The 72,089-nt window shown below is 35.5% G+C and overlaps 3 protein-coding genes across 3 annotated transcripts; 2 read left to right on the top strand and 1 right to left on the bottom strand.

Annotated features, from left to right (window-relative positions):
* Positions 1-3,746: 3,746 nt before the first annotated feature.
* LOC131029501 (geranylfarnesyl diphosphate synthase, chloroplastic) lies at positions 3,747-4,760 on the top strand. Its single transcript, XM_057960005.2, has one exon. The coding sequence runs from the start codon at positions 3,747-3,749 to the stop codon at positions 4,758-4,760; it is 1,014 nt and encodes a 337-aa protein (XP_057815988.2).
* Positions 4,761-19,206: 14,446 nt separating this feature from the next.
* Positions 19,207-48,469, top strand: LOC131029495 (disease resistance protein RUN1-like). The gene is made up of 4 exons (XM_059214741.1): positions 19,207-19,936; positions 45,935-46,410; positions 46,541-47,783; positions 48,016-48,469. Exons 1-4 carry the CDS (start codon positions 19,425-19,427, stop codon positions 48,467-48,469), a joined length of 2,685 nt encoding a protein of 894 aa, XP_059070724.1. The 5' UTR covers positions 19,207-19,424.
* Positions 48,470-68,923: 20,454 nt separating this feature from the next.
* LOC131055938 (heterodimeric geranylgeranyl pyrophosphate synthase large subunit 1, chloroplastic-like) lies at positions 68,924-70,621 on the bottom strand. The gene has a single exon (XM_059214724.1). The coding sequence runs from the start codon at positions 70,539-70,541 to the stop codon at positions 69,594-69,596; it is 948 nt and encodes a 315-aa protein (XP_059070707.1). The 5' UTR covers positions 70,542-70,621; the 3' UTR covers positions 68,924-69,593.
* Between the last annotated feature and the right edge of the window lie 1,468 nt (positions 70,622-72,089).

Here is a 72,089-nt window from a genome sequence, read left to right as displayed (position 1 = left end):
AAGAGGACTCTAGAAGGAAGTCATTAAAGGCTTGAAGACTTTGAAGGAAGCCATTAAAGGCTTAAGAAGACTTTAGAAGGAAACCATTAAAGACTTAAAGACTTTAAAGGAAGCCATTAAAGGTTTGAAGACTCTAGAAGGAAATCATTAAAGGCTTAGGAAGACTTTAGAAGGAAACCATTAAATTCTTTTAAGAAGACTTTAGAAGGAAATCATTAAAGTGTGATTAGGCTAATAATAGGGGTTTATACATGATTAGAAGGATGGTTAACTTGCAACTTTCATTTTTTAGAAGATGCAAGTGGGTGAGGGATTTAGGAATTTAAATAGATATTTATTTATTTAAATGTGAGAGATGGGATTTTAATAAATGTTAATTTATTTAAATGTGAGAGATGGGATTTTAGGATAAGATGAATTAATTAAAAAAATATGTTTTGTTTATTTAATTAATAGTTGAATGATGGTTAAATAATCAAATAAATATCAAATATTAATTTAATTAAATAGATAGAAATAGGTGTCTACACCAATAAGGCCACCACCATCTTACCCATGCTTGAAGTTTGGGTACCCAGATTTGCCATGTAGGCCACCACCACTTTTCTCTCTCAATCTCTTATCACACCACCCCCTCTCGCCCAACTCGGGTTCCTCGTTGAGGACCCATCAAAATTTAACTTTAACAATCCTAGGTCAAGGGGGGACCATTTGATATTATTCTTAAACCCAACTAGTAGGTAGGAAAAATTAAAAAAGGATGTTCATCAACTCCCAATTCTTCACCACAATCCATTCAAAATGCGAGGGGGGGTGCGAGTGTCTTGATTTGCTAAAGAATTTCATATTCTCCTTGACTTTATTAATCATAATATTAGTTAGGACCTACCAAAGGGACTTCCAATCCTTAAAGATTTGGTTATTACATTCCTTCCATAAACACCACCTAGTATGGAGGAAGACTTGCTACCAGAGCTCCCGAGTAAGGGGATGGGAAGATGGAGGAGACCAAGCCGAAGAAACCACTCTAGGGAACCTATGCCACACCTAGGAGGTAAGAAATGAGCTGGAAATCTTTTGTCTAACCTACCAAACATACATACAATGGAACAAAAGGTGTTCAATACTTTCATTAGATTATTCACATAATACACATTTGTTCACCACATATAACCCTCTCTTCTGAAGACTATCAATAGTTAAATTTTTCCTATGGAAAATTGTTTACCAAAAGAAGCAAATCGTCAAAATAGTTTTAGAGATCCACAACAACGACCAACTAAAAGAGGACCTAGGGATAGGGGATAAGAGATCAAACTAAGATTTGACAGAATAATTTGCATCCTTAAAAGGAGCCTAGACAACAATATCAACAACCTCAAGGTTGAGGAATCTCAATGGTTTGAAAATCCTAATCAATTCAATAGCTACATCTCTTAAGGGGGGAGCAAACTCCACAACAGTGAATCTCCAAATCGGAGGAAAGGAACCAGGAACCTAGTAATCAACCAAGAAAACTCCAATTTATTCACCAGAGACTACTCCAAAGTCAAGTAGACAAGGTGCACCTCAGAGGGGAAGTCAAAATCCAAGGGTCGATCCAGAACCTAATGTTTTTTCCATCACCAACCTACTATAACAAACCTTTCTAAATAAGATATTTTGATTTAACCATGTTATCCTAAATGTGAGAATCTCTTGGGAGATCATCATGATAAAGGAAGAATAAACCATTGCCACCATTGAGATATTAACATGTGTTGTGTGTATGAATAGTTACTATTGAAAAATCATTTGAATGTGATGTGCAATCATTATTGTGATATAAAAGAGAGTGGAAATTAAATGTGTATTTTTTTATTATAATAAGAAGATCGAGTGTTGTGTTTACATTCTTGATTAGAGTCTAATAAAATTACTGATGTATTGATAGTAATTTAAATATGATTTATCTAAGATTTGACCAAATAATAAGGGTATATAGAGTTTAATTCAACTAATAAGTGGTTGTGGAAGGTTAAGAATTAGATTTGTATTACTATTTTGGCTTGGAACATTACAATGGTATTAGAGCTTGATTTCCTTCTAACCTATGAATTTTGGGAGGATTAATGAGATATATGATGTGTGGTGGAAGGAGTTTTTTAGGAGGTATAGTCGTGATAATACAAGGATAGTCAAAGAAGGAAGCATGAGACAACAAAGCTAGATAGTTGAAGACATCATAGCCTATCATAAAAACGTATAAAAGTCTTGATTATGACATTTAGAAAAAATGTTTATTTTGTGGGATTTTATAACTTGGAAATGAGACATCCATTAAGAGAATTTTAATATAACCAACCTCATAAGAATATCCAAGTATCCAAAAATGAATTGATAGGGTAGAAGGAAGAAGAATAGTTAAAATCAAATCCTCACAAAGCCATCAAGTGAGATACAACTATAGAATAGTAAGTTCCTTCTTCTACTCATGAGTAGAAGAATAACTCCCTTATCAAAAAAGATGTTGCTAGAAATGAGCTTAAAAGAAAGAATTTTTGCTTCTCATGCAAAGAACCTTAGGAATTGATTCATAAATACCTAGGTATGTATATGAAATGATGTTTGAAGTAGAATTAAAAATAGAGTTACAATGAGATATAGAGGTTGAAGTTAAGAAGCCTATTGGTGAATTCTCATAGTAGGAAAATTATTTTTTCTGAAGTTAATGAGAATAAAACAATGGAAGCTCAAGAGAAAGTAAATGAATTTAATTTTCTAATAATTGTTAGTGATGTCCAAAATACTCCTATTAGAATGAGCCTTGGTGTTATTTAGTGTGTTTACAACACAATGGTATTAATAAACTATATAAGTATATGATTGGTCTTGATGCTTGTCCTACTAGTATTCATTCCAAAAGAATGAGTCACAAGAGTGGTGGAATTTTTTAATTATCTTAGAAATCTCCAATTTGAAAATAGAAAGTAAACACTTTGTTCATATTTTTGTAAGGAGGATAGTACCAACAAAGAATACTTCCTAAAAATAATTAACTAGGAGTTGTTGAAATATTTTTGGGAATATTTTAAAGCAAGGTGGTCCCATAAATTTTGTAGTGTACTTTAAGCTTAAGATTTTACACTCTTAAATTTGTTGAAGCCAATGAATTTTATTATTTTGCATATTTAATTCAATAGAATAAATAAATATAAAATAATAAAAAATTAATTAATAAAAAATTTAAAATTGTAAATGATTGACAAGTGACACAAAAAATCATAAACTAGTAGACTGAATTTAAAATCCACTATTATTTGCCCACTGAAAATTTCAAACTAATATTATCCCAAAAGAAAATCTAATTATAAAAAAAACCACTATCATCCAGAAAGAATATTTAATTAATTATGTAATGTGTTTGTTTTTTTCTTTAAAATAGACATTGAAGGCCTCCACAGGACTGTAGCCAGAGAAGCCTCGAAATTTAATTATTCGTAAATCGGGTATTATCCATCCAGTGAAATTTTCAAACTAAAATTATACAGAAAGAAAATTTAATTATATAAAAAAAAATTGATCTGCTATTATTGAGAAAAAATATTTATTTGTCATCCAACGTGTTTGTTCTCTTTGTCTTCAAAGAAGAGAATGAAGGCCCCCACAGAATCACAACCTCAGAGGCCTCAAAACTTAATCACAGAAGATACGAATTTAAGAAAGAATCAGTGCTGCAAGTGGGGGAAAGTAGCTTAGATCGCGTCATGGCAAGGATAGCGTTGCCCATGCTCTCCAAAACAGAGGCTTCCCCAATAATTCACTCCATTCGAACCTACCAAGTGCCTCAATGGAAGGCCACCACAAGACCCACGTCAATACACAATATTAAAGTAAAATTCGGATCTACACTTACCAAAGACTTCGATCTGAAAGAGTACAACAAACCTCTCATCGAAAGCATAAACGGGGAGCTCCACAGCCTAATTCCCCTAAGCAACGACAAGATCGAAGAAGCCATGAGATACTCTGTGAAGGGAGGGGGAAAGAGATCATGCCCCCTCATGTGCATAGCGGCGTGCAAGGCGGTGGGAGGGCAGAGAGAAGAGGCCCTGCCAGTGGCGTGCTCGTTGGAAATGATCCACGCTGCCTCACTGCGTTGCGACCGCCCCCCGACCTACGTCGTCTTCGGCCCAGGCATCGCCATTCGCGCAAGCGACGCCCTCTACGCCCTCGCCTTCCACCACATCGTTCGGCCCTGTGACGCACTCCATCCCGAGGGAGCACTCAAAGTAGTCTATGAGCTGGCAAAGGCAGGAGGATCCATGAGCATGGCGGGCGACCAATACATGGATTTGGCTAGTTTGGGGACTCCTTTTATTGACCTTGCCTTTGTCGAGTACATTCACCACCATAAGTCAACGCTCATGGCGGAGATTTTGTTGTTGAGTGGAGGGATCGTTGGCGGGGGGTCCAATGAAGAGGTGGAGAGGCTGAGAGCTTATGGGCATTTTGTTGGTCTTGCTTACCAGATCGTTGATGATATGCTTGACCAGACTGGAACTACCGAGGAGCTCACTAAACCAGCTAGGAACGATAAAATGGTGGGGAAAGCTACTTATCCTGAGCTCTACGGGTTGGAGAGGTGTCGGGAGATTGTGGTTGAACTTGTGCAGAAAGCCCAACCCTGCATTTCCCAGTTTGATCCCTTAGATGCGGCGCCTCTGGTTATTTTTGCACAATTTGTTGTTGTCAAAACTTTTGACAGCATCACTGGGTAGGGTTTCAATTTTGTTCTGTTCTTCGTGGTGAATGAAATTTTGATGGAGTTGCTTTTGGATTTTGATGTCTTCTTACCTGCTAGAATGAAAGAAAATGTTTCGATATCAAAAATTTATCGCGTGTGCTTCAAAATATTTTAATTATTGTTTATTGGATTAAAACAATCATCTAGTGAGTCAATATAGTATCCACACATAATAACTCCGCCAAAATAACCTTAGACACAATAACCCTCAAGAGCAAAATAACTCAGGGTCATAATAACCCATGCACAAAATAACCCGTGGTCAAAATAACCCATGGACAGAATAACTCGTGGTCATTTGAGATCAAGCTAGTAAACTTTAAATGACATAAAATCAATTAGAACATTAGAATTTAGATCATGTAGAAGGAATTAAACCAAGTTAATAGAACATTTTAAATGGAGGCCATCGAAACTGCAAAAGTGACACAATACTAAAAGCCATCATGCATATGGTTCTATGTACAAGGGATTACTATAAATGATTGCATCCCCAATGTTTGAAGTGTGGATATTTTTCCAATTCTTATGCCAATTTTGTGCTCCAATTTGCACTGTTATCTCTTCATGTGCCCAAATGACCATAAATAGTCACAAAAACTATTTATTAAACTAAATTATAAATATGATTATGAGGAACATAAACAAGCATGACAAAAGATTAAGTAACAATAATCTTTAAGATAAAAAAAAGGGGATTGCAAGGCACCACATAGGCTATTTAGGTCAATTTTTGACCATATATCCATTATACACCCCTAAAATAGCCTTAAAACACCTTTAATATGCTTAAATAACCTATACAATAGTAAATAATTACAAAATAAAGGTAATTTCGTGAGAATAAGATAATTAAGAGTTATTATGAAAAGAAATAAGTGAAAAGGCATTATGAAGAGGCATTGAGAAGATATAAAAAGCGGTAGAATTAAGAGAAGTAAAGAAAGGAAGAAGGGGAGAAGAAGTAAGAATGTGTAGAGTGATAAGAAGAGAAGAAATCCAAATTCATAAAAGAAGATATCCTGTAATATATTTGTTTGAACATTATTTTAAATTTTCCTAGAGTTTTCTAAAAGAGTGTACAAAAATCAATATACTCTTAGGGAACCAACACATTCATCACAATTTTTAATATATACAGTGCCTTTACAGTTTTTAACAAGTCAAAAAAACAAGAAATTACCTATTTTAAATGGTTAGACAGTTTTGCTTCATCGATAAGGCATCAATAAAATGATCTCGCATTGCACAAAATATTTTACAAATAAATGTTCAAGTCGGTACTAAACTACGACACAAACAAAATTCGGCAATGTGATTAGCAGTACATAACATAATCATGCTCCAAAACCTGAGATGATCAATGTCAAACATAAAGTGAATGAAATGAAAGACATGGCATGCTCAACTCAAGATTCTACAAGAAATATCATTGTTGCTTCATGTTCTAATATTTCACTCGTAGCAGAAGCAATACCATCAACCAATGCATTATCCAAAATGATTCGAAGAAAAAAATTAAGATTTGAAGCGCCACCACCAAATCCTTAGACATCAACATATCTTATCTTACTATTTGAATACACAATTACCAATAGAGGGGAGGGTAAAAGCACAAACCTGTGTCACAGTTTTATAAAGGAACTAGCCAACACAACTAAAACTGTTTAACTTCGACCACATAAAAAATGATATTTCTAAATTGAATTTTGAAATGATGTAAAATGATCAAATTTAGAAATATTAATAAAATTTAGGTCTATTATTTTTGATTTTTTTTGAAAAAAAATGATATATTTTTATAAATTCAAAGAGATTTTTCATTGCTCAAAATGCTGAAAATTAGGGGTTCTAGTTAGCATCACCAAAAAAAATGAAAACAAACTTTATTTTTTCTGATTTTTTTTCCAAATAGAGAACATATATATGCAATGTTAAAAAAAATTAAATAATTTTGACATATATTTTTCTCGTTATAATATTTTGGAATCCAACATAGCTAAATTTGACAGCTTTCATTCGGCATCACCTTTTGACTACTAAATTTATCATTAACCAAAAAGAAAAAATACCCTTTTCGAGAAGATTCTCTCATCTAGTGAAAAATATTTTTAATTTTTTTTTTTAATATCATTTAATATATTTTAAAAAAATTTCTAATTAGCCTCCTTTTTAACTTTAAAAAGATACTCTCAATGTTTAATTAATAAAAAGTATTAAAATTAATCAAAATGCTAAAAAATGATATGTCTAGATTCATGACTTTGAGCTCTACAAAAGAGTATTTTTTTATTTTTGTAAAAAAATATTCGGCTTGAAGAAATATTTAGTAGAAGTAAAAAGTTTTAGAAATATAGAGTTTTTCACCTTTTTTGTGCCACATCACATAACACATAGGCTAGTCTGGCCGGATTGAGTTCAGCCGAATTGAGTCCAGATGAACTCAGTCCGACCATACTAACCTTAGTTTTAATAATAAAATAAATTTTGTTTTTTTTAAATGAAAGAATTTGAACTAAGAGAGTCCGACCGACTCAGTCCGGCTAGACTCCCAGTGCTATTTCGGTGCCACGTAGCCCGAGGGTAGTTCGACCAAACTCAGTCTGGCTAGACTACCCTCAGTTGGCCCAAAGTGTGACACAACTCGATGCTTTTGCCAGGGAAAAGTTTTTTTTCATGAGAGTAATGATGAGAATCATTTTTTAATATTCACAACCACACAAAATTTGAAATTACTAAAAGAATCTAAAAATTGGTTTAGTGATGGTACATTTAAAACAGTGCCAAGTATTTTTCAATAGTTGTACACGATTCATCACTTGAAAATCGATGCAATATTTCCACTCATTTATATTCTTATGACCAACAAAACAAGAACCACTTATACACAAGTACTTGCAGAATTAAAACAACTTCAACCTGATCTAAACCCCAAAAATATACTTATTGATTTTAAATTAGGTTTCATGGGAGCTATTTCTAAACTTTTTCCAAATTTCACTATTCAAGGATGTTTTTTCCTTTTCTCTTAATGCTTGTCGAGGAAAGTTCAAGAAGAGTGTCTACAAACACGTTACGATGTCGATGAAGTATTTGCATTTGAGATCAAGAAACCTGTTGCATTAGCTTTCATGCCTCAAATAGACGTAATCAATGCATTTGAAACACTTCTACAATATCCTTATTATATAGAACATGAGGAGACTCTGCAACCCATAATTGATTATTTTGAAGACACATGGATTGGCAGACTAACCGGAAAAGGCAACAGATGATCACCCAAGTTTCCAATCACAATATGGAATTGATATTCAGCTATTCAAGATGGTCTTCCCAAAACCAATAATACTATTGAGGGATGACACAAAGGATTTAGTGAATTGCTTCAAGCATCACACAACTCAGCCTGAAAAATTCATCAAAACAATGAAAAAAAAATAGGGTCTCCAAGAGAATAAAATAGAGAAATATATGGCTAGATACACTAGGCAACCAAGCAGGAAAAAATATCGTGAACTCAAAGAAGGACTAAAAAGGTTGGTTGATGGTTATGACAACCCTAATATTTTAGATAATATAAGAGGCATCGCTCATAATTTGACACTTTAATTGAAAATTTGATTAATAATTTTTTTTAGCAACATACATGTAATTTATAAATTTTATTTTATTTTCTCTATATTCTTACGAGGATATTATGTCTATGTGTTTTTTTGACCATGAGTTATTTTGGCTCGAGTTATTATGACCTTGGGTTATTTTTTCCTTGGGTTATTGAGACCCGGTTATTATGTTCAGGGTTATTTTGGTCGGGTTATTATGTCTTACAACTAGTATATTTTTTTGTGGAGAGAGAATCTTGAAAATGAGAAATGTTAAGGATGAGCTTTTTTATTTAATAATATTTCACGGGAAAAGAAATGAGTTATATTAATTTAATTTGTAATTTCATTAATGTATGTTGAAAATTTAATGTTAAATGAGAAAATTGAATGTTAAGGAAGAGTAATTAGATATAATTTAACATAAATAAATTTATATTAATTTAATTGATAATTTCATAGAATATGAATTGAACAATTAATATTAAGTGAGAAAATTGAATGTGAAGGAAGAGAGTAATTAGTTTTAGCATTAATGTGAATGAATAATATGATGTGGTGTAGATTACTATGTTTTAGTAGAGGAAAATAAATGATTTAGATATTCTCTTTGTCTTGAATTTTACAAGACCTTGACTATTCCTAAGTCAATTATGTCACTCTAAGTTAGTTCTACAAACATTGGTATGTCTTGTATCCTTCGAAATTTATTTAATAAATCACACTTATTTCTTCAATTCCCCTTGAATTTTACTTTTCAGTGATTGTTAAGGACTACTGGTACTATTGAAAACTAAATTCGGAAGATTATCAAATTTCTATGATGAAATTTTCCTTGGTCAACCTCTTAAAATGGTTGGATTTACAATTATAGTAATAATTTTGTAAAACTTATACCAATTAGATACAAGGTAAGAAATAAAAAGGCGGGAGCAAGTAAAGTTTGAATTTCAAGGGACAATTTACTAGGGGGTGGGATCAATCCCACACTGTGAGATTGACCCGAGATAGTGAAATGTTAATGTCAATATATAAAAAAATGAAGGTCTAGACTAAAGTATGTAATAATATGCATAATAAATGAGTAAAGTATGAGAATATGTGTGGATATGAATGAAGTAAGGTCAAATTCAGGGGTATAAGTATGAATGAAGATAGACACAAATATATCAAGAAATGAGCCTAGGTTTACACAAGATTGTGTCATTTGTTTTGATTAGGAAAGAAAGGATTAATAGGGCCCTAATCCTATATAAAAAGAAAGAGCAAGACAAGGGTGCTCACCCCAAAGTACAAAGGAGGCCACAAAGGGGCACTCAAATCACACAGGCCTAATTGACCATAAGCAACAATAGCCAAAAGGCTGCAAGAGGAACAAGAGGCCACAAAAAGACATACAACCCCTAGGCCAACAAGGCAAAGACCAACATAGAGTGAAAAGGATCAGTGTAGACAATAATAGTAAGAAAACAACCCACAAGAGTAGGGCAACCAAACAAGGGAGATAGAGAGGCTCCCCAAGCCAACCAGAAGATCCCAACGCCCTCACCCTGGTAGAAAGTCAACCCTCTCCCAACGAAACTCCTTTCCACCTCAATAGAAAATGAGCCCATCTCAATAAGAACAAAAAAAGCAGAAGACCATCAAACTAGGGAAACAAATGTGAATCCTAATAGTAACCAAGCAACCACAGAGGAGAGAAGACCACCAAGAACCATCAACCTCTTTCATGTAGCAAGTTGCCAGTGCCTCTATAAGACATGCATCCACATCCATAGGATTCGTGAAAGAAGAAGAAGGGAACTGATAAATACAATCTTGTACCATGGCCAATAGAACACACACCACTTCAATAGCAACAAAAACACTCTCCAAAGTAGTCTCAAAGGTGAGCATGACCCTAAAACTAGAATCAATACATAACCAAAAACAAAAATTATTAGGGCGAGCCCTTGAAAACTATTAGCACACACTTGACCATAAGAGATAACAAGACTACTATCTATATAGACCAAAATAGATAGTCTCATCAAAAAGAGAAAATGAAACCCAAAAGTAATGGCAGTAACCACCATAAACCAATTCCAAAAAGGCAAAAATCCTACCACCTGAATCTAGAATAGTCACCATCATTAGAATCACAACAAAGATTACACTTGGGAAACAAGACCCCATCATCAACAAGAACCAAGAGCCACCTACAGGTCCCATCAAGTTTCATGCAGGACATGCCCCCACTGAATCCCATCATTCCAAAGGTCCCCAAAACAAGGGTGAGACCTGATCTACAAACCACAAACACTAATAGAGGCCAAACTAGAAGCCAAACACAATGAGGTAGCTCCCAAGAAGGACACTCAAGGCAGTACCCCAAGCATTTCACCTTGTCAACTTCAGTAGGGGTCCAAAGAAATTGCCGTAGCACTATCAAACACCATAAGAACACACCCAAGTTGGAGGGATCAAGTGGCATGCACCAAAGTGAAGCCAACACCCCACACATCAACGAGCAATTGTAGCAGCAAAACTCAGCCTCCATAATAAGATCGAGACACCCCTGAGGTTGCAGGTACCCACTCACCAAGACACATTTAGTAGCAACCAAACCATAGCCCACTAACCCAAATGCCAGATTTATCTAAACACAAATTTGTCACAATGAGCTTTAGAGCTAAGCTCAGAAGAAAGGTCCATTCTACAAAAAGGAACAAAGCAAGGAACCACTAAGCAACACCAGAGGTCATAAGATCCAAACCAAGAGGAGCCAAGGAATCCACAACAACAACTCCCATGAGCAGGGCCAACATCAATAGACCCATGGAGCAACAATCACAGTCCCAAAGAAAAGACAAAGGTCTTAAAAGACAAAATCTCTTAGACATGGCAGTTGCCACAACATTCCACCAAGAACATACTAGCACGAACATGGAACCCCAAGTAGTCTATGCCCCAACATGAGCACCAAGTAGGATCAACACCACATGACCACTAAACAAGCTCCACACCACAAAAGGAAAGGGGGACGAAATTACCAACATAGGGGGAAAACAAATCCCTAGAGTCACCCATTGAAACTTGAAGAAATAAACTTCTTAGGCGCACCTACAGTAAGCCCAGGGAAAATGACTGACAAAACCCTCCACAAAAGGAAAAGGAGATCGTCCACAAGCACAACACACAAAAGGAAAGAAGAGTCAGTACCCTCCACAAATAGGAAACCTAACCACAAACAACATCGATACCAAGTACGATCCCAACAATGCCATCACCAAAATCTGCCCTGAAGCCATAACTACCAAGAAAAGAGGGGAAGGTCATCTAAACCCACAATGCCTTAGGGGAACAAAGGGCCAACACCCAAGACACACGAAACACAAGGCCTCCCTCAACAACTAGGGCTAGGGAGAATCAATTAGGAGTAGGTGAATCCCTATCACCACCATCACTCTCAATTTGAATGCCATAGATTCTCGTTGCTCCACTCATCTCTCCCTCTCTGATTGTGTCATTTGTTGATGTAGTATGTACCCTTAATTGGGTGGCACAATTCCATGCTTAGGTTAGCACCCACCTTAGTGTGTTACGTCTTGCATTTTAATTTCCCTTTAAGAAATTAATTAATTAATTCAAACAAATCTAAAATCCTCTTTCATCCCTTTACACATCATAAAATTGGGCCCTTAATCTTAGGTGTGCCCCTTTTTATTTTATTCTTTCAATTAATCAATTAATTAAAAGCCCTAGTTATGTCCTCTTTCAACCTTCAAGGCCCGATTTCGCATATTTGAACACCTTGAATTATCGCATCCATTTGGGGTTGATTTTATCATCACGATACCTCACACCCCTAAAAATTTGGAGAAAAGTTGACCGGACCATGGTGATTCACCATGATCTCAAATTTTTCTCCTTCAATTTTGGGATAATGTTTTAGCAGTATTATAATGTTTAAATCCAACTTGGTGCGAAATTGTGTCATTTCTAGGTTGGCCTATTGAAGTTTGAAGATATTGAAGAATATTAGGAGATCACTGACTATTGATTGGCTTGTACTTCTCCCTTAGGGTTTGGTATGGTTTCATGTTATTTTCGTATCTTTCCATGAGTTTTATAACACTTATTTTCAAATCTACATTATTTCTTTAGATACATTATTGCATTTGTGATATGAAGCATTTTCATTTACATTATGTTCATTTAAGGTTTTATGCTCATACCATAGGATAAGACTCAAATTATTACAGTTTAGCACATTTAGGATCTTATACACACATAAGGTTCTTGCACACACATTTTCAATACTTTATTGGCTATCTATGGAGGTGGAAATCACCAAAAAAAGGGGTTTGACTAAGGCAAAACCCTATATAGCCACCCAAACACCATTTTTAAGTTGCAGGTGCAGGTACAGGAATCCGACAGACACATGATCTTCTAGAAAGATAGGGCCTACAGGTGCAGACCTAGATGCAAAGGCATCTCTTAATCTTTTATGACCAAGGCACACAACACCCTGGTCCTCTGACTTTATAGGGTTTCTATGACAGTTCTATAGTAGAAGGTCTCAGGGTTCAGTTTCCAAAAGTTCAGGTCAGTGCAGTATCAAGGACCAAGGCACCCAACACCCTCGTCCTTCTTAGTCAAGCTCAAATTTTGGTGACAGGTGCACAAATGAATTAAATTTCCTATTTTGTACTTTATATCTCAGTCTCAAATTTGCAATTTTTTATATTTTTAGTTCATATATGCATTTTTAGTCATTTCCCTAACTTAGTTGATCACATCACTATATTTTGCACATCTCCCTATTGGAGATTGCTGATATGTTGTCATTGATGTTAACATATGTGGAGATTGTTGATGGGGATATTGTTGGAAAGTTTTCTTCTGTGTATTCCAGTGTTGCAGTTTGATTAGATGTGTTGGTTTAGCATGTGTATTACAGATGAGCTGATGCAATTTAAAGGGTTTCTAGTATGTTGTCTGTAGATGGTTCATTCCCATTTGAAGAGGTTTGCATGATGATTTGATTGAGTTATGATATTCGGTGTTGAGGATGTTATGTAGTTGTTCATGTTATTCAGTTTTCTGGTTTGTGCTCTGTATTACTTTGGAATTTCTATATCTTTGGTTGTAGATATTTGAGATGTGTTTTGGATGTTGATGTGTGTCCTTAGTTCATGTGGTTCATGATTTCAAGGTCCGCAAGCAAATCTTTCAGTTTGATACTCAATCATGTTGATGTTCTTGCGCTTCAATAGAGAAATGATGATGATTCTTGTAATCCATGTTGTTGCGGTTGTTGTGATGTAATTCACATTTCTTGTGAATATCTCTAGATTATGTTCAATGCATATTGGTGGTTTGCATTGATTATTGTATGCGTTATTGAAGATTTTCCTTGTCCGGTGATATTCTTCATGTTATGAGACACTCTTGGTGATTCTAGCATGTTGCGGATTATCGAGGCATAATTCTTGGATGTATTTCATATTTGCGGTATTGTTTTGGGTCCAGATTATGTCTTAGCCGATATTGTTTTGGTTTGCATTAATTATTGTAGTGTGTGAGGATATTATATTGTAATTTATATTGAGGGTTTGGCTGACCTTGAAATATGGGTTGAGGGTTTGTATAAATATATATAATAATTATGTAAGATGTATGTCTACAAATTTTTGTGTTGTATATGTGAGTGTAGGATCAAGTTGGATGTGCGAAGTTGGATGTGCGAACAAGTAGTTTGATCTTTTGGAAGTGTGTAGGAGAAGTGTTGCAGAGCAAACTGTGTGCTTAACCAGAACTATACTCAAACATATAGAGATGTTATGTTCGTAGTTCATGTAATCCAGATTGTAGTTGGAATGATTTTGTAAGTTAGGGAGACTTCCAGTAAGGTAGTGAGCCTTCCCTTAAGGTTGTAGCCTTCCTGGGTTTCTTATTTTTAGTAGTGAGCTCTAGGAAATGTGCCTCAATGCATGTGCATTCCCATTGTAATATTCACATTTACTCCTAACAAAGTATTATCTCATTGTGGCTAGGTTTCCATTGTGGTTTTTCCCTTAATCATATTTTCCACGTCAAAAATCTTGGTGTTATATGTGTTATTTATGTGGTGGTGTTTCATGATTTAACTGTTAATTATCAGATCTATTTTGTGGTTAAGTTGCAGTAAGTTTTTTAGTGAAAACTAATTCATCCCCCTCCCCCTCTCAGTTTGATGCATTGTTGCCAACACTCCCCTTATTAGCAACAAAGGAATAGAAAGCCTAAATATTAACTCTCTCTCTCTTACAAGAATTAGTCAAAGTGAATTGTCTCCCTAGTCTCTTTTGTATTCCAATGTGTGCATGAGAGTGGGATTAGGTCTTTGTTTACCTGATTCTATTTTCATCCTACACAGTTGATATGTATAACATCATCAAGAAGTTTTTTAAAAACAACCCTAAAGCTAAATGGGAATTGGTATAAGGGTATAGATATTAATTTTACATTTCACCTCCACTTTCAAGTGCATGGAAATCCTAAAAATGGATCATGTATAACACATTAAATGAGCACTCACAAATATGTATAAAAATAAATATTCAAACATAAATAGGATATGCTATATACCTTTGTGTGCTCCACAAGAACCTACAAGTTATAGAGAAAGATGTGAAACAAGTAGCTTATTTCTCAAAAATGAAAGTTATTTATCTAAGAAATTGAAAAATTAGGAAATGAATATGGTAAGGAAATTTTTCATTTACAAAAAGTGATATTTAATGTCTTCTTTGTCTAGACATAGTGATATGTATTTGTATAGCATCTATCACTACTAGAAAAATCAATCATAGAAACATGTGGCAAAATATACCCTTACAATTGGTTTCATATAGTGTGTGCAACGAATTAGAAGAGAGGGAAAAAATACATGAAAGTAAAATTTAATCTAAGGATAAGTGTAAGCATATGAATCATGTAAAGAAAATGTTAAGAATGTGTCATCTAACAAAAAGGTAGATAAGTATCAAATGGTTTAATGGTTTGAATAACAAGGCTTAAGATTGCTCAAATTATTAAGAGTGACCATAAATTTTTCAAATGGCTTGAATGTTCGCCTCAAGCTTAAGATTATTTTAATTGTTGATAGTGACCAAAATATGATTCTGTGATAGCACATGTACATTTAAGAATTTTATTTGGTATAATACAAAAAAATTCTCCACACATATTTTTAGTGCCTTCTCTGCATGCCTTAATTAAGAAAAAAAATTGCCCTTATACTTGTTAATTTTATCAATTTTATTTTTTTCCTAACTTGTAAAGTAGTGTTACCATCAACTCTTAGAATTTGACTTCTAGTCCAACTCTTGTTCCAATAATCATATTTTCAACTAAGACCAAAGAGGGAGAAACTAATTAAAAATAATAGTTTTTTCTTTATTCACATTGCAAAGAGAAAGCATGTTAATAATACATTTAGTCTGCACATCATCATTGAGATTTGATACTATAGCACTAATATCACTAATAGTAGAATGTAGTTAGCAAGAAGCATCACCTTCTTTCCTAATAACTTTTATTTTGTGAAGAATGTATTTAGGCTATAGACTTGGTTACATCTTTTGACCATATATAATTTTTGAAACTATTTAAGTAATTCTCATTGTGATGCACTCAAATTTATATTCACAACAAGCTATACAAGTTTGGGAAACCTTTAAAGAATTCACCCCTTATAATAGTGGATGAATGGTGAAAGAAATTCATGAAGATCAACCACAATAGGTGCTTTCATTTCCTTCCCACCACTTTGCAAATAATGAGCTCCATTAATTCACAAAAGATCGTTAGAATCATATATTATTTTAATTATTTTGAAACAAATGCACTTTGCACTTTATATATATCTAGATATAAGTGAGTTCAATATTCTTGTTGTAGACACCTAAAATTGTCCTAGCCTAATTAAATAAATATTTTATTTATTTAATTATTTTATCCTAAGCCTTCTATTAATTAAATATATTTTTATTTATTTAATTAATTCATTCATCCTCTTCTAGCCTTTTTCTTATTTAAATATCCTTTCCCTAAATTACGTAAATATTTTTATTTATTTAATTGGTCCCACTTCCTCCATTAATTGAAAAAGTTTTCATTATTTAATTAATTCATTAGTTTTTTCCCTCCATGATACTTGTCATTTATCTCTTAATTTCCTCCAACTACTCTCTTAATATTTTATCATTTTCCCCTAACTGCCCTCTTCATATTTTATTATTTTCTCCACCTACCCTTTAATCCCAGCTGACCATGTATCCTTTCACCTCTTAATCTCATCCCTCCATTTCTAAAGTGTTCTTTATATAAGAGGATACTCTCTTCCTTTCACAACCCTAACCAAATCAATCGACTAATGACATATGCAATCTAGCCTTCAAGCGACTCTACAACCATAATTCCATTCTTTGTTGAGCTCTTGTGCATTTACAAAATCTGAGAACAACCATATCACGCAAGATCAATGGAGATAGGAGACAATGAAGATCAAACCCTACTTGGCATGTGAAAGGTATTATCATCTTATTTGTTGATTTGCATGTTCTTAGGTTTCTTCATTGGTGTATGGTGGATTCTTGATTGTAGAACTAGGGTTTTAGAATAGTTTATCATCATCATTTTTTGCCATATACATTTTGGTACACCTGATGGGACACTTGTCCCTTAGTTTTTAATATTTTTTTTCAATTTTAGTCTTTTTTTTTTGTCAAGTTGTTGGTTGAATCAACAACGATTACAGGTGAAATCGCATCTACAAATCATCTTTTCACGTCTATGTTTCTATTCCATTTTTGTTTTGCAAGTTTTGGGTTTTTGCATTGGCATCTGATATTTCTCTGTTTGAGTTTCATATTTACGTGTCTCTATTTTTTGGCACATCTGTGCATCACTTTGTCATGTCTCCATCACGTTTTTCTGTATCTATCTTTCAGAAGTTGATTTTGCAGGTTTTTAGAAATTTCGCGTCTGTGATCTTTGTTTCCGCATCTGGGTTGTTTTTGTCACGTCTGCGATCTTTATTTCCACGTTTGGGTATTTTTTGATGTGTCTATTTTTTTAAGTTGGTTTTGCAGGTTCTAGCTTGTTTCCGCATTTGTGCTGGGTATTTTCGCATTTAGGGAAGGTATGGTCGTGCCTGTGTTTTGCATTTTTTGAGTTTTAGTTTTGTCTTTTCCATTTTAGGGTTTTTCAAATTTGGTTTTATCCTAACCCCTTGTTTGAACTAACAAAGTGGTGTAGCTATTTAAACCATATTGTTGAAGGCCCCCTTTTCACATTTTGATTTTGATTTTCTAAAATTAACCTAACAAGTGTGCTTGCAGGTTGGGGTAATTATTCAAAACTACTAATCATTTGTTGCAGGGGTAATCTTATTGTGTGTCTTCGCATTTCAATTCCTAGTTTAATTAGGCTCACACATTTTCATTACTCTTTTTCTTTGTTTTTTGGAGGATTAATTAACTTCATTGAAATGCCATGTGCCTTTGACATGCTTGTGTTTAGGTTAGAACCGTAAAGGTGATAACAAAAGTATCCTCTCCCCTCGCCTTCCATTGGACCTTGGGTGTAAGAGAAATATTTATTCTCTTTTAGAGGGCCTGCCTCCCATCTTGTGAGAGGGAACGACCCAAGTGGTATTTTTTTTTGGTTCACTATATAAAGGATTGTGGTTTTAGATGAAAGTCTCTTATAACCTAGTGCTGATGTGTTATACCAACAAATGTCTCCCTCAGTACCCATGTGATGTGTAATCCACACAGTGGTGCGTAAAAACCTGCAAGGGCTGGGAGGCCTCATTAATATGAGTGAGCCACCACAAGTAGAGCCACCAAATACCCTAAAACATTACAATCAAACACGTATGAGTGATTACAAATAAATAAGTTGGTGGAACAGCCAAAATTAATACTCTAACAATCAACAATGTAAATATAAGTGAAATCCTTGCAAAAAATTATGTGATTTGCAAATTTTTATTTTGAGACAACGAAATTAGAAGGAACAAAATATCTATTAACTAATTTTTGCAAACTTAAGTAACTGTCCAGTTTTCAAATAAGCAAATGTGAAAGGCAATGTTTGTTTCTTCCAACTTTTTGACTATCATCCAATATATTACCTAAACTATATCTTGCTATCCACATAACCATTACACCTCGTGGAAATACAAATACTAGTATTTAACGGTTTCCACTTCTGTGTTTTCTCAAATTTACAAAAGAAAACATAATTATCACTCAACTAATTTTCTACGCAATGGACATAATTATTACTCAAATAATTTTCTACGCAATGGACAGTGAAAGATGTTTTTGTTTTAGCGTGGAGATGATAAGACAGGGTGATGGACAGTGGAAGATGTTTTTGTTTTAGTGTGGAGATGACAAGACAGGGTGTAACCCTAGTCAAACGTCGGTGAGAACATGTGATAGAAAATTATTATGGGTATCTACCTGGTACTAGCGAGGTAAGTTCACCTTTAGTAAAACATCGTATAGATCATTCCAGCCCACCTACATTGCCGACCAGTTACTCGACTTTTGCACTCTTTTAAATATTGTATATCCAAATCATCTTTAAATGACTTTAGTGTTCCTGATATGACGTTTGACAAATCTGATATTTCGTCAAGGGTGAATAATGCTGCGCAATTTCCTCCAAGAGTACCATCAACAAGGGAACACAGACATAGAAATGACTTTGCGTGTGATATAAGCTTAAATCTGATATTTATTATGAGTGGATACGCGCCACGTATCTTCGCGGCAAGTGTCTGCATTTGACAATTTTCCCTGCCCACAGCCAATGATCTCCAAGACTTCCTAGAAATTATGTGTAGAGTTCATAATAAATTCCAAACTCTCTGTTTCACAGCATTCAACGTTGTTCCCTTCTTCACGTTGCTTTTGTGACTGCATATCCACACTTTCTCTTAACTATTATCCTCTGTGTCACACTTGAGATCACACTGTTAAGCTCCACAAGTGATGGAGAGTTTCACACAGTATGAACCTCTCACCACCCAGATCTGCTTTGATGTCACCAATAAGTATCATGTGTTTCTCAGCTTTCGCGGAAAAGATGTGAGAAAAAAATTTGTGGACCATTTGTACGAATCTCTCTCTGCATCGGGGCTTCGGGTTTTCTTGGATAGTGAAGAATTGAACAAGGGTGAAAGCATCGATGCCAGCTTGAAAACAGCCATTGAAAAAAGTGATGTTTTGATACCCATATTTTCGCAAAGATATGCGGAATCAACTTGGTGTCTGGAAGAGGCGACCCAGATGTGTGGATCCAAAGGTCTAATTATTCCTCTGTTTTATGATGTAGAGCCGTCTGATGTTCGCTACCCTCTAAGAACGGGAGGTAAATTCGAAAAGGCATTCCAAAAACATTACAGCCATTTAGATCGGCAGAGTGAAAGTAGCATTCACAACTGGGAGAATGCTCTTCGTCAAATCTCTCATCTTTCTGGTTGGACACTGGAAGAAGAATCCGGGTAATTGTTTTGTATGTTTTCTAAATTAAATTTGGGGCAAATTAAAAGATACTGTAAATTAACTTTTTCCATATATTCACTCACCTCTGGAATTTGATGTATATTTTAATTTGATGTCATATTTTACAGTTTAAAAATAAATTATTTTCTGATATATTTAGTTTTCAAAAAATAATTTGTGCACAAGTCTAACAATAAAAGTTTAGTGTGGATTAATTTTCATGTTAAATGTTTATTTTAACATAAATACAATTATTTTAACAAAACATTGCTGCACAAATATTTTTCTTCAATTTATGTGGCTCATTTTATCTGGCACGAATAACCTCAGAAATTTAATTATGAACCATAGAAAAATTTGATTATGTTCTTAAACTTAAATTTGAAACAAATAAAAAAATTATATATATACATACTCTTAGGAATTTGATGTATATTTTATTTTTTGTTCTAAAATTTGTTAGGTTATCTGATTTAATTTCTTATTTTATTTTGTGATATATGTAATATTCAAAAACAATTTGAGGGCAAGTCTAATTATAAAATTTTCATGTGAATTAAATTGTTACATTAAATGTTTATTTTTAGTTTCTACCATAGAATCATATTTTTTTCACATCAATTTTTTTTGTCTTCACTAGATAATAAATAATTTTCGTAACTAAATATTATTTAAAAAATAATTTTCTTCAAATGTTTGTCTGGAGGTAGGAAAAGTGAGATCGGGTGACTAGGACCTAATCCTACTTATGCCAACACATTGGGAATATGAAAGAGCCTAGGGAGATAGCTCCCTTTGGCTACTTCTTGTGAGAAAGAGAGAGCCAAGGATTACCTCTTAGGGTTTCTATTCTTCTTGTTACAAATGATGAGAAAAACTAGGATTTGAATGATCAACTAGATTAGGAGATAAAAAATGAAGCACAAATGAACTTGAAATTGAACAAACTTGCAGATCTGAAACTGAGATACTGAAAGCATGAAAGGGGGAGGATTTTGGATGTGTACCTCATGTTGCAAACTGAGCTAAACTTGCTAAGACTAGGGTGCCACGCCACTGTCTTGTTTCTGCAGACATGAGGCTGCAACTAAAAGACTGCAATTCTGATGACCTAAAGCTGCAACCTGTCAAATTTCACTGCAAAGTGGAGGGACCATGGCGCCATGCCACTGTCTTGGGAAGGACCAGGGCACCATGCCCTTGTCCTTGACAATTTTCTGCACTTTTGAGACTTCTGGGTAGTGTTGATGCCTTTTCCTAATCCAAAATTGCCTCTGAGTACCTGTTTCTGTACCTACAACTGAAAAGGAAGGTTTTGGCTGGCTATATAGGGTTTTGCCTCAGCCAAAACCCTATGCTGGTGATTTCCACCTCCACAAATAGTCGATAATGTACTGAAAATGTGTGTGCTAGAACCTCGTGTGTATGCAAGATCCTAAAATGAAAGAAACTAGAGCTACCCTATGCATAAGAGTAAATCCTAAATGTAAATGTAATGTAAGTGATAATGCTTCAAAACAAATATGCTAAATGATCTAAAGCATGAATGTAAATATGCAAATTGATGTAAAGAATCTCATACAAAGACATGAAAAAAACATGAAATCATACCAATCCCCAAGGGAGAGATATTGCCACTAGATCTCCTATTATTCTCCAATGTCTTCAAGGCTCCTAATTGATGATGAATGCTTGATGAAATTTTGTTGAATGTTTTTGAAGACTCCACATAAGCTTCTCTTTCACTATAGAAGGCTCCTTTTTCTCCAAAAACCTGCTCTTAGATTCTCAGATCCCATAGATAGATAGTTCTTAGTCCCCTTCAAATGAAGAAAGAGAGCTCTTATGTATGAAACCCTAGCTCTTAATTTCGACATAATTCTGCCTTTAGGCCAACCTATGAATTGAATTTCCCGCCAATCTTTTGGGGTTAAGCATTATAATATCATAGAATTGTGCTCCTAAAATTTTGAGAAAAAAGTTGAGAATAATGTGCACTCCTTTCGTGGTCCGGCCAACTTTTCACCAAATTTTCAAGGCCATTAGATATGATGATAATAGAGAGAATCCAAAAGTTATTGCTGATTTCAAGGTATTTTGATATGCGAAATCGGGCATTAAAGGTCAAAATAGGACATAATTAGGGTTTATGATTAAATGATTTATTGGAGAAATAAAATAAAAAGGGGCACACTTAGGGTAAAGGGCCCAATTTTATGATGTATGAAGCGATGAAATATGAATTTATAAATTAATTAATTAAATGCTAAAAGGGAAATTAGGAATACAAGATGTAAGACACACTAAGGCGGGTGCTAACCTAAGTGTAAAATTGTACCACCCTAGGAAGGGTGTACAATTTACGACACTACATTTAGCCCCCACTTTAGCAGTCATATGACACTACGTGCATATGCAAGATAAAGTAAAGAAAAGTAAACATTCATGAAGAAAGGATATATCCACAAGTTGTTAGATGAAGCCCCCAGCTGTATCTGTAGTACACAGTTAGGATCCACACCCTACAAAAACATATGTTAGATAAAAACACAAAATCACCTAAATGCTTACTAGGGAAGGTGATGAAAATTCGAGGGTAGCTATATACCTCCCCTGTTTCAGCTTGCTAACTTTAGTGAGTTGAAACAGGGTATCATGTTTACCACATCGAATTGTGAAAGAAGATTGACGGTAAATGCTCACAAGAATATTTGATACAAGATCAAAAACTAATGGAAAATCATTTGGTAAGAAAGAGAACTAAGCCTCAATTCCAACACAACAAAGAGTGTGAGGATTTGAGAGCTCTCTAACACAAGATGAAAGATTTAAAAAGAAATAAATGCAAAGAGAAGGAAGAAGAGATAGAAAGCATGAATACACACTTTGGTGATCCATGAGAAGAGAAAAAGAACCATGGACATCTCACCCCTAAAACTAGGTGATCCATGGAGAAAGGGACATGGAAAACTAGCCCCCAGAGTCTATTTGGGTGATCCATGTAAGGGAGGAGAGTGAAAACACCGTTAGTTCCACTCAACCTCGTGCATGTGTGTGTAAGTAGAACAAGGATGCCTACCTTCAACACCAAGAAGATATCCATCATGCAACAATGTCATAAATCCAAGCAAGAGAGGGAATACTCTTCAAGAAAGGATAAGATAGTTGAAAAGAGATATCTTGCTATATAAGTGTAAAGGAGATCCTTGGAGGAGAAGAGATATTTGTTCAAAAGACATCTACCTTCAAGAGGAGTTGTCTTTGACAAATACAATGTCTTCTAGAATGAATGAATGCAAGAGATCTGAAAAGAGCGGAGAATTGTGATGACATCAAAGAGAGATTATTTATAACAACACTCTTCTAAAAGAAGGCAAGAGATTCTCATCAAGGATATGCATATGCACAAATAGAAGGGTTTATTATAAATGATACTACACAATGAAGAAAATAAATTGATGAATGATCAAAGACTTCCAACACCAAGGAGGAGGTCCCAATTAAGGATATGTACTTAACATACCCATTAGGGATGCCTGTTCCAATATGAGAGAAGGAATGCAAATATGAATACACCTATACAATCAATAAGAAATCCTTATAGAAGACACTACTTCTCCAAAGGGAATTTTTAATCTTAAGGAGAGATGTTTGAAATCACAATTGCCTCCCATATATAGGGAGAAAAGATGAGATAGAAATAGGCTATTATGTTGCTTCCAAAAGTATGATTGCAGGTGAAATTGTACCATCATGAATGATAATGAACCCCCAATAAGTAAGCTACCAATGCCACATAATAATGAGAAACATAATAGTCATTAATGTTATTTAAAGACATGATAGATTGAATGAGGTATTTGAATATGACATGTTAAATTATGTATTATAAGTGAGATTAAAAACATGTATAAAATGATGAATTTTAAAAAGTCTTTAGAAAGAGAGAATTTTATAGGAGAAGAATAGGCCACTAAGTCATACTTTTCTTGCACACAAGAGATCTTAGGAGATAAGTATAATTCACTAGAGCTTTATTCCTAGAAGAAGGGATTTTAGAATGAGTAGAAGATAAAGTCTCATAAGTGGGATTAGAAATCTCTTGAGGAAATTCATAAAGAGATTTATTCATCACCAAGATTTCTTTATGAGGGGGATGAATGTTGAAAGAAGTAGGAGATGATTTAATTGAGGTGAGGTCATCATCACTACTAAATATAGAATTCACATTGAGAGATGGTCTTTTAGATTCTTTGGCGGGCTTAGAAGGATTATATCCAAGTCCAAATGAAGCTTCATGTGTATTATGTTCTAAAGGAACTGTAATTCCTTGTTCATTTGCGCCACAACCATTTCCATCATAGCCACTATTAGCTAAAATGTGAAAACTAGGACCATAAAGGGATGCCAAATCAGAAAGAGATGGTGATGCCCCATAGGTCTCAGTGCTATATGAATTAGAGGAAGGATTTGAAGAATAATTTGAATTAGAAGCAACCACAAAGTTGTTACTTAGTTTCTTCGACAAGGTGGGTTGCTCTTTGGGTTCCTCTTTAGATTTCTACTTCTTAGTCTTAGATTCTTTCCAAGATACTCTATACTCTCCTATAAAAGTAGGGGTAAAGTCTAGAGATCCTCAATCATCATCTGAGAGAACTCCTTCAAGAGAAAAGATATCCTTGGGAGGAGATTCCAATTGAGTAGAAGAATCAAGAGTACTAGAAGGAACAACACCATTAAAGGAAATAGATGTATTTGAAGAAGTAGAAGGATTGGAAGAAGAATGGGAAGTAGTTGAACAAGAAGATCCAGATTTTAATGGTTCTTGAGGTTTGGTAGCTAACAAGGTGTATGTCGTATTGTTATAAATGAATTTGACATGCCTATGCAAAGTTGAGGGGACAACTTGCATGCTATTAATCCAAGGTGTCCCTAATAGAAGGTTATATGTCAAATTTCTAGGCATAACATGGATAGGTGTAAATAACACAACATGACCTACCCTAACAGGCAAGGTTATGACACCTAGACATTGTTTAGTAACATTATCAAAGCCTCGAATAGTAAGAGAAGCAGGTTCGATGAGAGAATGACCCACATTAATCTTATCCAATAAGTCTACACCACAAACATTAAGGCCAGATCCATTGTCCTCAAGGGTTCGTCTTATAGCACTATCATTGATAATAACTACAATCATAAGAGGATCATATTGATGTTGGATTTTACGAGAAGGTAACTCATCTTGTGTGAATACAATTTGAGCTTTGGATTTTTTTGTAGGATAAATAAAAGAGGACATGCTATTAAGTGTCACTACAGGTGGGACATCTAAGTTTTTCAAAGCATCTTGTAACATCCCATGATAAGCAGGTGAAGTTTGAACCAAATCCCAAATAGAAATCTTAGCAGGAGTGGCCTTAAGTTGTTCTATGAGATCATACTACTTGCTAAGATTTGATATACGAGGTGCTTGTGGAAGGGTAGGTTGAGAGGGAGAAAGTGAAGTTGGGATAATGGGAGGAGGACTAGGTTTCCTCTTGTTTCTTGTGTTGTAAGTATGAACAACCGTATTATAACTCTCTCCAGTAATTTTCTTAGCATACTCATAAGGGATCTTAGTAGGATAACCTCCTTGCATAGTAATAATAGGTTTCTTAGGAGTGCAAAAAGAATCATTAGCATAACCACCTTGAACCACTAAGATAGGATTACATTGAGAACTTTGAGAAGGACAAGCACCTTGAACTGTGAAGAGGGGTTTACTGGGTGTTTCATTCACATGTATCAAATTGTTTGAGGATGATTTAGGAATATTAAAGGTGTCCTTATAAGAAGAATGAACAAGATTGTTGGAAGAATTGTTGATAGTCTCTTCTTGCACTAAAATGTTATCATGGATAAGACCAATTTTAGGAGGGAGACTAGAAGTAGGCATCGATGTTTTAGGAAAGGTCATATCATCCTCTATCACCAAAGGATCTACATGGGGAATAAACTATCTAGGAGAAGGATAAACATTACTCTTTAAAGTCTCACCTTTGAGAGGGAGATCTTCGAAATAGATGTTAACCATCTTATCTTGAACTAGGGTATCCTTATAAGTAGAAGCAAGTTGAGGAGAGGGATATGCTTTACCTTTAAAGAAAAAATGATTGAGATTCATGAAAAGTGAGATGCTATCAAGAGAGTTATCAATCATGATTTTATCCCCTTTGGCTAGGGTTCTCTCATGGGGGAGAGAATAATAAACACCTTCTTCTAATGGATCATCCCAAATAGTGAGGTCATTAGGAAAAGTATTAGAAATATCTTGCACAAAAATTTCCTTATTGCTATTTCCAATTTTGGGAGAAGGGATGACATTGTTCATTAATTATTCATCCTTAGGAAGGAGAGAATCACTACATGTAATTAAATCATCCTCTTTGCTAAAAATTTCTTCAATAGGATCTTTAGGGGAGAGAGCATTAAGTAAATTTATTATGATTTCATCTTCTTTCTCTAAGGCATCTTTAGGTGTAAGGAAAACTTTAGGAGAAAGGAAAGCATTTCTCATTAATGCATTATTTCTAGTGGGAATTTTGTTGGAATCAAAAGAGGAAATGCCATCACTAGGAAAAGTGGGGACAATACCATCCTCTTGCACAAAATGAACCTCATGAGGGGAGTATTCTTTAGGAGGGAGATGGACATCTTTCTCCAAAGATTCATGCTTAGGAAGGAGATCTTTGGAAGAAGTGCTCATAACCTCTTGTTGTACTAACATGCCCCCATTGGTAAGACCAAATTTAGGAGAAGATAAGTCAATGTCCATCAATAAATTTTCACTTATAGGGGCATAATGTAAGTAAGATAAGGTAAAATTAATAAAATTATTTATGATATCATCCTCTTCCTCTAAGATAGCTAGATGAGAAGGGCACATTTTAGGAGAATTGTCAAGATAACCCTTCAAATATTCATCCTTAGAGCATGGGAGAGTTTTGAAGGGGTTGGTAAAAAACTCTTTTAGGCACTAAAATGTTTTCATAAATAAGAGGTGGTTCTCTAAGAGATGAAAAAATTGGAATAAGGGAAGCTAACCCATTATCACATTTACGAAATGAACACATCATGACAAAAAAAATTCCTCGTTCAAATGATAACATATGCCAAATAGAAGGAAATGTTCAATTTTAACCAAATCAAGCACTCTAAACGTTGAATGAAATTTATAAGTGAAATGAGTTCCTAAATCAGATCTAAAATTAATGATCCAAATTAAGCTATCCATAAGTTCAATTTTGAATTAAAAAGTTAGGATTTTAACAAAATTGACCTCTAAATTTTAAAATTTGCAAGGATTTGAAACATGTAGATGTAAATTTGATTTTCAAATAGAAAAAACACTCAAATTTGAGAACATGAATCATAATTGAAGAAGATTGGATTCATGTTGGGTTCACCAAAATGTGGAGGCGGGAAAAGCGAGATCGGGTGACTAGAACCTAATCCTACTTTTGCCAACACATTGGAAATATGAAAGAGCCTAGGGAGATAGATCACTCTGGATACTTCTTGTGAGAAAGAGAGATTCAAGGATTACCTCTTAGGGTTTCTATTCCTCTTGTTGCAAATGATGAGAAAAACTAGGGTTTGAATGATCACTTAGATTAGGAGATAAAGAATGAAGCACAAATGAACTTGAAATTGAACAAACTTGCAGATTTGAAACTGAGATACTAAAAGAGTGAAAGGGGGGGGGGGGGGATTTTATATGTGTACCTGATGCTTCAAACTGAGCCAAACTAACCAGGACCAGGGTGCCACGCCACTATCCTGTTTCTGCAAATGGGAGGCTGCAACTGAAAGACTGCAAATTTGATGAGCTGAAGCTACAACCTATCAAATTTCACTGCAAAGTGGAGGGACCATGGTGCCACTCTACTTTTGAGACTTCTGAGTGGTGTTGATGCCTTTTCCTGATCTAAAACTACCTCTGCGTACCTGTTTCTGCACCTGCAACTGAAAAGGAAGGGTTTGGCTGGCTATATAGGATTTTGCCTCAGTCAAAACCCTATTTTGGTGATTTACACCTCCACAAATAGCTGATAATGTACTGAAAATGTGTGTGCTAGAACCTTGTGTGTATGCAAGATCCTAAAATGAAAGAAACTAGAGCTACCCTACACATGACAATAAACCCTAAATGTAAATATGAATGTAAATGACAATGCTTCAAACCAAATATGCTAAATGATCTAAAGCATGAATGTAAATATGAATATTGATGTAAAGAAGCTCATACAAAGACATGAAAAGAACATGAAATCATACCAATCCCTAAGGGAGAGATATTGCCACTAGATATCCTATTATTCTTCAATGTCTTCAAGGCTCCTAATTGATGATGAGTTATTGATTAAATGTTGTTGAATGTTGTTGAAGAATCCACATAATCTTCTCTTTCACTACATAGAAGGCTCCTTGTGCTCCAAAAACCTGCTCTTAGATTCTCAGATCCAATAGATAGATAGTTCTTAGTCCCCTTCAAATGAAGAAAGAGAGCTCTTCTATATGAAAAACTAGATCTTAATTTCGACATAATTCCGCCTTTAGGCCGACCTAGGAATTGAATTTCCTGCCAATCTTTTTGGGTTAAGCATTATAATATCATAGAATTATGCTCCCAAAATTTCAGGAAAAAAGTCGAAGACCATGTGCACTCCCGCCACGGTCCGACCAAATTTTCACCAAATTTTCAAGGTCGTTAGATATGATGATATTAGAGTGAATCCAAAAGTTACAATTGATTTTGAGGTGTTTTGATATGCACAATCGGGCCTTAAAGGTCAAAATAGGACATAATTAGGGTTTATGATTAAATGATTTATTGGAGGAATAAAATAAAAAGGGGCACACTTAGGGTAAAGGGCCTAATTTTATGATGTATGAAGTGATGAAATATGACTTTAGATTTAATTAAATTAATTAATTAAATTCTTAAAGGGAAATTAGAAATTCAAGATGCAAGACACACTAAGGTGGGTGCTAACCTAAGTATGAAATTGTACCACCCTAGCAAGGGTGTACAATTTACGACACTACAGTTTGGCTTATAACTTTTATCCAATCTAATAAATTTTATTATTATTTTTTAAAAATTATGCCTCGTAAACTTTTTAATGTGACCAATGACACTGGCATGACACACCCTCCAACTCTACGAGAAACACTTTTGACCCGGAGCTATGAACCAGTGAGGCCACAAATAGGGGACCTCATCCCTACACTTCACTTGTTCAAATTCGTGAGCTCAACGACCCAGCAGGGATTTGAACCTTGGTGGCCGCTACACCAATGAAGTGTTCTAATCGCAACAATCCATGTCGAAAGACCCAAGAAATTTGATTATAAAGTTATATAAAAAAAATTAATTATTTTAACTGTACTATAATATTTATTATTTATACTATTCTATTTTAACAATAATCAAATATTAATTAGGACAATAATCTAATATTTATTATTTTAATAGTAAAATTATGTAGATTTATTATGATTGTATATTATTTTGTTATTGTAGTCACATAAATCTGTCCACTTAATTAAATTAATATTTAATTAATTCATCTTAACCCTCTTCTCCTATTAATTAAATAAATTATTCAATTTATTTGATTTAATTCACTTAACCAATTTCAAACCATTAATTAAATAAATAAATCATATTTGTTTAATTAAATCTTCTCTCACATTTAAATAAATTAATATTTATTTAAATCCCCCAAAATCCCATCTCTCACATTTAAATAAATTAACATTTATTTAAATCACCTTTGTCCTCCACCCACTTGCATTTTCCTACAATGCAAGTTGCACAACTATTTTAAATAAATAAATTATTTATTTAAAATCCTATTTATCCTCACCCACTTGAAACCTTTAATGGTTTCCCTTAAAGTCTTCAAACTTAATGGCTTCCTTCTAGAGTCTTCTCAAGCCTTTAATGGTTTCCCTTAAAGTCTTCAAAATCAATGGCTTCCTTCTAGAGTCTTCTCAAGCCTTTAATGGTTTCCCTCAAAGTCTTCAAGCATTTAATGTTTTATCTTCCTTTTTCTCATGTAAATAAATTAAGATTTATTTAAATAAAATAAAAAATTCAAATTCACATTTAAATAAATTAATATTTATTTAAATATCTATCCAAATGCAAATTACACCATTTAATTGAAATAAATTATTTTATTTCAATTCAAAATCCCAAAATTCCTCCCACTTGCATTCTCCTACAAAATCCACTTGCATGCCTAAATCCCTTCTAGATTCTTCTAACTCCTTCTTATTAGCCTAATCATTGTCACATTCCTAAATAAAAGGAAGTCACTTCTCAAAAACCTCCAAAGTCTTCAATAACCATTAAAGGCTTTATGTCTTCAAATGGTTAACCTCTAAAGTCTTCCAAACCATTAAAGGCTCTTACATAATCATTTATGGTTAACTCACCTTTTACCTTTGGTTGGAGACTTTCCTCTAACTTAACCATCCTTTTGACTCATGGGTCTCTTCAAAGCCTTTATTTCTTTGACTAAGGTAACCATTTAACCCTTGAACATTCCTTTATCCCTTGGATAAAAGGAATATCCATTAACCTAACCCTAACCCAACCCCCTAGGGCAATCATCATGTCCCCTCAAGCATTAAATGTTCCTTATCTCTCCTCTCAAGCCTCCTCATGGTGACACTTTTCAACATGGGATTGGGTTGAAAGTCTCACATGGATTGAATATCTTTCAATCCTAACCCTTGTTAAGATTGTTCAATCTTAACCCTTCATTTCCCCATTTCTTCTATAAATAGAACCCTTCTCCTCAAGCAAAGAAGGAAGCATTAGAGTATTGTTGTTATATTGGTATTAGCATAGAGCTTTTTCATAGCATCACTATCTACACTTGCATAGCCTTTGTTTATCATTTTCAACCATCTTGAATCTCCATATGGCATCCATGGCTAGTGCTAAAATCTAAGAGATACACTCATGTGGAACTTGGAGAGGAGAGGAACAAGGGAGAATCAACTATGAGCATCTTGATTAGCATTTGGAGGAGTATAGTTTATCTATTCTATATTTGTATGCTTTCTATTTCATGCTTAATATCTCTCTTGATATGCCTATTTAGGATACTCTTTTGTTACTAACACTAACGTTTGTTTCTTGTGCTCATGTGTGTTGCCATCAAACAGATTTTCCAATCCTTTTTGCAGAGCATCAGTTATTAATATATTTATTATTTTTATTGTTCTTTGTATATTCAATTATCAATTCAATTTGATTATAACTTATTTTTTTGTTGTTATTTTTCAAGAAATTATTAATTCAAATTTATTACAGCTTATTTATTATATAATAATAATAATAATAATCTCTTAAAATGATTAAAGACACATTTTAATTTGTTTTGACCTGTTATAAAATTATATGCAAGTTGCATAAATGTCTATATCAATTATAAGAAAAATGCTATTTTTTTACATAAAGAATGTGACTTAACTATTTTCCATAGGTTAATTATTTTATCATTCATATATTACTTTATAATTAAGTAACAAATAGTTTTTAAGGATTAATGATCAACATTTTCTTAGTAGTTAACAATAACCATCAGTATAAATATTTGCAAATTCTTCTTTATCTTTTCTTACCTATTGCATCAACTTTATTACTAGTCCAACAATAACAAGAGTAAATGATTGAAAGAACGAAAAAAGTTTAAATGTGCAAATAAAACAAAACAAAACAATCAAGAAATAAACACAGATTTATCGTGGTTCAGCAATTTGCCTACATCCACACTTGAAGTAGGGGAATTCCTTTATTATAATCATAGTTCAGAATATACATGCATAGCAGCTTATTAAGCATAAAAAAAACATCTAAAACAATACCCATTCAACTCTTTTAAAGAGCTTCCAAAGGAGAACTGAACGGTCATCAATTGGCAAGAAAGGAAGAAGTCCATTGGGCTTCACACACCCAATAATCTCCCACTTGAAGGCCAACGACTACTGCAACAAAAAAACTCCCCCACTTAATCATGTTATCACATTCTGGAGAGGCCGAGAGAAGCTCAACAAAACTTGAACTTCTCTCGAGGAACAACCTTTGTTAGAGCATCAACTGGATTCTCCTTGGTCTCAATCTTCTCCACGTGAAGCTTGCCTCCTTCAACCACATGCCGAATATAGTGGTAAATTAAGTCAATATGTTTAGAGCAACGCTTAGATGTATGATGTTTAGTCATAAATATGGCATTGTTGCTGTCAGAAAACATAGCAAAATCCAATTGCTTTAAGCACAATTCTCTAAACAAAAGTTGCAACCATACCATCTCCTTTACTCCCTTGAAGAGAGCCATATATTTAGCCTCTACAGATGATTGAGCAACCGTATGTTGAAATTTAGAGCCCCAACTGATTGCTGCCCCAACAAATGTGAAAATTTAACCAGAAGTAGATCTTCATTTGCCTAAATCCCCATCAAGATCAGAATATACAAATCCTTACAATTGGGTCTTATCCTTTCCAAAACACAAATTAAAATCATAAGTACCTTAGGATCCATTTGACAACTTCCCAATGAGATTTACCAAGGTTACTCATAAATTTGCTTACTACTCCCACGACATGAGCAATATCTGGGCGAGTAGAAATCATATCATACATAATACTCCCAACCACAGATGTATAAGGAATGTCTTTCATAAAGTCTTGATCCTCTTGTGTTTTAGGATACATTTCAACAGACAAGCGGAAATGAGAAGCTAAAGGAGTGCTTACAGATTTAGCCTCTAACATACCAAATTTGTCCAATACCTTTTCAATGTATTGTTTTTGAGATAACCAGATTTCTCTTTTGTTCCTATCCTGAGAAATAGTCATTCCTAATATTCTTTTTGCTGACACCAAGTATTTCATGGCAAATCTGTTAGATAATTATTTCTTAAGCTCATGAACAATCTTCATGCTAGTGTTGGTCACTAACATGTAATCCACATAAATTAGAAGTATAACAAATTCATCATTAGCAATCATTTAAAATAAACACATGGATCATCTTCTGAGCGTACAAACTTATGGTCAATCATAAACTGATCCAATTTAAGATACCATTTCCTTGGGGCTTTCTTAAGCCCATACAAGATCCACTTCAATCTGCAACAAAGATGTTCCTAACCCTTTTTGGGAAACCCTTCAGATTGCTCCATAAACAATTCCTCATCAATATCACCATATAGAAAGGCGGTCTTAATATCAAACTGTTCGAACTATTCAAGTTTGAGATCTCAAGTTGCAACCAATCCTAAAACAGATCGGATGGTAGTCATTTTCACCACTGGCAAATTTTTTTTACCAAAATTGATGCCTTGCTTCTGAGCATACACCTTGACAACTACTTTGGCACGAAATCATTTTCTCCCTCCATCTTCTTCTTTCATCTTGTAAACCCACTTATTCCTTAATGCCTTTCTATTAGGCGGAAGGGATACCAATTCCCATGTTTGATTTTTTATTAATGTGTCCATCTCTTCATGCATTGCAACTTGCCATTTATCACAATTTACATCCTTCATAGCGGCTTTAAAATTCATTGGCCCTGTATGGTCAGAGATTAGTAAGGTGGGTTCTGCCTCTTCAACAAAAAAAATAGCTCATAATCAGAAAATTTAGCAGGAATTTTTCTTTGTCTGGTAGACTTCCTCAACTCACCAACACAACTTGGATGACTATATTTATTTTGGCCTCCATCAGTGCCCAAATTACCAACATCATTCTTATTCTATCCCTGTAATTTAGAAGTGTTTTCTTCCGTGTTAGAAATTCCCACCCCTATGGATGAGGTGTCCTCTAAAACCTACGTGACACCATACTTTGTTTGGCATTGGGGATTATTGAAATTGCCTTCGTATTTAGCAGAGGAAGAACCAAGTGATGAAGAGGTGGGAGAAGAACCATGTGCTTGATCAACCTACACATGTTGTGCAAACTCCCATCCATGCTCAACTCTAGCAACATGTGAACCCAGTGGTGGAAGATCAACCAATGACTGCGGCAACTACAAATTAGGGGTGATTTGTATATTGCTTGGTAGAGATACATCACGTGGGGCATGGAAGGTTTGAAACGCATCTCCACACCTCCCATCTTCCTTGATACCATGAGCTGTGGGAGTAATGTGGTGATGCAAGCCACTGATTTCTTCCCTATGTGGGGCAGAAAAAGAAGTATGCCCATCCGAGGTGAACCTATCCAATGCACCCTCCCAATCAGTAGAGGAGTGCGAAGGATTGAAGAAATCTTCCCTAGAAACATATTCGCCAAGGGGGTAGAAATTCGAGCATTATTGTGAGAGCTTGAATCCTTTGTGCCAAATTTTGATGCTGAACTAAATTTCTAGCCTGCATTATCATGTTGAGGAGCAGAGGGAGGAAATGTAAAGCACTGCATAGGATGTCTATGAATAGTGACAGAGGCTCCCACCTAATTCGGGACTAATTGCAAACTGAGTTTGGTTAATCCCTGTGAATCACCATTATAAAAAATACAAAGTGGAACAAATTCTTTATTGTCTACTGTTTGTGCTTGCAGGGTTGGAAATGTCTTCTCACAAAAGACAACATCTCTGTTATGTATAATCTTTTGATTAATAAGATCCCATAATCAAAAGCCAAACTAATCTTCACCATAGCCCACAAAGATAGATTTCTAAGGTTTGGGATCCAACTTGGTCCTTTTTTCCTTCGGAACATGTGCATACGCTTCACATCCAAATACCCGAATGTGTGAGTAAGAAATCCTCTTTCCTAGCCATTCCTCTTTCGGAATACCAAAATACAACCAAGATGAAGGGATTCACTTGATCAAATACACTGTCGTATTGCAAGATTCCACACAAAATTCTTTACCCAATCCTGCATTTGAAAGCATACATCATGCCTTCTCAAAAATCATTCCAATTTAACCTCTCTATAGCTCCATTTTTCTTGAGGTGTAAAGGGAATGATTTTAATTCTAGGAATACCATTATCAACACAAAATGTATCAAATTTCAAGGAGTAAAAATCTCCTCCATTATCTATTTTTAAACACTTAATCTTGTGCCTAATCTAATTTTCAACAAGAGCTTTGAATGATTTAAATTTGGAAAATACTAATGACTTCTTTGCAAGCATGTAAATCCAAACTTTCCTTGAATAATCATCTAGAAAATTAACAAAGTAGTTAGCTCATCCAACGGAGGCTACCTCCATAGGTCCAAAGACATCGGAATGAACTAGCTCCAAGGGTGTACCCTTCTTCTCATTACTGGTCTTCAAGAAACTGACCCACTTCTGCTTCTCATAAAGGAAATGTTCACAAAAACCTAAATCCACAGCTTTGAGACCCAAAAGCTAATTCCTTGTGAGCATAACATTGAGCCCTTTCTTGCTCACGTGTCCAAGCCTTTTATGCCAAAGGCCCGCTTTGTTATCTTCAACCGCCATGGCAACTCCCACTTTGTCGTGACCCTCAAATACATAGAGGTTGTTTGATTTGTCACCCTTGGCAATCAACATAGTTCCTTGGGTTACCTTCAAAGTATCTGAAAAAAATGGACATGAAGTCCTTGTGCAAAAAGTTGACCAACGGATATCAAATTTCTTTTCAATTTCAAAACATGTCTAACATCTTTTAACAACCATTGTTTTCCTCCTTCCAGAGGCAATAAAATGTCACCTTTGTCAATAACTTCACAAGATTTATTTTTGCCTAGAAAGATGTTTCCAAATTGACCTTCTTGGTAGTTCATGAATGCCTTCATGCATGAAGTGGCATGGTAGGATGCACTAGAATCAAGCACCCATGAATCTGAAGTGGTGTCAGCAATTGAAAGAACTAAAATACTATCATATTTGTCATAGGCAGTATTTTCTTCGTTGTCTCGTACCTTCTCTTGTACCTTTTTGTAATTTCTATAATCCTTTTTTATATGACCCGGTTTACCACAAAACCAATAGTCACTATTTATGCCTCTAGACTTCAATCTCCTAGCTGATTTGGATCTTTTATGATGATTATTTTTGCCTCTATTATGGCTCCTTCCTCTATTGTTGGTGCTTACAACTGTTAAGTCTTCACCAGATGAGGATTCTTCGTTCTTTCTTCTCGTATCTTTGCTAAGAAGAGTATCCACTACATCATAAAAAACTAGCCTATTCTTGTTGGATACCAAAGTTTTAACTATTGTTATAACTCCATCCCAGCTACTTGGTAAAGAGAATAACAAGAGAATGAATTTGTTCTCGTCATCTTTTGTCATTCCCATTGAATTTTCTTGGGTGATCAAAGTGTTAAGTTCATTGATGTGGTTTGCCATGATGCCTCTTTCCTTCATCTTATGTTCATACAACTTCTTCATGATGAACACCTTATTTGCAGTCGATGCCATTGCATACATGGTTGTAAGTTTGTCCCATACCGCTTTCATTGTCATTTTAGCCATGACATTGAAGAGGACATTATTGGACAGTAAAATAAACATTGTCGCCCTTGCCTTTTTGTTAAGGATTTCCCAATCTTCATCCTTCATCTAAGTTGGCTTCTCTGATTTCCCCTCAAGCATGAGTGAGAGGTCTTTCTTTATTAGAAAAGACTCCATCTATACTTTCCACAAACCAAAATTCTACCCGGATAATTTTTCTACCTTCGCTTCTTCCATGATTCCAGAATTTCAACCACTGAAATCCAAATCAACAATCCAACCTTTGCTTTGATACCAATTATAAATGATTAGAAGAATGAAAAATTTAAACGTGCAAATAAAACATAATAGAACAATCAAGAAATAAACATAGATTTATTGTGGTTCAACAATTTGCCTACATCCACACATGAAGTAGGGGAATTCCTTTATTATAATCATAGTTCTGAATATACATAGATAACAACTTATTAAGATTCAAAAAAACATCTAAAACAATAACCATTCAACTCTTTTAAAGAGCTTCCAAAGGAGAACTGAACGGTCATCAACTGATGGGAAGGGAAGAAGTCTGGTGGGCTTCACACGCCCAACAACAAGTGTCAAGAAAAAGTAATATCAAACTTTTAGATACCTTTATTGGCCCTCCTTAATCTAGCCATTTTCTTAATAACATTATCTATTATCTTTAAAGCATTTTCCATTTTTTTGGCAAAGATGAAGGTTATTAATTATTAGTTCTTACTAAGGAAGTGTACTATTGCATTCATTGAATTTTATTCTTTTATTAGTTTAACCAAACATTACAAAGAATCAAAAAATTTGAACAAAAATACTAGTCTATATTTATTTTTTTCTTTTACATAAATATACAAATGTTAATTTTGTCTCTTTTTATTGGTCCCATTTTATTTTTATATTACATATTTACATATTTTATGTGGGCTCTCTTAATTATATACCATAGGGTACGAAAGTAAAGTACCAATAGTAATTATTATTTTTCTTTTCCTCACATGCCCTCCTACATACTACCAATAGAAATAGGGCCATGTCTATGCTTTCAAAAAAACTTTCATTTATTCAATAGAACACTTTTAACAATTAACAAGAGGGTAAATTTGTCGGTTGCATAACCATTTTGTAGAAATAGTTATATACAATGATGCTATAATATTTTTAAATAAAAAATCTATACCTCCAGAATATTGGATATCATTTACTTTATCCCACAGATCTCTAGTCTTTTTATACTTGATTCATGTTGTGAGTTTCCTAACACTTTTTTTCTTTGTACCCTAAGATGTCTTCAAATGTTTAAAAAACATTACAAGATTGGGCAATGATTTTTTAATGTTTCCAACTTAGTGATAAACTTATAAGTAACTGAGAGGCGGGGGGTGTGAATCAGTGCAAGCAAAAATAACAACACAAAATTGATCACCACTTTAAATAACTTAAACCTTAATAAACATAAAAGAAATATCACCACATAAGCTAACACCCAATATATCATGATCCACATAACACAAATATTTATACATGGAAACCCAAAAGGGAAAAACCACAGTGGGAGTTAGTACCCACAAGATTCACTATCTACATAATAGAAATCTTTGACCAGTTAAGGTCATACAAACATGCCCAGTTAGGAGCAGACCCTGTTAGGAGTCACTTTGTGAAAGGATTTTGATGAGGAGGGATGATAGAAGGTTAGTCTTCTTTGAGGTTGGTGGGCTTTTTTTCTCAATGTTCTTCCCAAATCAATCCCTAGGCACAAATGGGATTCTTCTAAACCTTTCTCCTATCTCCTCCTCTCTATTCAACACTGCTTGCACCCTATTGTATTGGACATCACTCCTCCTTACCTTCCATGCTAAGGTATTCAAGTCTAAAATGAGGTCCTCTTGAGTGTCGACAAAAATGAACAAGTTTGGTTGTCCAACTGGCTGAATCTCCTCTCTTCCCGGAATGGGCAACTGTTGGAGAACCATGGTTTACCTAATCTTATTTGCTCCTTTAAGGATTTCAATCATATTAATCTATTGATTGAGCATCTGGATAGGTCTGAAGGTATGATGACTGTCCTTCACTTCTCAAGAATGGAAATTTCTCAATTGGATGCAAAGAACGTAGGGTTACTCAAAGCAACTTTCTAGGTGCAAAAGGTCCATTTGATCAAATGGCTCAATACAATGCTTTGTATATTGTAGTAGGGTGTCTCAGGTCTCTACTCATCAATTTTGATGATTTGAAACAACCAATTTCTTCCCCTTCCTTACCGATTTCATGAATTGGTCAAATTTGCTCCAAAAAGGCTACTAGAATTAGCCCTAGTTTTTAATGAAATTTGTTCACCTTGCTCAACCTGCTAAACTTCATGACAAACCCTTGGAGATGTGGTCATTTGATGTTGAAATCTCAAGGATTTTTGCTATGGCAAGTACTGTATGGACTTGTTTAGTGCTGTCCCACAAAATAGGCACTTTTCAAGGGTTTTTGAAAGTTTTAGTGAGGGTTTGCAATTTACAAGTTTTCTTCATGATACTAGGCCAACTTAAATGCTTCAATCCTTGATTTAACATATGCCAAACACCTCCAAAGATTCAAAACTTATCTTGTAATATTGTCATTATATCAAACAAGTGTCATACTGCTGCCCTTACACAGAAATAATAGTCTAGATGACTAGGACAGCAACGTTTTTAAGATTTTGCATACACTTTGATCATTGATAAGCCAAATACAATGAAATTATGTCAATTAGGGATGCAACAATGGTTTGATATTAGTTGGAACACCATGCACAGCAATTAAGAAAGGATTTTATAACTGTTGTTCATACACAGTCAACACTGCATTTTTTGACAGCAATAAGGTGCATTTTTGACAGCAACTTCCTTTCTTTGTTTTGTTTGCTTCTTTACTCTGCCCCTGGCCTGCAAGAAGGTGTTAAGGGCATGATAGAATAATGAATTTATCCTCTTCAAAGATCTTGAAGGTTTGAATACTTAAAGGATGACACAAATCAAGACAACCTTATATGACTGTGACAAAAAGTACACTGTTTTAGGATCCTTATTTAGGTCCTTTACAATCAATTTGTGTAACCTGTCAGCTCAACATTGAAACCACTTGCAAATAAATTTTCATGATGCAAGACAGAGGAATTCATCATTTCATACTATCCATTTAGAGAGGTTGGCAATGAGGATCTAACAATGAAACAGTGACTCACTATTTTGCAGTCCGTTTTACACCTTTGCCTCTTACATCCAACCAAGTCATGGGAGAGACAAGGATGGTAAAGTATAATTCTGACTCTTTCCAACTTGTTTCTTCTTTAACATTTCAAGGTACAGTGCTATGAACAGCAAAGTACCATTTAAACAAACTTGAGAATACCCAAGCCAAGTTGCTCACTTCACACACTTGCCATGGGCTTACAAACACTTGTACATTGCTAGAAAAAGAAAATGGATGTATGGTACAGTATGTACAGATCCAACAAATTCCCTCAAAGCCATGGATGAAGAGACCTTGAAGAAATTAGTTGGACCATGAATAATCTTCCATTGGAACCACAAAACAATGCCTTTTTCAAGAGCACTTCAAACAAAACTTGTTCCAAACCCCAAGAAAAGATCAGAGATCACTACTCAAACATCAAGAGAGACCATACCAATCAAAAAGAGCAGTACGGACTCATGGAGCCATGGTACGGACTGTACTCTCAAAAGTGCAGAAAATTAGTTAAGAACTCACAAAAATGAGAGCAAAATAAGTATTTCTCTTAATTTTCCAAAATGAACAACCCATACAATGATTGGAACATGGTTTATATACATTTTCCAACTTGTTGAAGCCCTTTTATGGATAGGTACAGGCTGGAACTAACCAAAACCACCAAAAACCACTTTTTGACAACTTTTGACAACTTTTTGACAACATTTTGTTGCTCAAAAATTGCATTTTGACTTCCGGTGACTTGGCACTCAAAGAAATGACTCAACATCATTTAGAAACACTAAATAAACATTCCCCAATGCCTTTCAAGGCTTTACAACATCAAAAATTCAAAAATGCTCATTTGGACCCAAAATTGACAATTTTTAGCCTACCGAGCAAAAAACCAAAAAAAAAATCTTGGAAACTCACAAAATGAGTTCCAAACCTTATTACACCACAAAACAAACCTATTAAACCTACTAGAATCATAAAATAAACACACATGCTTAATTTGCAATAAAAATGTTATACCTGCTAGGATTTGAGCATTCAAGTGCTCAGGTGCTCCTGCACCAGATTTAGAACCCAAGCTAATGAGTCACCTAGTGAAGGGATTTCAATCTCATCCCTGTTAAAAGGTTTTCCCTATTAGGAGAAACCTTGCAAGAGGATTTAGAATCAAGTTAATGAGTTACCCTATTAGGGGATTTACAATTTGAGGCATGTTAGGACCTACCCGGTTAGGGGATTTGATTGCTGCAACTATTAGGAAAACAACAGTAAAATGATCTGCATGTAGCACCTCTATGCCTGATAAGATTCACTTTTGTTCCACTTAATACATCAACACATCAATACTAAGCTTCTTAATTTACCACACAATAAAACTCTCAATATTCACTTATGATCTCATTCACCATCTCATAACTCATCACACTTTTTATAAACATCAATTTAGTTGGCTAATAACCTTGGAACAATTTCCTAGGTTCAATGAATCTAGACAATCTTACACTTCATGCTTTACTTATATCGTCCACCGACATAACAAGCCAAAAATAAAATATAATCATTACCGGTTTAACTAATTTAAGTCATTTTGCTCTACCGGTTGACTATCCTTCAAGATTGACTGCTTTGTTTATCAAAACTTTCTCATCCTATTGAATCTGCCAATGTAGTGTTGAATATACCTGCAAGTACCTATCTGCAACATTCCTGTAGAACCACATCACCTAACTCTTTATTTATCACTCATACTGGTTTCTTTGAATACAACTTTGTTCCTGTTTACCGGTTGAAGTCCTATTTTCCAGTTCACTGATAAACTGTCTCCTCTACTGGTTGGCCTAAAAGACTTAGATGACTATCAAAACATAATTTCCATCAATGAAAACATAAAGCAAGTCATCATTCAACTTACTACATCAAAACATCATCATCAAGCCAACACTTAGTTTAAAATCTTATGCCTCAATAGTGTGCTCTCACCTAATGTTCAACATTATAGCCTCTTATTTTTACTTCCTTACATATTCCATCCTCACACACATTCATTTTGAATCAATTATTATATCTTAAACACTTTTAATTAATAACATGTCTTTTATCTGTAGTGTCATAAAATTGTGACTCTAGCAATATTAACCATATTTGAGGTCCTCACCTTGGCAATGACATCTTCCTTCCCAACTGAGACCTCTCGTTGCACTTTCACCTTGAACCCCTCCCTGTTTGAGCTTTGTTTCTACCTTTAGACCTTGTCTGGGCCCCAAGATAGGTCAGGATAGGGGCGTGGCGCCCCTATCCCCCTCTTAAGGGGCCCTAAGATAGGTCTCCCTGGCCCTATATGCATTCTAGGATTTCAAATCTCCTTGATGTCAGCCTTTGGTGAGATGAATTAATCTTCTGAGGCATGTATAAAATGGATTTGGTCCCCTCATTTGCATAGACAGGAAAGACATGAGTAGGCGGTGCATGAAATACATGATAGGTGAAATTCAAGCAAAAGGTCTTCATTATCAAGCATTCAAGCATTCAAATCTTCTTCATTCATCCATTGGAGCAACATTACAACTTTCATTGGCAAGCATGTGTGTGTGTTAGAGTTTTGTCATGTTACATGTCATTGTTGGCAATATTACATTATAAGGATATTGAGAAGGTTGTTGATGATTATGGACATAATTGATTAAAGATGTTTTACTATCTTGATATTATTATTTTGTCATTGATGTCAAGAAATTGATTCTCTAATTCAGTATGATGTTGCCATATCTTGAGAAATATGACATGAAGATTATAAAGAAGTCAGTAAAGACATAGGAAAGAATATGATGAATAAGGGGATAAGTTATTCAACTACTACCGAGTTATACAATGATGAGATCCTGATGTTTTAGATTGTTTTAACATCATACATATGTTGTAAAATGTAAAGGTTAATACTATACTATGTTATCAAGCAAAGAACCTAGTCGGTAAACCCTAAGGTTATCACAGTCGGTTAATGAAGACAGAATGTCTACCGAGTGAAGTTTAGTATTCACCGAGTTGTAATTGAGCTATAACAGAATGCATTAAATGTTTACATGTGATATTTAATGAAAGAAGCTGATGAGCTGGAGTGGATCAATGATTGGCAAGCCGTGGAAGAAGTTTGTTAAATGAATCTAAGGCAATGGAAAGTCGGCAAGAAGATCTATAGCTTAGATTGAACCGCATTACCCTAACACAAGTTCCAAGGTGAATGTACAAGTTCCAAGGCAGGGTAAAACATTTTCAGATCGAAAGATACAATGAACCTGGACAAGATTGAAGATCTGATGGCTATGATTGATCATGGGAAATGTGATCAAGGAGATTAAGCGGTTAGAAGATTGTTTATAAATAGGAAACTGTTGATAAACAATGTATGCGGGCAAGTGTATGCACAGGGATGCTACATAGTGATTACCGAGCACAGAAGCTTGAAGACCTGTTAGAATAACAGAGTATTGATGCCCAGCAGATAGACAAGATTATTTCTATGTCTAGATTGTATTGAACAAATAGGAATCTGCTTTAGCATTTTAGATGTGAAGTTGCAAATAGATTGTATTACTATTATTTTGTGAAAGTGATAGGAAATCTCGTAACCGAGTGGACTTAACAATCTTATATGTAAATCCTCTAACAAGGTGACATTCTAATTGAGTGTTTGAAATCCTTTGACAAGGTCACTTCTAACAAAGTGAAGATCCTAACAGATCTGAGGGAAATCCCTTAACTGGGTCACATCTAGCAATGTGTTTGTAATCTTTAACAAGATTTGCTTTTAACCGAGCATACTCTAGAAGAGTATATTTCATAGTGGGTCTGAAATCCCACAATGGTTTTTCCCTATTTGGGTTTCCACGTTAAATCTGGTGTTATGAGGTTTATATTGTTCATATTCTTTTGAGTTTGCATGTTTGACAGTTTTTGGTTATATGACTGATATATATATGTTACCGAGGTTGAATCTGATGTTTTTATAGATGATTAAGTTTGTATGATTCACCCCCCCCCCCCCTCTCATCTTGTTGGCTATTGGATCTGTACTTATATTAAGTATCAGAACTATCAGTCATATCATACAACATTTGTGATTACATTCAAGAAGCGACTTGAAACCATCATCAACAAATTGCAGATCTATAAGATGTGCATTTCCATTGTTTACATTCAAGCATTTGCAATTACTTTCTTTCAAGGTTGATTCCTCAACCGGGGTTTGACTGAGGCAAACCTCTATCCACAACCCTTCTTCTCTTCTTTTCCATGTATAGGTTGTAGGTGCACAACTATATTTTTCAGATTTGGACTACATTTACAGAGGCGGAAAAACCCTTTTCGTTTCACGGATTTTTCAGAGGACCGTGTGTACTTTCAATACGGTCCTGATTAATTTTCTCCAAATTTGCAGGGCAAATCCGTATCAGTCTAAATATCTCAAATCCAAAGTTACAACGTGATCCAGAACCGGTAGGTCCTCATTTCACTCATTTTATCTCTCTTTCCTACATAGTCAACAAGTCAACTTTCCCATTTACAAAAGAGGGCAAATCACACTTCAACCCTTGCAATCCACTTGGAATTCACATCCTCGTTTCCCTTGGATTTGGATCTAGTAGATTCAAGCCCCTCTTTTGAATGTAAAGTTCCTCCAAGCGAAAATCATCCTAGTGACTTCCTTTCTCTCTCCTAGGTGGGGAGTCACTAGGGTCCAATTTTCCAATTTACATTATCCAATGCAAATTATTTGTTTGGAATCAATACATATATGTCATCTTCATCTCGATTTTTTATGGACAATTTATTTTTATCTTATTTTAATCATTTTATTTTTTATTTTTTTTCAACAATCTATAACTTATTTGTTTTGGCTCTCAATTAATCACCTTTTACTAGAAATAGTATGTGATTTTATCAAACATCGTCAGCAATTATAATTGTTTTTTTACTATTATATTAGTTATAAATCAATTTAATTCAAAAGTGTAGATTAAACAATTCAAATATTAAAAAAGATAATATAAAAAAGTTGTAAAGCTTAGGTACTCTTATAAAGTGTCAAATCTTTTCTTTTGTCCTATAAAAACAATTAATATATTATTTTTACTAAATATTTAAATAAAGATAATATAATATATAGTTATTATAAATAATATGATTTTTATAAATAATATTAATTAAAATATTAAATAGTTTACATGTATTTTTATTTATTTATGTTCATTATCTAATTATATATAATTTTAAAAATATATATTCTATTATTACATATTATATAATAATATGAATAAATTCAATTTATTAATTATACATTATTTTGATATAAATTAATTGTTACATTTATTTTTTATTTAATATTATAATTTTTTATGCTAAATATATTATATCAATCTTTAATATTTATTTATGTTTTTTATATAAATATTTATATTTATTATTATATATTATGTCTAAATAACATACATTATCAAATAAAAATATAATATAATATAATAGATAATTACTATATATAATATAATGTTTACATATCATATTAATTAAAATACTAAATATAGTATTTGTATTATTTATTCATATTTTTTAATTAAATATATATTTCTTCAACTCTTTTTAAATATTTATTTGTTCCTCTTTAGCTCTTTTTACACAAATATGTAGAATGTCATCTACAAATAGCAAATATATTTTAAATTATTTTATAATTAATAATAATTTGTTTCTCCTTATGTATCTCTATCTCTATCTCTATCATTATTTCTCACTCTTCCCCTTTATCTCTTTCTTCAAATTTCCCCTCTTCCTCTTTATCTATATCTCATTATATACATATGTATCTCTTATTCACTCCATACCTCCCCTATCTTTCTTTCTCTGTATATTTCTACCTCTTTCTACTTCTCTCTCCATCTCCTTCTTTTTATCTCTATTTTTCCATATCCCTCTTACTCTCTTCTTGTGGACATCTTTCACTCTATATTTTTATCTCCCTCTTGCCTCTTCAATCAACACTATTGATAAGAACTTGACGCATTGCATCCCTTAACACAATATCTAATTTACAAATTTAAATTTAAATTTTTATTATTACTATATTGTGGATCATTAAATATTTTTTCAATTTTGTATGCTTTATATCTTTCTTTCTATTATCAAAATAATATTTTTTACAAATAAGAAACAGCCTTGAATTTGCATCCTAAGTGGAATTGACCCATGCAAGGCGATTTTGTAGGTACGAAGCAAGACTAGTAAAAAGAGTTGTGAAAGTCGTATTGGATGCCTTGCAGAAGAATGCTCCACTGGATGTTGCTATGTATCCTATTGGACTCGAAAGGAGTAAACGTCAGCTAGTCGACCTTGTAAATCTGAGTTCGACGACCATAACAATGAGTGTGGGGATAAGCGGTTTAGGCGGTGTTGGGAAAACCACCTTGGCCAAGGCTGTTTACAATGAAATTCACCGCACGTTTGATGCTTGTTCTTTTCTCTTCAACATTGGAGCTTCTGCACAGAACGGTTCAACACTTGCGGACTTGCAACGAAGGATTTTAAGGGATTTGGTAAAGTATAACGGAGACGTTTCTAGTGTTGATGCAGGAAAAGTTCTCATGAGGGATCGATTGCAAGGAGTTCGGGCCCTTGTCATTTTGGACGATGTGAATCATGTGTCACAGCTGCATGCAGTGTGTGGGGATTGGTTTGGTCCTGGTAGTAGACTCATCATTATTTCGCGGGACCGCCACATACTCCATCATGGTAAAGTCAAATCAGTCCATGAAATGAGTGGACTGACAGAGGAGGAAGCTCTCCAATTGTTCAGTTGTCATGCTTTCTCTAGGAACATTTCCGGAGAATCCCTACGAAGAGCTCTCTACAAGAATTGCAAAGGCCTGTGGTGGGATTCCTCTCCCATTAATAGTCATGGGAGCACATCTGTCTGATAAGAAGGAGCCCAACGACATCGAATGCTGGAAAGAAGCTGTCATGAACGTTGGAGAAAACCCCGACATATTTACAGTTCTTCGAATCAGTTATGACGGACTTAGTTCTGTTGAGAAGGAAATATTTCTCGATATAGCTTGTTGCCTTCTTGGTGAGAAGAAAACAGAAGCTGTTATTTTCTGGGAATTTTTCTACCCAAATAAAGTTCAAACAGCCATCAAGAATCTTTCACTGAAAATGCTTATAAACGTGCATGGCCGTGAGGATCTCCTCAATATGCATGACCTCCTGTGGCAAATGGGAAGAGCAATTCAAGAGCAGTCTGGTAAGTATAGCAGATTGCGCCTGCCTATGGGCCCACAGAATGATTTAAACACAGAGAGAGCCGGGGATGTGAATATGCTTGTTTACACAGGAGAGAATAGAAGAAAGCCTGTTAAACTGCCTAGCATGCCTCACCTGCGCTACCTATATGTGCAAAATACAAAACTAGTAGGCAACATTGGAAACCTAGCTCCGAATTTGATATGGATAAGAGTTAAAAATTGTGAGTTTTTAAGTGATAGTCACACATGGAGAATGTTAAGAAACAGATACCAGATCGACAATTGGTCTCAGCTAAGAATCTTTATTCTAGAGCAATGTACAACTATTAAGAGAATCCCAGGCACGCTTGACAGCTTAGTGAACCTCCAACGCTTGAGTCTGGTGGATTGTTCAGCTCTCACAACTCTTCCAAACGCACTCGGTAACATGCCACAACTCAAGAAGTTCATTTTGTGCGGCTGTGCAAGTTTAACAAGACTCCCTGATACCGTAGGCAACATGGAGCAGCTCGAAGAGTTTTATATGGGAGGCTGTTCTAATGTTAAATGCTTACCCAGCACAATAGGTAATTTGGCTAAACTACGATTGTTCAATTTGGATGGCTGTACAAATCTAAAGAATCTTCCCGAAACAATGGGCAACTTGGCACAACTCCAGCTGTTGGACTTGTATGGATGCACGGGTTTACAAAGACTTCCTTCCACGGTGGGTAAGTTAGCTCAGCTTAGGTGGCTAAACATTCATGGATGCTCGGGCCTTGGAAGTTTCGAAGATATGATTGTCAAGTTACCCGAGCTCAGGAGGTTAAACAGGTAAAAGACTTTGCAGTTGGCATTTAAATTGATGCGCTACATACTCTTTTCAGAATTTTGCAAGAAGATTTGCTTCTTTAATTTCTATATTGTTTGAATTTTTTTCTCTCATTATCGAGTGCGTCAAATGATCATAAATTTTACAGATACGATGGATTAGGGAGCTTAATAGAGAAGAGGTTTAATGTCTACCTGGGTTCAAGGCACGAGAAACAGTTGATCATCTGTACAGATCTCTGCGCAAGACGTCACTTCGTATAACCAGGGGTTTGGAGGATGACCAAAGGGAAAACACAGACCGGTTATATAGTAAAAGTAGTAAAACTCATATTCAGTGTACTGCAATGTGTGAAACCAGCGCAGATATAGAAAAGAGTTCGGAGGCAGACAGCGTTGGCAAAATAAGGCGGTTGATTGAAGAGGCAATTTTGAAGAGTGATATTCTTGTTCCTGGAGGTTGCACATTGCCTAAATGTCAGAAAGGGACGATATTGATGTCCAACTCGGATGCACTCGTTGTTCCTTTCTATGTTGATGTGGAGCCCTTTCATGACCGAGGCGACGTCAATCCCTCCTTGATTCGCTTTGCGGGGGACATGTATATGGAAATCTCTCTAGAGAATCAGGATAAGAGGACATGCACGCTGTGGTCCGTCCCTTGGGACATGTGGGTACTATTTAACTAATCAATATGGTTTATTATTCATTTTAGTTGTTGATAATTGATGCGATCATCCAGTTCTGCCCGTCAAATCATCATGCAAGCAATTCGTAGCCTCAAAAAGAACAAACAGTATTAATTCTCCAGTCTCAATTGGAAAGTAGAAAGTCATGGGTCAGCCATAGCACCGGCCGCAACTCTTTTGAATTCACTTTCATGTTTAGAGTCACCGCTTGTGTTGGCCCTTTCGTCAGACTGCTTGCCTTGTTTCGTGGCTTTCCTTTTGCCTCTCTTTTGAATTCACTTTCATGTTTATAGTCACTGCTTGTGCTGGCCCTTTCGTCAGACTGCTTGCCTTGTTTCGTGGCTTCCCTTTTGCCTCTCTTTTGAATTCACTTTCATGTTTAGAGTCACTGCTTGTATTGGCCCTTTCGTCAGACTGCTTGCCTTGTTTCGTGGCTTCCCTTTTGCCTCTCTTTTGAATTCACTTTCATGTTTAGAGTCACTGCTTGTGCTGGCCCTTTCATCAGACTGCTTGCTTTGTTTCGTGGCTTCCCTTTTGCCTCTTCTCACAGACTGGGTTATCATTTTCAATTGATCTGTAGTTATTGCAGTTATTAGTATTAGTGAAAGGATTTAGTAGTTGAGCCTATTTCAATGGTTGTGATAGTATTTGTTGATTTAATGTTCAATATTTTTTACAACATAGCATCAATAGTTGTGACTTTAAAGTTGTTATTAAAATGATGACTAACCAAAATTGAATGAAATGTATCCCTAAGCACTAAAAAGCAATGAATGATGTGATGCCACATCAACACACAAGTATTGGTTTCACTTTTGTCCAAGTATGAGTCTCACTTTTTTTTTGGGTTCTTTTGGACACCTTGGCAAAAAGTATGCTGATTTGGCATCATATTTGATGATGTGGCCCTAAAACCTTTGTTATAAGTAGAGGACTTGCCAAATAAACTGTTGTAAAAAATTGGGAGTGATTTGAAATTTCCACAGAAGATTTTAAAAGTACAAAGTTAAGATGCTCAACTACTAGATCCTCTCCCCATATTAAATTTGACAACTTATTTGATATTACATTAAAATTATCTACAAACTGAAATTTTACTATCTCCAACTTTACTTTGATATCCCTAATAATAACAAAATACCTTGCAGACCCTGGACATGGACCGGAATTGGAAACTATTAAAGCTATCATCTAGACTAAAATATGGAAAAAGCTGATCCACTTCTTTGGTATCGGTTGATGGGAAGAACGAACTGTACTTACTTTCCACTCATTTTACTTGATCAACATATATGCGTTCATATGCTCATTGTGCCAAGAGTAATGTAAATATGATACAAATTTCATTTTTTAGGTTGGCCTAATATCTCGAATGTATGATCTTTCTATTTTCCCTTTCGGATATCTTGCAAGTATATGACCTATTTTTTGTTTAAATATTAATTTAATTCCCTCTATGTTTAGTAGAAAAAACTAAAAGTTTCAAGACTAGGTAGAGGAGTATGTACGTTGCATTCGTAGACATAGAAATCCAATAGGTAGGAACAATTCAAACACCATTTTTATTTCTACTATTAAAATAATGTGAGTAGTAAACCATATATTTATAGTTTGTGTGGTTTTTGTATTTCATTATATCTCACTATTTTTTTTATGTTTTTCAGATTCGAATAAATTTGCAACACAAGCATTGATGTTCTTGTTTTTACTTATCAAAATATTACCAAAAAACAAGAAAGTCTAGACTACAAAAGAGTCCTTAGTCTGGAAGGAAAACATCAAATGTCAAAGACTAGAGAATGGAGTACCACTTAGCAGAATGGTGACCTCCATGATCAAACAATGCTTCTAAAAGGTTTAGTTTTGAAGGTAACTAAAGACAATGATATTCCTTCATTAGATGTTGTAATGATTGATGCCACACTCCCCATTTTCATGACTCCTTTAACTTTTTCTTCTATTTCTTTATGGTATTAGTATTCCTACTCATTCGGAATAGCAATGAGCTGTTTATTTTAAATGCATATAATAGTCCATTAAAATGGGCTCCCTTTTAAAGTCTACATTACATCAAACAATATTATTTGTCTCAAGGTGTCTATTGTTACAAATATATGCTTTGTTGTCATTGATGTCAAATAGTGTGGTCCAGATGGGTTCTAGTCCAGACATTAGCAGAGTTAGCTATAGTGATAAAGTGTTTACAGTTATGCTTTTGGACCAAAGGTTACTATGGCTTGGTACTATGGTTTGGACTTGGATAGGTTGCATTAACATTTGATCCGATTGATATTAGCATGTTTGAATGTTGTTGATGGTGAGGATATTTCATCTGGATGTTGGTTGTTTTGGTCTGGAATTTTGCTATTGTGGATTGATATGATTGGTACATATGTCCGGGCTATGCTATCAAAATTAGACATAACATATATTTTAGTTTCGGTGGTGGCATGGGAAGTATTCTTTTGATATGGTGTTGCACGTTTGTTTTTATTCCAGATTATGTTCTATGTGTTTCATATTTTGGTTTGGTTGTATAATTTGGATCAGAGATGTGCATACATGTTACAACCTTTCTTTTGGCCAACTTGGTGAAGATGTTTTTATTCCAGATTTGTAAATATGGACATACATAGGATAGATGATTTTTTCATCAAGACAGACAAAGATATATGTGAGTGTGGAATACAATGGTGAATTTGTGTGCGACTTGATGTAAGGATGACGATGCAAGTGAAGTTGCTTCATTATAAGGTATTGCAGTATAAAGGTGACAATCGATATAAGAGCAATGATCTTGAGACTTCAAGGTCCAAATATTTCGGTAAAGTCAAAATTTGTCATGTAATAGAGACTGTAACCAACATTCTAAGATGCTCTTATTCGTACAGTTATTTTTCTATAAGTTGTAATCTTGTATCTTGCTCTATTGTAGTTAGCATCAAGTTAGCAAGTCATTTTTGTATCTTGCCCCAAATGCAATTAACCTTGGTCTACAAGTCCGAAGAAATTAGTTCCCTTTTTGTAAAACATTTCTATTTAGTGAATCAATTTTGTGAATTGGCACTCGCCGTGGTTTTTTCCAGTTTGAGTTTTCCACGTATAAAATATTGGTACTTGTGTGTGATCGGTGTGAATGATTTTATGATGTCTTCATTTAATTCTCTTTGAAGTGAATGCTTGGATAAGTTTGTTAGATGCAAGATTGAAGTCGGAAGTTTTAGTTGTGTATGGTGAAAATGGATAGCAATAAACAACAATATTGAAAGACTAAAATGGATTCAACCACCAAACCCTAGCCTAACAATGAACAAAGATCCACCATAACATATGAAGATAACCTAAGACAATGCAAAATAACTCAAAAATCACAAAGATTATACCATCACATGTCCACTAGGGTTTTGATCTCCATTCTTCCTATCTCCATTGATCTTGTTTGATATGCTTGCTCTCAGATTTTTATGTGCACAAGAGCTCAATAAAGAACGGAATGTGGTTGCAAGTAGAATTGAAGTGTCGTCAATTGATCAAGTAGTTAGGGTTTGATAATGAAGAAAGCATCTCCTTAAATAGAAGACACAATAGAAAATGGAGGGTTAAGATTGAGAGGTGTAAAAAGAGAGGTCGGCTAGGATTAGAGGGTAGGTATAAGAAATACCAAAATAATGAAAGAGGTAGGTAGTGTAGGAAATAAGAGATGAATGACATGTGTCATGTGTAGAAAAGGTTAATGAATTAATTAAATAAATAAAGATTTATTTAATTAATAGAAGAAGTAGGACAATTAAATAAATAAAATATTTATTTAATTTAGGAAAGGGATAATTTAAATAAATAAATGTATTTATTTAAATGAGAAATAAGGCTAGAAGAGGATAAATGAATTAATTAAATAAATAAAGATTTATTTAATTAATAGAAGAATTAGGCTTAGATAATTAAATAAATAAAATATTTATTTAATTAGACATGACAATTTTGGGTGTCTACAGATTCATTCACCCCTTTCTATCTATCATAATGTAAATTTGCCACTCTAAATTTGAATAATTATTATGGGAGGGAAAAAATCCACTTTTGAAAGTTATGACACCAAAATTAACCATCAATGACATTACAACATGTACTTGAGAATTATGAAGATAATAAAATAAATGTGAGAATATGTAAGGATTGAGTGTTAGAGATACTACAAGACTCATACCAATATAGGTTGAGGTGTTGGGGGTTGAGCAACAAGTATTTTGGTAAAGGTAAGTCCTTTAGTTTGAAAAATACAAAGGAAGAGCAAAGTGTGAATGAAAAGAATGACATGATGAAGAAGTTTGAAATTTCAATGAGAACCGAGGAAAGATTCGACTTAGATGGGAAAGTATGCCTAGATGAGGAACTTTGAAAATTTAATGACTAATAAACAAACAGAATATTGAGCATACCTACAAACTTAGAGAACTTAGAGACTTTATATAAACGTTGTGGGAAATAAGAGGAAGAACACACACGAATCAGGACCAAGTGAGATGTGAAAAATAGGAAATGAGAATTGGTCCATAAAATAGATAAGTACAAAATGGGGACATGAAAAATGGAGTGACCAAGTTGATGAGTAGATTATGATGAACTTATGGGTACGTGCATGGAAATGGGGGACCAAAAGAGAATTAAAAGTGGCCACCTATTTCTAAAAATCAATAAAAGATGATCATAGATGAGAAATTAAAGATAGCCACACTCAAAATTTGGAGATTTGACAAGAACAAAATTCATAGTGCAATCTACAAAATCCTCTCCTAGTTTCTTCCAATTTCTAAAGGTTTTCTTGTGGTGGAAAAAACATAATGTTACAAAAAATATTAGTTTTCTTTAGTGTTGGGGCATTAAGTGTGATATCTTGTAATCTATAGCTCACGACATCAAATCAATAATGCCAACATGTCTAGGTGGGCTAGTAGATACTATTAGAGGTATCTTTTCATTTTCTAAGCATCCCAATCACTTTAGGATACACTAGTTTGATGAGGTCTCTTAAGATCTCTAAGAGAAAAACTATGAAACATAGGAGTACTCTTACAATTGATGACATTTAAGAATGTTTCATATGAACCTAAAACTAGGAATTAGATCAACCTATAATATTTTCTCCTAGTTTCTCTCAAATATTGATGAATTTTTCATAGTGGTAGAGAATATTAAGTGGTAGAGAGTATTGATGTTTATACAAAAATAGTTAATTTTATTCAATGTTAGGATATTGAAAACATTAGCTTATAATCCACACATTGAATTTTCATAAAATAGCACAACAAGAATATTAAATTTACATATATTTACATGCATATAAAGTGCAAGTTGTATTTTTTATTTACTCTATTCTATCACAATATGACAGATACCTCACAAATAGATATTGAAAGGTAAAAAAGAATTCAAAATAATAAATTAGAAAAATCATATGGTTCTAAGGACCTTTTGTGAATAAATGGAGCATTAGTGGAAGTAAGAAAAGGAAAGAGCCTATTGTGGTAGACTTAAATACATTTTCATCATTATTAGCCTATAGGCTTTTGTTATAAATGGACTTGCCACACTACATCTTCTCGGAAAAGTTGTCTCACGCCCGAAAAAATAATATACCAGAAAATAGGTAAACAATGATTTCATTTTTTAATATGATAGTTGTTATTGGAAATGATCTGGGTAAAGTCAAGCTTCCATAAAATGTAGAAGTTGTGTGAAATTTTTCTTTCATTAAGCAACAAACAACCTTTGGCAGTGGAAGCTAGGCTTTGTCGGTAAAAGTTTACTTACAAATCCTTCAAAGTTTGTTGCCCATTTCACATATCAGAAAAAAATTAATAGTACCGTTGCCTGTAAAAATATTAAAAAGCACGTTCCGTTGAGTTTGTGACAGCAAGTAAAAATAGGTTTGATTTTTTTTCAGTTTTGTGAATCTTCTTCATTTTCGTTTTATTGATAGGATAGCTAGGAAGTTTTTTTTAAATGTGGAAGTGGGTGAAATGTTTGTAAGTTTATTTTTTAATTTTTTATAGTTCTTATGGTTCTAGGTTTTAAACATCCCAAGTAAATAGTGTGAGAGTAGATGATTTTTAATATTTTTAAGTAAATAATATTTAATAATAAAAAATAGTAGTCAATTTATTTTATAAAATTATATGAATATTTTTTCAATTGAGCTCTTGGGTAAGTGCACCAAGATGGTGAACAGAAAAGTGGCCACATGCCAAAAAAAAAAAAAAAATTTCATAACCCGTACGGGTTCTAAAATTTCAAAAACGTGCTAGGCTTGTTGACACCAAGCCTTACCAAGCCTAGATAAAAAATAATTAAAAAAACCAAAAGTTCCTCAAAACCCGTATGGGTTTTGAGGAACATTTTTTTAAAATAAAAAAATTTAAAGTTTCTCAAAACCCATACGGGTTTTGAGAAACATATTTCTTTTGTTTAGGCCACGGGTTTTGGCCATTTTCAACACCAAAACCCATGGAACAGCAGCAAGGAGAAGCAAAAAAAAGCATCGAACCCGCACGGATTTGCAACATTTTTTTATTTTCCCATCATCAAAAGCAATTTTCAACAATGGCACCCCGTCAAACAAGTAAGATTTGATTTGTTTGATTATTTTTCTTTGCATTTTAATTAAATTAGGGTTTTTTAATTGATTTAAGTTTTGTTTTTATTAATTTGATGTCGGATTCTTCAAGCAATCCCCAAAAACAAAATAGACAACAAAGACCTCCTGCACAAGCGACACAAGAAAACCCTATTAACATTGTACAAGAGAACCAAGAAAACCCTCAAAATCCTAAAAATGCTGCTCCTCAACAACCACCACCACCACCCTGAAACCCTCCACGTCCTCCATTAGATCATGTAGATGCCACACAAGAGGATCTCATCAATTGGCTTACACAAAATAGTGCCCAAATTTCTATATTGGTGAATAGGTTGAGGACCTCTAAGCTTGAGCACCACTCAATCCTTGCCAGAATACTAGAAACAATGGCTAATAGTGCAAATGAGGTATCTAGAGAGGTTATGAAATGGGGTTCATGGAGGGATAGATGTCGAGCATTTTATGCAGATGGGTTGTCATATGATCAAGTGAAGAAAAAGGGCATAGTTAAAGCTGACATATGTGCTCTTTTCACCGATCCTGTTACCAGTAACAACCTAGAACTAAATATGACTCGGTTTCCTATACATTGGTGTGTTCATGCTAGGTTGAAAGATGCTTTTTGGGATAGGTGGTATATGGTCTTTGACCAACCACCTTGTAATAATTAGGAGGTGCCTCTATATTTTTTGAGAAAGTTGTATTGTGAGTTTATCCTCGGCGAGAAGCCGAATTACTTTGACATCCGAAAATTTCAGGGTAGAGGGAGAGGCTCTGTGCAGGATAGACCTGGGGCCCATAGGTGGTAGATCCACAACATAGGAGGTGTACAACTCCTAAACCCATGGTTCATGTCACTATCCCTATATCCTTGAAGGAGTCTATGGAATTACAGACTCTTCAGGCAGCTGCATCATTGACTGATGTCATTGTTCAGCATGGGACACAACTAGTTGGAGCAGAGGATGTACCAGCACCTACAACACCTCCTTCATCAGTGACACCTCCTTCATCATCAGCACCTCCTTCCTCGACGACACCTCCTTCATCAGCAGCACCTCATGCATCGTTTGGCACGAGCCAACCCATTCAGCATATGTGCCCCACCTGCCAGGGTGTATGTTCTGGTGTAGACACTGACGCGGACGAGGATGGTGGGACATCTCATTCGTGTACATGTTGCGGGAGTAGATGCCATGCTTCCATTGTAGAGGATGTGGCCCTCACCGACGAACTGCTCAATATGTTGTACCCTCTATATCAAACATAGGTGCGTTTAATTCTGTTTATGACATGTTATCAATTAAGTGACTAAATCTTATAAAAAGAAATGAATTTTTATTTTTAGAACAATTTAAAGTGACATATAAATAAAATGCATTGCAGGGTGCAACAAGTGGTGGGAGTACACCACATACTGTTCAATCAACTCCACGGTCACGAGTAGTTTCACCACCAAAGGTAAAGATTTGTAAATTTGTTAAAAATATAATAATACATTGGATTCAAAATATATTTTGTTAATTATATGTATCATTACTTGATATTTTGTAGGGCTTATCAGTGGCTGAGATGTCCCAACTTGATGATATCATGCTTTCAGCCATTGACTTTGGCCAAGATAGCTATGCAGTACCATTTAGACTTATATATTTTTTACTTAAGTGATATATTAAATACATGCTCTTTTCCCTTATGTTAATTTTTTTCCATTAGTTTACCCCACCTGCCTTGAGGACATCTCGTGTGAGAAAGCCATCCTCTAGCACTCCGAGGCAGAAAAAGATATCCTCTGAGACACCCAAACGATAGAAGGTAATTCACTACAATTTAAATTCAATTGTTGAAATGTATTATGATTAAACATGTATATGTAGATATTGATAAATGCACTTAATTTATTTATTCTATATACAGAAACATATGGGGTTTACGGAATTAATGAATGCACCTGATGTCGATGAGGTTCAACAGAGGGAAGAGGTGATATCTTCATATTCACTTTGGATTGCATTCTTTCTTGTTCAAAATAACTAAATCCTTTTATGTCTATATCATATGTTATCATTTTTCTTACAGGAAATGGTAATAGCTGCATCAAATTCGGCAAGGCCTCCTAAGGTTACAGGAGAACTATACGAGGCTTCGGTGTGCATTTTTTCTACATATGTTAAAAATATTTGTTTTATCTAGTTTGTCAACAACTTTCGGTTATGAACTTGTATGATTGTCTTTAAACTATTGCAGGCCCCTTGCAAACTTCCTACTATTATTCTACCATTCCATTTTAGTAGAAGTCCTACACGTATATTATGGGATCCAACACGACCAAGGCAAAAGTTATGTCTGTCTTAGATCAACTCCTTTTCACTAAGTGCACAATGGAGTTGAAACCGTCTAGTTAACTCCTTTTGGATCACTTACCATGGATATAGGAAATGGTCGTAACTGATTCATCTATGAATTTGCCTTCTACGACCACAACACATCCATCTGAGGCTCCGGTATGCTTTAGTTTTTTAGTCTATTCATTTTTAGTTATTATGTGTTATTTTACATATACATCATTAACATGTATTAATGTTGTTTTACCAGTTACAGCCTCCTGTAGAACATCCCATGGATCCTCAGCCTCACCGAATTGTAGAAGACAAAGATGAGGTAATCAACATTTCAACTTCAAACAATTTAGAGTTCAGTATTTAGTTATTTTGATGTTATATTGAGAAAATATATATGATTAGACATTTGAATTGTCCTTTTGCAGCCATGTACTGCTTCGAAGAGGCTCGATTTTGATGATTTGCCACAGTCATAGATACGGATAGAGACATATAGTTATAGTTTTGGTCACTGAAGGGTCAATTTTTTATATATTCGACATTTGTATATGTAAATATCAACTTTGACAGACATGGCACATGCCACATTTTTGTAACTATTATTGATTTGGCATCTATGCCATTTTTTGATATATGTACATGATTATTGTTCATTTTGATATATATGAAACTTGATATTCGATCCAATTTGTTCACTGATATATATGAAACATGATATTCCTGAAACTTAGTTATTTGCTATTGAAATGTGATCAAATTTGTTAGTTGTGTATATGTCTTGAAATGTGATCCAATTTGTTCATAACTTGTAACTCATATGGCATATACTTTTAAACTATCTATTGCTCATATTGTGTATACCCAAGTACTGATACCGGTAATGTTGATATTTTTTATTTTGATTGAGTGAATTTGCTTTGAGTCCTTCGTGCGTGAAGAAACTGGAGTGAAGTTATTATTTCATAAACTCGTGCTTATGGAGTGAAGTTCATCATTTCAAGAACCAATTAAGACATTTCATGCTTAAGTTCATCATTTCATGCTTATGGAGTGAAGTTCATCATTTCATCACCTATAAAAGAAGAGTTGAACGAACCGTCAGCACGAGCATGTCCAAGTGGCACTTATGGACGATCCATTTGAACCTATGGGGTCGTGTTGTCACTTCCTACAAAATCCTATCTCGGATTCAGGCAACTCGATTCCATTTTCTTATGGTGAGATTTTTTCTGTTGCATCAAAAACCGTCAAAAGTTGTCAGTGAGAGGTGGCAAAATAGTGCATCTTTTGTTTTGCTTGTCATGGGAATGAACAGTCAGCGCGAGCGCATCCAAGTGGTCGGGTTTACGCTAGGTTTTCCCTTGTCTCACTCCCCAAGGCGTCTGATTGTTACAAGCCACCTCATGGCGATGTTTTCCCTTGAGCGCTCAAAGCGGAAAAAATGGTCAAATTTTGACGTAGCCTAACTCGGAGACCGTGGCACTTATGGATGATATGTTTGAACCTATGGGGTCATATTATTGCTGCCTACAAAATTTATCTTGGTTTCGGGCAACTCAATTCCGTTTTCTTGTGGTGAGATTTTTTCTGTTGCATCAAAAACCGTCAAAAGCTATCAGTGGGAGGTGGCAAAATAGTGCATCTTTCGTTCTATTTGTCATGGGAACAAACCATCAGTGCAAGCACGTCTGGGTGGTCGGGTTTACGCTAGGTGTGCCCTTGTCTCACTCCCCAAGACGTCCGATCGTTACGAGCCACCTCATAGCGACGTTTTTCCTTGAGCGCTCAAAGCGGAAAAAACGCTCAAACTTTGACATAGCGTAACTCAGAGACCGTGGCACTTATGGATGATCCGTTTGAACCTATGGGGTTGTGTTGTCACTGCCTACCAAAATCCTATCTCAGATTCAGACTATTCATACTAGCCCTTCAAATCGGGTAATTCAATAATAACTCAAAACTTTCCCAAAACACTTGGAAAAAAAAATTGCATATTCATATTGCAAATTTGCAAATCAGCCCCATGGACACTTTCATATATAAAATTTGCCATCTTATATAAACTATCAAGCTCATTACTGTTTATATTTAAAAAATTTTGCATCTAAATATGCAAATTACATCTCGTTGTTGTTTTTTTATACAAAACTTAGCATCTAGATATGCACATTACAACTCATTGTTGTTTTTTTATACAAAATTTAGCATCTAGATATGCACATTACAACTCATTGATATTTTTATATACAAAATTTGGCATCTACATATGCACATTATAGCTCATATGCATATTACAGCTCATATGCATGTAGAGCACATCCAAAAAAATGAAGTTACAACGTTTCGCAAAAGATATATACAAAATTGTCAAAATTATTCTACCATATTGTAGAATAATATGGTAGAATAATTAACATAAAAAATGAAGTTACAACGTTTTCCAATAGAAACTAGTTCCTTACCAATTTCATGTGTGCTATCTAGATGTAGGCATCTATGCAACTGTTGCAAACCACCACATGTAGGACAAAAACCTCTCAAACACATCATCTTATAATAAATGCACCCATCATCTCGTCTACATAGTACACTTGAAATAAATTCTCTTGGTGACATAGGAGGTGCTTGTAGACCACATTCCTGCAAAACATTGTTAGTGTGCAAAGTACAACAGATATAGCGATAAATATCATAATGCATGGAAAATTCAACATGGACCCTACAACAACATGTAGTACGTGCATGATTAATCTTAACATAAAATGGTTTTGTCATCTCAAAAAATCTTTGACTAATTTTAATCTGAGGAAAGCTTTGAAGAAACCTTTCATAAAATCATGTTTGAGTTGTATCTAAATAGTGTTTTGGATGTGGCTCACGATTACTAATTCCAATTCGCCTTCTAACAACATCTCTTTGGTTGGGTGAAACCCTTGTGTTGTCATGCCAAAATCTCTCAATTAATGTTCTTAGTGCATGAACAACAACCTTGTCCTTGCATGGGAGTCTACCGGAGAATGCCCAAAGAGAATTATTGTTAGGATCCTCAATTTTCCCTCACCTCTCTAAGGCATAGTGTAATGTGGTTCTACTTATGCTTAATGACTTGCTTGTTTTGCTTATTAAATGAGATTTTTTCATTTCCTTTCCCATTATGGTTGATGTGAGGACATGACGAGTAACATTAGCATCTTTAGTGCATGATTTTGAACCAATGGCTTGGTATGCATCAAAAAGATTTCTCACAATGGTTCTTTCACTATTATTTTCGGATGTTCTTAACCCAAAAATTTTCATTGTCTCTCTAAATTTCAGATTTTTGATCATTTCAATAACTAATTGGCATCTTCCACTTTGATTTAAGTTTTCAAAATAGTTATTCCAAATTCTTCTAACCGTTCTTCTACAAGTTCTTTTGGAAATTTTATCATGCATTGGCTTCACAATATTTTCATCAATATCTATTAGGAACTTTGGTTTTCTACGAATTATTCTAAGAGGTGTTAAGATTGGTGCATGCTCTTCGTTTTCATTAGGTGCATTATGTGCATTGATCACATCAAATTCAAATGGTATATCTTCTTCAATTTCATTAACATGTGCATTCACGGAATCATTTTCAAATGGTGTATGTTCATTGCATTCATTAGGTGCATTCATCATATGTGTTTGAATTGGTGTATGTTGATCATTTTGATTTTGTGCATTAATCATATCAATTTCAATTGTTGAATGTTCATCACTTTCATTAGGTGCATTAGATGACGTACCTTCACGTAATCTCTTCATACGCTCCCTTTGTCTTTCCTTTGTTGCCTCTCTTTGTTCATTTGTTCCTCTCTCATTCTTTCCCATTATCCTACACATAAAATCATGATGACAATCCACAATCAAATAGCAAAAAAATAAGAAATGATCATCATTTTGTTATAATCTAAAGTAATAATAATAAAATAACTTCAAAAAAAACCAAAATACAAGACAAATAAATCATAATCAAAGCAAAAAAACAACAAATGATCATGATTTTGTTATTATCTAAAGTAACAATTATAAAATAACTTAAAAATCAATCATTCCAAAGCAAAAGTGACAAAAGAATATGAAAACCTGACTGTTACTGTCCCAAAAAATCATGAGCAAAAGTAGTGGGGCCTTCAAACAACTAGCAATACTGTTTTTTAGGCCATTGGGACTAAAATATATAACAATTTTCCCATAACCCGTACGGGTTATGGAAACCTATATGTCAACGTTCACAATTTCTCATAACCCATACGGGTTATGTAGAACTAGAAGTTTTGGCCTTAGTTCTACCCATACGGGCTATGTAGAACTAGGAAAAGGAGAGGGGGAGAGGGAGGGAGGGAGGGAGGGAGAGGGAGATAGGGAGAGAAGGAGAGAAGGAGAGGGGGAGGGAGAGAGGGAGATTAGGGAAAGGAGAGAGGGAGAGGGAGAGAGAGAGGGAGATTGGGAAAAGGAGAGATTGGGGAAAGGAGAGGGGGAGAGGGAGAGAAAGCGAGATTGGGAAAAGGAGAGGGGGAGATGAAGGGAGGGAGGGAGAGGGAGGGAGAGAAGGAGAGGGGGAGGGAGAGAGGAAGGGAGAGGGAGAGGGAGAGAGAGGGAGATTGGTAAAAGGAGAGGGAGAGAGGGAGAGAAGGAGAGGGGGAGGGAGAGAGGGAGATTGGGGAAAGGAGAGGGGGAGAGGGAGAGAGAGGGAGATTGGGAAAAGGAGAGGGGGAGAGGGGGAGAAGGAGAGGGGGAGGGAGAGAGGGAGATTGGGGAAAGGAGAGGGGGAGAGGGAGAGAGAGGGAGATTGGAAAAAGGAGAGGGGGAGAGGGAGAGAGGGAGATAGATAGATTGGGAAAAGGAGAGGGGGAGGGAGAGGGAGAGAGAGGGAGATTGGGAAAAGGAGAGATTGGGGAAAGGAGAGGGGGAGAGGGAGAGAAAGCGAGATTGGGAAAAGGAGAGGGGGAGATGAAGAGAGGGAGGGAGAGGGAGGGAGAGAGGGAGAGGGGGAGGGAGAGAGAAAGGGAGAGGGAGAGGGAGAGAAGGAGAGGGAGAGAAGGAGATTGGGAAAAGGGGAGGGAGAGAGGGAGAGAAGGAGAGGGGGAGATTGGGGAAAGGAGAGGGGGAGAGGGAGAGAGAGGGAGATTGGGAAAAGGAGAGGGGGAGAGGGAGAGAGGGAGAGAGGGAGAGAAGGAGAGGGGGAGGGAGAGAGGGAGATTGGGGAAAGGAGAGGGGGAGAGGGAGAGAGAGGGAGATTGGGAAAAGGAGAGATTGGGGAAAGGAGAGGGGGAGAGGGAGAGAAAACGAGATTGGGAAAAGGAGAGGGGGAGATGAAGATAGGGAGGGAGAGGGAGGGAGAGAAGGAGAGGGGGAGGGAGAGAGGAAAGGAGAGGGAGAGGGAGAGGGAGAGAGGGAGATTGGGGAAAGGAGAGAGGGAGATTGGGAAAAGGAGAGGGGGAGAGTGAGAGAGGGAGAGAGGGAGAGAAGGAGAGGGGGAGGGAGAGAGGGAGATTGAGGAAAGGAGAGGGGGAGAGGGAGAGAGGGAGAGAAGGAGAGGGGGAGGGAGAGAGGGAGATTGGGGAAAGGAGAGGGGGAGAGGGAGAGAGATGGAGATTGGGAAAAGGAGAGGGGGAGAGGGAGAGAAGGAGAGAGGGAGAGAAGGAGAGGGGGAGGGAGAGAGGGAGAGGGAGAGAGCAAGATTGGGAAAAGGAGAGGGGGAGGGAGAAGGAGAGAGAGGGACATTGGGAAAAAGAGAGATTTGGGAAAGGAGAGGGGGAGAGGGAGAGAAGGAGAGGGGGAGAGAGAGAGGAAGGGAGAGGGAGAGGGAGAGAGAGAGGGAGATTGGGAAAAGGAGAGGGAGAGAAGGAGAGGGGGAGGGAGAGAGGGAGATTGGGGAAAGGAGAGGGGGGGAGGGAGAGAGAGGGAGATTGGGAAAAGGAGAGGGGGAGACAGAGAGAGGGAGAGAGGGAGAGAAGGAGAGGGGGAGGGAGAGAGGGAGAGGGAGAGAGAGAGAGATTAGGTAAAGGAGAGGGGGAGGGATATGGAGAGAGAGGGACATTGAGAAAAAGAGAGATTTGGGAAAGGAGAGGGAGAGAAGAAGAGGGGGAGGGAGAGAGGAAGGGAGAGGGAGAGGGAGAGAGAGGGAGATTGGGAAAAGGAGAGGGAAAGAGGGAGAGAAGGAGAGGGGGAGGGAGAGAGGGAGATTGGGGAAAGGAGAGGGGGAGAGGGAGAGATAGGGAGATTGAGAAAAGGAGAGGGGGAGAGGGAGAGAGGGAGAGAGGGAGAGAAGGAGAGGGGGAGGGAGAGAGGGACATTGGGGAAAGGAGAGGGGGAGAGGGAGAGAGAGGGAGATTGGGAAAAGGAGAGGGGGAGAGGGAGAGAGGGAGAGAGGGAGAGAAGGAGAGGGGGAGGGAGAGAGGGACATTGGGGAAAGGAGAGGGGGAGAGGGAGAGAGAGGGAGATTGGGAAAAGGAGAGGGAGAGAGGGAGGGAGGGAGAGAAGGAGAGGGGGAGGGAGGGAGGGAGAGAGGGAGATTGGGGAAAGGAGAGGGGGAGAGGGAGAGAGAGGGAGATTGGGAAAAGGAGAGGGGGAGAGGGAGAGAGGGAGAGAGGGAGAGAAGGAGAGGGGGAGGGAGAGAGGGAGAGGGAGAGGGAGAGATTGGGAAAAGGAGAGGGGGAGGGAGAGGGAGAGAGGGACATTGGGAAAAAGAGAGATTTGGGAAAGGAGAGGGGGAGAGGGAGAGAAGGAGAGAAGGAGAGGGGGAGGGAGAGAGAGGGGGGGGGAGAGAGAGGGAGATTGGGAAAAGGAGGGAGAGAGGGAGAGAAGGAGAGGGGGAGGGAGAGAGGGAGATTGGGGAAAGGAGAGGGGGAGAGGGAGAGAGAGGGAGATTGGGAAAAGGAGATGGGCAGAGGGAGAGGGAGGGAGCGAGGGAGGGAGGGGAGAGAGAGGGAGATTGGGAAAAGGAGAGGGGGAGAGAGAGAGGGAGAGAGAGGGAGATTGGGAAAAGGAGAGGGAGAGAAGGAGAGGGGGAGGGAGAGAGGGAGATTGGGGAAAGGAGAGAGGGAGAGAGAGGGAGATTGGGAAAAGGAGAGGGGGAGAGGGAGAGAGGAAGGGAGAGGGAGGGTAGAGATGGGGAGAATAGGATAAAGAGAGGGAGAGGGAGAGAGAGGGAGAGAAAGAGAGATTTAATATAACGAAAGGGGGATGGAGAGGGGGGAGAGGGAGAGGGAGGGGGAGAGAAAGAGAGAGAAGGGGGAGAGGGTGAGAATAGGATAGGATAATGTGTGTGTGTGTGTGTGTGTGTGTGTGTGTGTGTGTGTGTGAGAGAGAGAGAGAGAGAGAGAGAGAGAGAGAGAGAGAGAGAGGGTGAGAGACATGAGGTAGAGAGAGAACAAGAAGGAAAAAAGGGTGAGAGAATCAAAAAATAGAGAAGTGTGAGGGGGAGAGAGATGAGATAGAACTCAAGGAAGATAATTAGGGCTCAGAATATACAAAGACAATGATGGGGGAAGTAAGACGAGAGAGAGAGAGAGAGAGAGAGGAAAAGAAGAGGTACATGCATGTATACAAACATATATACATATATCTATATAAATATATGTATATATAATTATAAATATAAATATGCATATATACATACATAAACACATATTATCTAGGTATGTCTAAAACATGTGTAGTAAATGCTAAGTTTACAAGCATACATTATTATGTCTTCATAACCTGTACGGGTTTTGTGAAACCAAAAAAACGTTTCTAGTTCTTCATAACCCGTACATGTTATGAAGAATTGCGAATAGTACTTTTGGTTCTTCAAAACCCGTGCGGGTTTTGCCTTGGTAAGAGGGTTGGAAAATGACCCCAAGGCTTGCAAGCCCATTTCCCCCCCTTTTTTGTTCCTTTACACGTTTTTTCATCCTCCACCATGATTTCTTGACTTCATTGTCATCAAGTTTACAAATGATGAAGTGGGTATCTCTAAAATTACCACCATAATCTCACACATCTTCTTAGTTTTCTGACCATATAATTTTTTTAATTTTTGGACAACATTAGTATAGTAAACTATAATTTTTTTTATCAATGCCTTTACAGTCCTCACAGACATATGTCTACCATTTTTTTAATAACTTTTGATATACTTGACCAAATTCAAAATAAATTATATATTATTGTTCTACACTAGATTCTATACACTTTTAAAAAAAAAATTGCATTTTTTATTATTTTGATGCAAGCTATGCCCAGCGCACAAACATGTACCAAGTTTTCAGGATGCGGTCACTTCCAAAAATCATAAAAAATAAAATACTAGACTAAAAATTACAAAAGAATACACAACTTCTAGATCTCACTCTTACCTATCATCCTACCAAAGGGTTTTGCAAAATACTAAATCTAACTATATATTTTGTGCAGCGCACGAAAACAACTATGTTATATTTTTCTAAAAAAATCAGGAACCATTTTTCATGCGTGAAAGGTTTGACCCTCTTAATATTATCCAATTTTTTAAAAAATTAGTAGTTTAGAAACTAGATTCAGAGTAGTACAATTCTTATTCTTTTTTCAACTCCTAGTTTTGAGTGCATGACCTTCAAATAGCTCTTTGAAGTTCAGGTTTACCTGTTTTCAGAAGAAAAAAAAAAAGTGGCCACTTATACCCCCTTTTTGTTCACCATCTTGGTGCACTTACCCTCTTATCAATATATGATAAATATTATATATATAAATTTATATTTATTACTAAATATTAATATTATTTGTTTAATTTATTATTAAATTCATTTATTCAATATTATTGTTTATAATGATTCTAAAAATTAAATTCTCCATTATATTTATTTTATTTTAAAACAATTATCTACTTAAAGAGATCAATTATTTTCTTGAATATGTTAATTAATATTATATTTATTAATATTCTAAAAAGTAAAAAGTAAATCATATTCATTTTATTTTAAAAAATACATAAGAGGTTTTAATTTTGATTATATCATTTAATAATAAAAACAATATAATGAAAAAAAAATTAAACTATAAACTTGTGTCACAACACCATTGGTATATAATATACTAATAATTTTTATATATTCAAATATACTAATAATTAAAAAAGCATTATTTGTCATTACTTAATTTAGTTGTTTACTTGTTTCACATCTTTGTTGATGTAATTCTATGTCAAAAGGTTGTGTACTTTAATTTGATTTAGCATGTGATCTCTTTATTAAAAAGAGATTATTTGTTATTCCTTAATTTAAAAATATAATATGTAAATTGGATGAAGTAGAAGTATATGTTAAAATAGCGATTTATTAAATGTTTATAACTAATTTTTGTAGAATGTTTAATTTTAATATTTTAATCATACTTTTTAATTTTTAAAAATGACAAAGATATTTGTCCACTATAGAATTATTAAAGAAAAATTCATTCATGCTTTAATCATATTTTATTTTCCATACTAGATGTTCATGTTTAACCAATTAACATGTAGATAAATTTGTTGCCTTCTACATGTGTTTTCATATCTAAAGAATCATTCTTGATGTAATGTTTTAGAGGAATAAAACAACATTTAATTCTATTATAATGTTGCACTGTCTTGGCATATGCTTAAATCTCCCAATACATTATGGTTGATTTTAACCTAATTTTAATAAAATATGCACACATTCTACCACATTTATAATTATATAAATTACTATCGGCATATCCATTGCACCTCATCCAAGTGCAAGCACTAGTTTGTAACGCTACTATGACAGATTGGACATAAGAACATGGTGTTCTAAATAGAAGTAACCACAGATGTCCCACAATGTTGCGCAGAACTGTTTGAGGAAGCATTCAGTTAAGTTGCACACATTTTCCACACAAAGAAGATGCAGATTCAATACAAAGAGCTAGGAGTGTGATCCATGTAAGTCATCAGGTGCAACATTTTTCAGAGGAGATTTGTGCAACTTTAGGGAGTTTTAGTTTAGACAGTTGTTTTCTCTACCTTGTTTAATGAAAGAGTTCCAATCAAATTATAGGAATCAAATGAAATATTTAAGGCCAATATCTAGACATTTAGGGCATGTTCCCATGCGGCTGCTTAGCTTATTTTGTCTAGCAGCCACTACTCAACTTTTTTAGGAAATATTTGTGGAGCTGGTGGCCCCATGAGTATCTTTTTTTTGCTAATTTTTAAGCGACATCTTAAAATTGGTATTAATAATATTAGTAATAATTTGTGCACAAGAAAAAATAGAAATAAAATGTTAAAAAAAAAAAGAGGGAAACAAATTTGTGAACCCACGTGGCATTTTTGGCAATAAGCAGTTGTTGCTTATTTCTAGCCCCCCTATTTTCCCACAGCTTATTTTCAATTCCTAAATAGCAGCTGCTCCACTAAAATAGCAAAAGATTCTAAATTATCCTTTCCCAACAATTTTAAATTTGCATGTGAACACTCCAACTACTTAAAATTAAGCAGAAAATGGACTTAAGCAGCTGCATGGGAACATGAGGTTAGCCTTGACTATTTTCCACTAAATTATTCTGTGGTAAATATGCAGGAATAGGGGCCTACAAAAAGCCATATTATTAGGTATGGTGCCTTAAGATAGGCTATACCCAAGGGTACAATATGTCAAAGTGCAAATCGACATGAAATTAAAACCCTAAAATCTCTACACCAGACTAACGTACACCTAGCAATAAAAAAGGTACAAATTGTGAAAGGAAATTGCAAATCGATATGAGGGTCACACCTATGTCCCTCGTCACTAACAAATCCTTATCACATAATGTGATAGAATTCAATAAGCTATGCAGTGCACATTGTATCACTTTTTGTAGAAGAAAAAAATTCTAAGTACTATATTTATTTCCTATTTTTTAATTTCCTAGATGATTAATCTATTTGTATTGTATTCATATTTTATTTGTGAGAAATAATTGCATATATTTCTCTATTTTGTAGGTTTGTGTGCTCCCATAGTAAGCATAATGAGCACAAAAAAATATCTAGCATATCTTTTTTATGTTTGAAAATTTATTTTCATGCATGTTTTCTGAATGTTCATTACCTTTTATGCATGATCATTTTGAGGACCTCCATGCAATTGAAAGTGGAGGTGAAATGTAAAATTAAAATCTACACATCTATACTGAATCCCATTTAGCTTTGGACTTATTTTGAAATAATTTCTTAATGAAACCACATATCAACAATTGACACAATCATGTGTAAATTTGGGCTCATTTCCATTCATACTCGTACCCATCCATTTGACCCTACCTCATTCATATCCACAGATATTCCCATACTTTACTTATATATTATGCATATTATTGCATACTTTAGTTTAGACATTCATTTTTTTGCATCAACATTAACATTTTATTGTCTTGGGCCAATCTCATAGTATGGGATTGATCCCACATTCTTTTAAATTGACTCTTGAAATTCAAGTTTTATTTGCTCTTGCCCATTTATTTCTTGTCATGTATCAAATTGGTATGTGTTTTACATGATTATTGCTATGATTGTAAATACAACCATTTTAAGAGGTTGACCTAAGAAAATTTGATCGGAGCACTTTGGCAATCTTCCTAATTTATTTTCAATACCACTAGTATGGCTAACTTTGTGTATCTTAAGTTTCTAAATTGTACATCAGATTTTGACCAAAAAAAATTGTTGTCTTCCTATGTGACTTGAATGTTATAGCAATTGTTTTGGCTTATGGTTAGTTACAATGAATCCTACCCATGCAAGGGTCAAAAAGTTTGGCACCAAAAAAGTTGCACAATTGATTTAATTACCAAGTCTTATGAAGTTCCGCTAGATAATTGTTTTAATAGACTTTTAAGCGGTAATTGAAATATATGAGCCGTAACCCAACCCCTCAGCCGAACATTTCGAAGCGCACACCATAAACTTTTTATATCGAAACGTGCTCTTTCATTCTAGCAGGTAAGAAGACGACAATCCAAAAGCCACTCATTCACTACGAAGAACAGAACAAAATCGAAACCCTACCCAGTGATGCTGTCAGAAGCTTCTGGCAATGACAAATTGTGCAAAACTAAACAGCGGCGCCGCATGTAAAGGATCAAACTGGGAAATGTAGTGTTGGGCTTTCTACACAAGTTCAACCACAATCTCCCGACATCTCTCTATCCCGTAGACCTCAGGATAAGTGGCTTTCCCCTCTATTTTATCTTTCCCAGCTGTTTTACCGAGCTCCTCGGTAGTTCCACTCTGTTCAAGCATATCATCAACGATCTGATAAGCCAAACCGACACAATGCCCATAAGCCCTCAGCCTCTGCACCTCCTCATCGGAGCCCCCGCCAACAATCCCTCCACTCACCAATGAAATCTCCGCCATGAGCGCCAATTTGTCGAGGAGAATGTACTCCACCAAGGCAGGGTCAATAAAAGGAGTCCCCGCAGTGGCCAAATCCATGTATTGACCGCCCACCATGCCCGTGGAGCCCTCTGCCTTTGCGAGCTCGTGGACTACTTTGAGCCCTCTCTCGGGACGGAGGGCGTCACTGGGCCGGGCTATGTGATGGAAGGCGAGGGCGCAGAGGGCGTCGCTGGCTCGAATGGCAGCGCCTGGGCTTTCGGCGTGGGCGGAGGGGCGGCCGCGGCGCAGAGAGTCGTCGTCCATGCAGGGGAGGTCGTCCAGGATGAGCGAGGCGGCGTAGATCATTTCCAGCGCGCACGCCACCGGCAGAGCCTCTTCTCTCTGCCCTCCCACCGCCTCGCACGCCGCTATGCACATGAGGGGGCATGATCTCTTGCCCGCTCCTCCTATCACAGAGTATCTCATGGCTTCTTCGATCCTGTCGTTGCTTAGGGGAATTAGATTGTGGAGCTCCCTGTTTACGCTTTCGATGAGGGGTTTGCTGTACTGTTTCAGATCGAAGTCTTCGGGATGTCCAGATCCGGATTTTACTGTGATATTGCGTGGGGATTTGGGTTTTGTGGCGGCCCTCCATTGAGGCACTTGACAGGTTCGAATGGAGGGGGTTATAGGGGAAGCCCCTGTTTTGGACAGCATGGACAACGCAATTGTCGCCATCTCGTAATCTTAGCTTTCTTTCGCCCCCTCGGAACACCAATTCCTGGTTAAATTCATTTCTTCTGTGATTAAATGTCCAGGCCTCTGAGGCTGCGCTCCCGGTGGGGCCTTCATCGTCTTTTTTGGAAGAAAAAATAAAAATCAAACACGTTTCATGATTAATTAAATATTCTTTCTGGATAAAAGCTGATTTTTTACGCGGATGCCGTCTCATACTATGGAATGGACCTCGTATATTTTCAAAATCAACGGTAGAGACTTCTTAAAAAAGGAGGATGCAAGACGACGCAAGATATCCTGGCTGTTCATCGTTTTCAGTTGCAAGATAAGTCCTAGTACAAAAAAAAAATTAGTGGGGAAGGGTGCAGTACGTAATAATAATTTTTGAAGGGGATCCTCCTCTATCATAACAACTTTACTTCTCTAAAATAAACACAATATTATTGTCATCATGTCTTCCACTGATAAGATGTTTGAGGGGATGGAAACTTGATGTCTTATTACCTGTCGCTGGCCCCTCAGTTGCCATCCCCTGTCACTGTCTCACCTCAAGTATGGCGGATGCGTCTATTTTAGGTCTAAAACGACAGTACGGATTGACTAACACGCGTGTTAGTCGTGCATTTTACACCGTTGATTTTGCAATAAATGATTGTAATTGACTAACACGTCGCTTTCACGCTGTACAAAAGGTCTGTTTTGGAGCCAGAATAACTTCGGCCAAATATGGCTACCCCTCTGCCAGTTTGTTTCTTCAAACTTTACGATGTACACATTTAGCTTGTCCACCAAGTCACCCGTAAGGGTCAATTTGGAGAGAGAGCCCTTTCATTCACCCCCTTCAGTCGAAAGCAAATAATGAATATATTCAAAAATGGCAGTAGCTAAATTTCCTCGTAAATTCCAATTCATTTCTTTTTGTTTACATAATTTTATTTTTTTATTGAATTGTTGAAATACGCCTCTCATGGAGCTGGATAAGATAGCCATTAAATATGAAGGCCGTATCAGTGGATTACTGATTTTTTTCAGGGACCAAGCTCTTCAAAGTTCAAAATAATGTGAATGTATTTATTTATTCAATGTTACTAAGCTCTCTTAATAGATTTTGTGATATAGATGATAGTACGTGTATGTTTAACATTTTTTAATGGTCTATTAATAAAAAGTAATAATGATAAAATATTTATATCTATGTATTGATTTTTATATTTTAAATAAATTTATACATATAAATGTTATAATTATAATTTATTGTTTTTCCTATTTAATTATTGAATAATTTTCTTTTCAAATGTTATATTTTATTTAGACATTTAGGTAAATTTATTATATAATAAGCAACATATAATATTTTATATAATATAGTTGAGATAGATAAATATATAATAAAATTGATAAGAGGTTAAAAGTATTTAATTTTAAATGCGATTAAAAAGATGTTTTTTAAACTTGTTATTTGATCTAATATTAAATTCTATTATTTATATTGAAATTTTGTAGTTTTGTTAGATTGACAATACTACATTTTATTTTGGTTTACTCTCA

This window comes from Cryptomeria japonica, chromosome 11 (assembly GCF_030272615.1).
Source record: "Cryptomeria japonica chromosome 11, Sugi_1.0, whole genome shotgun sequence".
Classification (NCBI taxonomy): Eukaryota; Viridiplantae; Streptophyta; class Pinopsida; order Cupressales; family Cupressaceae; genus Cryptomeria; species Cryptomeria japonica.
The sequence above is the reverse complement of the archived record's forward strand: the minus strand, read 5'-3'. Positions and strand labels throughout refer to the sequence as shown.

Coding starts and splice junctions, on each gene's coding strand:
- LOC131055938 (XM_059214724.1), bottom strand. CDS start 70,541: ATGGCGACAATTGCGTTGTCCATGCTGTCCAAAACAGGGGCTTCCCCT.
- LOC131029495 (XM_059214741.1), top strand. CDS start 19,425: ATGGAGAGTTTCACACAGTATGAACCTCTCACCACCCAGATCTGCTTT. Junction 46,411..46,540: donor TGGGGATTGGTTTGGTCCTG/GTAGTAGACTCA, acceptor TGCTTTCTCTAG/GAACATTTCCGGAGAATCCC. Junction 47,784..48,015: donor GAGCTCAGGAGGTTAAACAG/GTAAAAGACTTT, acceptor TCATCTGTACAG/ATCTCTGCGCAAGACGTCAC.
- LOC131029501 (XM_057960005.2), top strand. CDS start 3,747: ATGGCAAGGATAGCGTTGCCCATGCTCTCCAAAACAGAGGCTTCCCCA.